Below are 72,089 nucleotides of genomic sequence, written 5' to 3' on the forward strand. Positions count from 1 at the left end.
TCACCGGGAGAGGGGCAGATGGCGGGGGCATTTATGGTCCCCCCCCCCCTGGGGACTCCGAGGCTGGGTGAATTGACGCCATTTTTGGTGAATTATGAATAGGAAGTGTAGTGTGTACTGTGCATGTAGTTTGGTGAAGATAGTTAGAGAAATTTGTACTGGAGAGCATGCTGGCCTACTCTCTGTGTAACTGAGACACTGAGAAACTGGCGCCGGATGAATCCGTACCCCGCCTTCACGTTGTACCACTTCACAGTCCCCGTGATGGTAACGGCTCGTGGTGTCTGCTCCCTGCCTGTGGTGGCCCCCCTCAACGGGTCGAAGGCCGAGGCGGGTGAAGAAGGCGTGGGAAGAACAGGTGTTGCTGCCATCGCTGCTCTGGAGGAAGTGATCTCCGACAGTGCCAGTGTCAGTGCCAGTGTCATTAAAAAGGATCCGGATCCGGATCCTGATCTGTCCCCAAATTTAATCAATTCTTTCTTGCTCTATGGTCCACTTTCCACAGAATTTCATTGATATTAATTGAAAACTTTTGGAGACACTGAGAAACAAGCGCTGGGGAGAAGCGTAGGAAAATTATAAGAAGAAGAGCTGACAGAATATGATATAGGAGTGAAGGAAGTGCTGGACGGACGGAGAGATAGGCAGGAAATGAGCAGGGCATAGAGAGAGAAGTGGAGCAAAGAAAAAAAGGAGTGTGAGAGAAGGAAGTTACGTAAGGTACGTAGGAAGGACAACAGGCACCGTGAAGGAGAGGAGGCAGAAAGTTCCGGGGAATGGGAGAGGAACGAAGGAAAGGCGCAGAAGTATTGGAAAAACGAACAAAGGAGAGAATGGTGTAAGATGGAGAGATAATGATAATCGCAGAGCCACTGTAACGCCCCACTGTACCAACCAAGGCCAGGGCCAGTCGCAGGCAGGCGCTGTTGAGGGTAGGTGGGGGAGATACCAGGATAAGGGAGAGGAAAGTAGGAGGGGAGAGGAAAGTAGGAGGGGAGAGAAAGGAGAGGAAGATGTAAGTTGGAAGGGAAAAACTGGAAAAAAAGAATGGAAAGTGTGGAGTAGATAAGGTATTCTGAAAGAAGGAAATAAAGGAAAAGCTGTAAGGGTGATCTGGAAGAATGACTGAGTTGATGAAGGAAGGGAGAGAAAGCGAGACAGAAAGAAAATGAAATGCTGAAGGAAAGGAGGGACTAGAAGAAAACTGTAAGGGAGAATTGTAAAAAAAGTATAGGAGGTGCTGGAGGAAGGCTTAAGACTTAATGGAAGTGCTGAAGAGAAAGATAGATAGGAATAAATTGTGTAAAATACAGTAGTATTTAAACATGTATAGATAATAGAGCACACACACACACACACACACACACACACACACACACACACACACACCTATATATCTTTGCATTCATCTATCCATCCATCCATCCATCTATCTATCTACCTATCTACAGTGTCTGTCTATCTGTCTATGTCTATCTATCCATCTATCCATCTATCTATCATCTAATACACTATAGCAGTAGCCGTTTGTGTGTGTGTGTGTGTGTGTGTGTGTGTGTGTGTGTGTGTGTGTGTGTGTGTGTGTATTTTGGGCAGCAGAAAGTACACATTCAAATCGCACCAAAGTTGGCACAAAAATCGCAAAAAATTAGCTGATGTGAAAAACTTGGTCCCATCACGATTGAAAAACGTTTTCTATATTTAATGAGCGATCACATTTTGACCAAAAAACGCTGCTCCCGTAACCCGGCATAGGATTTCCGTAGAATTTTTTCGCTCAGAGGTAGAACTAAAATAAACGTAGGTTTCATTCCCGAATCTGCAAATAACACGATCAATTGGTTAGCTGCAAAAAATCCAAGTAACAACGGTACACTAGAACAGCACATAAACGCGAGAGCCCTCCGCAGGAGCAAGTGCGATGGGCCCGAAGGGCCCACGAGCACTTGTTCTTTCTATTTATCTGTCTATATTGATATCATCTGCATAATACAGAGTTGGAATTAAGTGCTGTAGAATTTTAGATGACAAGAACAACTTGAAAGCGCTCACAGAGTGGAGATCTCCGACATCGTTCGTTCGTTCGTTCTAAGATATCCTGCACCTGTAGTGCAGGCCGGGCCATACATTAGCCCGGTCGGGGAAATGGGCTGATAAGGTGTTTTCCAAAGGAAATTGCTTCGTCAGGTTGTTAAATAAATTCATGTTCCTGCTTAGCCGGATGTTCTTGAGGACGGTGTTCACTATGTCATCGGCGTTCTGGGTGAGGTATTCGTCGATCTTGGCGGATTCATCGACGTCAGTAGCAGGCTTCTCCGTCTCTGGCGTCGATCTTGCAGTGGTTGTCTGGGAGGTGTCGGTCTCTGCAGCCTTTTGCTTCCTCTGTGCTCTCGTGGGTGTTGATGGAGAGGCACAGGGCTGCGTGGTGGTTTGGTGGTTTAGCTGGTCGGCTGCACACTGTGGCTGGGGTGTAGGAGGCTCCCCGTGGCTGTCTGTGGTGGTGGTGAAGATCTCCATGGGCTGAGCAGGGGTGGTGGTGATGGAGGCAGTTGTTTTGTTCAAAGGAGCATCGAGCTGCAGCCTTTTCCGCGGTGTTGGGCGGGGTTGGGAAGGCTGCAGGTTTGGGGCACGACGCTCCTGACGAGGGGCTAGCTGTGCACCACGGGCGAAGCTCTGGGGGATGACAAGGCGTGGAAGGCCATTCTCCTAAAAAATCTGAGGGAGGAGAACTAGCATCGCATCCTTGTCACCGCCACAGAAAGCTCTCGCCGTCGCGATGCACATACTGACGATAGTGTCAATCTCCCCAGTACATCGACGATCCCTGGGCCGGCGCCCCCGGGTCGTGGGGCGCCGCCGTGCATGGGCAGAGCCCTGCACAGGCCGTGCACCCCCCGGCCCGGTGACGTCCTTAGCCTCAGGACCCTTCAGTGTCTGGTGGAGAGAGAACACGACCGTCTCGCCCTCGCCTAACGAGCGCTGGAGACGTGGTGAAGCGGGAGCAACTATCCCCAGGCGGTGCACGAATACATCGGCGCCGGTGTCCTGGCGCCGGATGAATCCGTACCCCGCCTTCACGTTGTACCACTTCACAGTCCCCGTGATGGTAACGGCTCGTGGTGACTGCTCCCTGCCTGTGGTGGCCCCCCTCAGCGGGTCGAAGGCCGAGGCGGGTGAAGAAGGCGTGGGAAGAACAGGTGTTGCTGCCATCGCTGCTCTGGAGGAAGTGATCTCCGACAGTGCCAGTGTCAGTGCCAGTGTCATTAAAAAGAATCCGGATCCGGATCCTGATCTGTCCCCAAATTTGATCAATTCTTTCTTGTTCTATGGTCCACTTTCCACAGAATTTCATTGATATTAATTGAAAACTTTTGGAGATAATGTTCGGGATACTCCGGATAAATATGATCGTTTCTTCATTGGCCCACGGCCCACCCTTCCACAAAATTTCATCAATATCCGTTCATGACTTTTTGAGTAATCCTGCTAACAGACAAACAAACAAACGTGGGGTAAAACATAACCTCTTTGGCGGTGGTAATAAGTATAATGAGAATTGAGGAGAAAAATGAGAATCCAAAATGAAAACTGAAAGAATGAAGGTGAAGAAGACTAGAAAAGAGGTGACAGCGAATGAGCAAACCCTGTGCGAGTGTGAGAGGCTGTGACAGGCCGGAGAAAGATGGAAGAAGGAGAAGGATAGAAGACGACGTTTTAGTCGAAGTGGGTAAGGAAATGGGACGAGGAGGAGAGGGAGAGGCAAGATGTGCATTATACCCAGAATATTTTTTTCTCGAATTGTCCACCTTCAAAAGAGAGAGGTAAGGCCTTCTCGGAGGTGAATGAACCTTTTCTATATCGCTGACTTTTTCTCCTCTTGTCTCCTCTCAGCCTCTAATTAGTCGCCGAGGCATTGCCTTACTTTTCTTTCACTCCTTTCCATTTTAGTGGGTAGTGCCCTATAACTGCTGCATGTACCGGGTATACATTATAGCACCAGACCATCCACACAATCATGCCTCTCTTCTGCTAGCTCTGTGAAGCAAGAATGAAAAGATAGTCATAGCTGATCATATACAGTTGATCCTTTCCGAATTAGCCTTCTATTATCCCTCATTATCCTTGACATTGTAATGTACTTCGATCCCTGACATGCGCTGTGTTCAAACATCTTTATTTGAACGAATGTAGAATCCGGCTGTATTGAAATGTTTTCCTGTAAACTTCACTTTGTCAAGTTAATGCATTTGCTCCATTCGTCACAACAGTACAAAAACAGGACGAGATTACTTAAGCGATGAGAAATGAGTAATGGTGGAAGTGTAGGAAATGATGTGTGGTACATTTAGTGAGAAATGGTATGAGTTGTACAGAATCTAAATAAATGTAATCAGAAATAATTTAACACAGTAAGATGTATAAAAACCTTTGATTAAGAGTCTTCCCAGTTAGCAGCGAGGCGGCGGACTGAAGAAATCCCCCCCCCCCCACACACACACACACCAAAAAAAATAAAAAATAAAAAATAAATGCTGGTCTAAGAATGGGTCCACGGAGAGATGAAAAGCCTCCTAATGGGCATAATAAGGCTGCCTCATGGACTCTCTCTCTCTCTCTCTCTCTCTCTCTCTCTCTCTCTCTCTCTCTCACATTTCACCAGTTCTTGTGCATTTTTGAAGCTGGATTCTCTTTCTAAAACAGTCTTGAGGCAGGATCCAAACAAAGAGGGGGAGCGGGGAAGTGTCCTTAGTGCAATACCTTAGTGAGCTTAAGAGACTTGGCGGTACCCTGTGTGCTGCTCTCCCTCTGTCTGTCTCTCTCTCTCTCTCTCTCTCTCTCTCTCCACATTATCTATCTCTCTATATCCATCTGTCGATCTGTTTATCAGTCTATCTATCCATCCATCCATCCATCATCCAATCCTACAATCCCCCATGAGGAAAGTAGGAGCCCGGGGCTAGGCAGTTGGTCCCGACATTTAAGATGAGAGTGAATCTGTTTATATATTTATCCATTGCTGTCGGTCTGTTTATGTGCCTGTCTGTATGTCTGTCTATCTATCTACCTATCTATCTATCTGTCCATTTATCTATCTGACTGTCTGTGTGTGTGTCTTTCTGTATCTGTCTCTGTCTATCTACCTATCTACCTGTCTGTCTGCCTCTCCATCTATTTTTCTATCTGTCTGCTTACTTATCTATCTATTTATTTATCTACGACTCTGTCTATCTGTCTATATATCAACCTATGTCTCTTTGACTCTCTTTCTGTCTGCCAGTTTGTCTATGATTATCCGTCTGCCTTTCCTTCTCTTCAACTATCTATCTATCTGTTTGTCTGTCTGTCTGTCTTTCTGTCTGGCTGTGTGTCCGTGTGTCTCTCAGTCCAGCATCCTTTCTATATATCTGTCTATCTGTCAATCCATTTATCAGTCTACCTAGCCATCTGTCTGTGTCAGTCTATCTGTGTGTGTGCACTGACCCATTTACATCAGTCAGTTTGTCTGTGCGTGTATGTATCTATCTGTCTGTCTATCCATCTATGTATGTATCTGTCTATCTCACACCATTCTCACCTTATCCCTACATTAACCCACCTCTTCCTTATCCCCCCCTCCCCTGCATGGTGTGGTTCTGCTGACGAAGGGTGAGCCAGACGAGGACGGCGGGGACTCCTGGGGACCCTGGCAGTCCTTCCTGCCTTCAGACATCACCCCAAGAGACGACGCCTTGTTCAGGGTAAGGAAAATATATTCTTTTCCCTCTAACTTGGCCTAAAATTGCCGTCTCTCCAACTTGAATGCTGAGTTGTTGGAACAGGGTAACACTTTAACATGATCCTAGTCACGAAAAGGTGCGAGGCTCTTCACTTTGCCTTAGCTTACAGTTGCCACCTCTCCATCTTGAATGCTGAGTTAGTGGAATAGATTAACACTGGAATATGATGCTGGTCACGAAGAAGTGGTATGGGAAAGATGTAGAGCCTCTTTTTAACTTGTCCTAGAATTTCCACCTCTCCATCTTGATTGCTGATTTGTATGAATGGGTTAACACAAGAACATAATGTTAGTCGTGAAGAACTGCTGGGCCCAAACATTGTCTCTTTCTTCCACTCAATGTTGAAAATGAAGTAAACTGCAAAAGGATGAAAACTGGAGTGAAGTTACTATTAAAGCACTGTTGGTCCCGCACTGTTGTTTGTTAAGGAGGCTCCCTGTTATCTCCTCCTTATCCGTTTATTTCTGCTTTTGTACCACAATATAGTTCCGTATGTTATATAGGACGCTTAGTGGAAATACGAAAAAAAGATATAAAAAAACAAAACAGAAAAGTAAGCTGTAACAGGCCAACTATATATTCAAGAAATAGGTGACAAAAATTCTCCCAGTCTGACGAAAAAAAATAGTCTGAGGATAGAAATTCTTACTGATTTATAGAATCCACTGTAACTCATTCCATATGATGAGATATTGTGGTGGCTTTCCTCTGATGTTCCTAGACAATATTATTCAGTTTTGGTAACCCTCCTGGTAGTAAAGCAGGTAAATAAGGATATCCAACCCCTCTAATTCGAAAAGACCAATCTAACCTAAGTATAAACGTGTGGATGGAGCAAAAAAGTGAAAAGGACGTCCTCTGCCTGAAGGGAAAAAACAGTGATTTACGTTGTTACACCATACTATTCTCTTGTCCATTATTTATGCTTCTTTGGGCTGTGTTCTCGTAGGCTTATGATAATTCATAACACCCATTCTTCACTGATAATGTCTGATTAATACACTTAAATGATCTGTAAGGTAATGCAGCAGACTATGGCCATACTGAAAGGATATTAATAGGATACAAGATAATATTATCTTAAGTATGATGACCAATTTTGTATAATAGTATTGCTGTGTGCAGACGGTTACATTACGCTTATGAGATTTTTCGAGCTGGAGGTGTTTGATGAAAACAATATTACCCCGTTCAGTAAGAGAGATCAATCCCAAGTTGAATGAAATCGTCTGGTGGTTGCAAGAATAAATTGTAATAAAGCGTAAACATACTGAGGGGTTAAAGTGAACTATACCCTTTATACTCTAGCTTGGCCTAATACTGCCGTCTCTCCATCTTGAAGGCAGTGTTGGAATACTAGATTAACTCAAGAATATGATGCTGGTCATAAAGAAGTGCTATGGAAAGGATGTAACGCCTTGGTACTGTCTCTTTCTGGTACGGTACTGAACAACGTGAAATAAGCTGCAAAAGGACAAAAATCTGAGCCACATTAGAGTGAAAGAACAGTAGGAAATTGCTGTGGAAGAGGAATTACGATGCCCCTTGTGGTAGCCAGAACATGACCCTTACAGACAGTTCCCTTTCACATGACGGAACTGGAGCACATCTGTTTTTTGAATACTGAGTCGTGGTGGCATGAATTTGGTGAGCCATTGTTATGAGGCAGGAAAATACATTATATTTGGTACACCATAGTTATGAGGCAGGAATGAATCTCCTTGGTTACTACAGTCAGTTTGTTATTTTTCTGATGTCACTAGTTCACTTCAGTTTTAATAGTAAGTCAAGTAAAATAGAAATTATGTCATCAAATCAACGACTAAACTCTGCAGCCCGGGGACATATTTTTTCTTTACTTTTTCCACGAACAGTCTGTTTCATGCTGCTTAGAAAATACCTTTACTGATGAAGGGTTTTATGAAGGCTATATCTAACCCGTCTCGTGACCTGAATAAAATTGTCTGGTAGAGACAAGAGGAAAGTGAAAAAAAATAAAAAGTCAGTGGCGGGGTTAAAATATGAAAACTGTTTTAAGCACTCCACATGATACCCACCTACTCATTATCTTACTCCGTCACTCGGATGCTTGTTTACAATGCTGATGGACTCACTTTCTGCGCTTTAGTTCGTCCACATTAACTTAGCAGATTTTTGCCCTTTTATGCTTACTTCCCCTGGCATAGTGTCTCAGTATGACACCAGTGCTGCTCTAAATCCTTTCCACTAATTTTTTTTTTTCTTCATGTACAGCATTATATTTTAGTGATAATCTCTTGTTACAGCTTAGCATTCAAGATGGAAAAACGGAAATTTTAGGCTGAGAGAGGAAGTAGTGGTGAATCTGCAAAAAATGTATAGCCCTCCAAAATAGCATTGCACACTCGCTCAGAACAATGGTAAGGAATTGTATTGCGGTGATGCTATTTGGTGGGTGAGCAGAGGAAGACCATTTCCGCTTCAGTGTTAGTATTGGTAGCATTTGCGTGTGACCCACAGGGATGGCCAGGGCTTCTTTGTTTTACACACCGCGTGGTCCATTTACGTACCGTGTGTAGGAGGGAATGACCTGGTGATGAATTCTCTCTCTCTCTCTCTCTCTCACACACACACACATACACACACACACTTCCCTCACTTTCTATATATAGATTAATACGACATATAATATATATATATATATATATATATATATATATATATATATATATATATATATATATATATATATATATATATATATACAGTATATATATATATATATATATATATATATATATATATATATATATATATATATATATATAATACTCCTCCTCTGGCATGTGTACAAAAAAAAAACATTAGTCATGTAAATACTCTAGCAAATTAGATTTTGACTTTGCCTAAGCATATAACCTTTGTTCTTTGTTGAGTAGTAGTATAGAAATAATAGCTCACCCTTACAATATATCATAACTGTTCATTGCAATATGCTCTTACTTACAGTTTGACCTTCAGTCGAATGTGCACGCGTAGCAGGATGAATCTAAACTAAAGAGAAAATGTATGAATATTAGTTCTAAAGAAATCTATCTCTATCCAGATGCCTAAATCCCTTGAAGGGGTGGTCACAAACAAATAGCCTCTATGTCACCCTGTCCTCTGCTGTTTGGCTGACCTCCCTCCAACTCACATCCCCCTCTCGCCCATATTCTTCACTCCATCCCTCCCTCTCATCCGTGGTCTCCTCCTCCCCCTCTCCCCTTCCACCTCACTTACTGACATTTCTGGCCACTTTCCCATTCTCCACCCTCTCCACACGGCCAGAACAGCTCACAGTAATTCTCTTAACATTTTCGATCACATCCACATCAGCACCACAACACTCCCTAACTTCATCACTGTCTGTCTCACCATGTAACCTCGATGAACATATACGGTAGCTCATCTCCTCTACTCTCACTCTTGGCTTATGTCCGTCCAACAGGATCCAAGCTTTGCTTCCGTACATTATAGTGAGGATCACAATACAATCTTGCAGTTATTTTTTTATTTTATTTGCAGGCTCAATTTCCCATTCCTTATCACATCTTTCAGTGAACCAGCAACCTTTATTCTCTGCTGCACCCTTTCAGGCACGGCATCCTCTATCTTCCGTCCTTATCACATTACGCTAGTACATGAATGCACTAATGACCTCCATTTCCTCAGTGTCCAGTCTCACTGTGCACCCTATGGCTTTATTTCATTCAAAGACCATAACATTACTCTTAATTGCATTCACTTTTAGATTCCGTTTCTTACACACACTCTTAGACTCATTCACCAAGCCTTGCAACTGCCATTTACCTACACTTAACAGTGTATTATCGTCAGCAAACAATAGTACAGGGGGTTTTCAAATCCTACTTTTTTTCATTAGGGGCTCTCCAAAATCCACTGCCCTGCTTTGTATGTCTTTATTACTTCATTCATAAATATATTGAGCAACCACAGTGAGATGACTTATTCATGTTTCGAGCCAACATTCAGGTCGAAGAACTCGTCTAGTCAACCATCCACACACACTGCAGTCCTAGCGCCTTCATACATACTCCTCACAGCATTCAGCAACTTCCAATCTTCGCCGTATGTTTTATATTCCTTTCCTATTCATTGTCAGTCTACTCTGCCATATGCTTTCTTCAGATCCATGAAGGGAGTATACAACATCTTCCTCACTCAATACTTCCACTAAAAATTTTAGAACGAAAATCTGATGTACACAAACCCTTCCCTTCCTAAAAATTTCTTGTTCTTCCCTAACTAATTCCTCGGTTAGTCCTAATAATAAGATCCTACCATAGATATATTCTGGTACAGTCGCCCCAAGAAGTGATGGCAGAGTTTCAGATTGCTTCGGTCACTCTGCACTGCCGTACGTTCAATGAAAACAGTGAATATAAAGTAAACATTCAGTGCCTTCATCAGGTCATATCAAATTAATTATATATTATACTGTGCTAAGAATGACGTAAAATGAATAACAGGAGGCAGTGATATTAGAAGTTAACACTTAGTTACCTTTCCCGATTTGAATGAATGTGAAATGTATTACTCCGCGCGCGGTGGGCAGTAGGCCTATAACTCCGTGTTCCTGATTTAAATGTTTCCCAGGATTTCAAATACAGATGCTCTAGTTTTGAAGACCAGTTAAGGAAAATTATAGTGACTGCAATACACTGCCTTATTTTCAAATGCTATGGTGATGATCCAGCAACAATAAGGATGACATAACAATGAAATTATTCATCGTAATGATGTCCTACCTGCGGTAGCAGCAAGACCATACTGCCTTTTATTCCGTCTTCCTCTCCCGAATAATAATTATATTTAGCAACTTTATTCCCAGTTGATGGAAAATTATTATTAGCTGTAAGGAGGTATGACAGATTCTGCCTTTTTCTCTTACACTAAACAATAAACAGGACCATAACATGAGTTCATAAACTCTTGCAATGCAAAACCACGCACTCTTTACTCCATCTTTTAATCAATATCTGTCTTTTTAAATAAACTATAATGTCCTGCTGAAAAGAAAATGCTGATTTGGAAGTTTTGAACTCAATTATTTGTTTATGAACCGCTGCATTTTACTACTCTTGCTAATCGATTATGCACTGAGGAAATCAGACTATGACAAGTTAGTATTCTGCAAGGAGCTCCGACTCCGCAAACATCAATGTTCTTTTTACATACTTCTTTCACCGACAGCCCTCTGGCTTATATTAAATAATCCAGAGATTTTTCTTACTGGAAAACTGGCCAAAGGCAGTGTAATAACTGCATGTCTTTGAGTAATTGTTATCTCTTTTCGTACGTGTTGATCGAAACATTTAAAATAGCTTACTGGCTTACGCCGCCTTCCCGCTTTCTGTCGTCGTCCATGGAGACGTTGGGAATGGAAATAAACGATTTTAAATTATTCCCTGGCATTGTAACGAAAATTATTTTATAGGTAATAATTACTAATTTTTATTGTTTATTGAAGCTCCCTTTTGTTCAGTCTTACGCTACTAAAAAATTATTGCGTGTTACCATACTAGACTTGAACTCCGCAAATTATTCCTGACTGTCCCTGAGCGATAGTTGTGAAATTTCAATTAGTTCCGTGTAGGATCTCCTATTATCGTAACCAACGAACTGCTTCCTACGATTTTGAAACATACAGGTACTTTGGCATTGCTTCGTTGTTTTTTGTAACAGTTTTACGTATTAGGTTTCACCTCGAAGAGATATAAGGAAGAGTATGTGCACTGTCGCTGACCGAAAATTTCTGGATACTCCGCCGTCACTTCTTAGGCCGACTGACTGTACGTTTAGAAGGCAAAAACCCGTATGATTGCCTCACACTTCTCTCTCTCTCTCTCTCTCCTTTGGTTTGTATAGGTGAGCAGTTGTACCTGACTTCCAGTCCTCCGGGATTCCCCCCCACAGGTCATTCTGCACAACTACTATATCCATTATCATTATTCCTTCCTCGTATTTCCATATACAGATTTTTCAGTCTGTATATGAATGGGGTAATAAAAGAGATACAAGGTAGGGCAGTGGATGTTGTAGCGGCCCTAGTGAGAGAGGCCAGTGTTTGGAAACCCCCTTTACTGTTGTTTGCAGATGATACTGTGTTGTTAAGTGAAGACCAAGGGGAGCTGCAAGGCTGGATGGATGAGTTTGGGAGAGTGTGTAAGAAACGGAATCTACAGGCGAATGTTGGGAAGAGTAAAGTTATGGTCTTCTAGAGAAGTGAAGTCAGTGAATGTACAGTGAGGTTGGATGACGAGGAAATGGAAAATGTGAGTGCGTTTATGTAGCTGGGTAGTGTGACGAGTAAGGCTGAAAGTTTAGAGGATGAAGTGCTTGAAAGGGTACAACAAGGAAGAAAGGATGCTGTTCCTTGAAAGCAGTGATAAGAAAACAGGGAAATGAGCATGGAAGTGAAAAGTTACTACATGACAGGATAATGATACCAACTCTAACGTATGGAAGTGACGCTTGGATCTTGTTAGAGGGACAGAAGTCAAGAGTGAGAGCAGTGGAAATGAGTTACTTAAGAGGAGCCTGTGGAGTCACATGGAGAGACAGACTGACAAACGAAGAAGTGAAGGGGCGTTGTGGTGTGGATGTGGATGTGATGGGAAGCGTTAGGAGAAACACATTGAGATGGTTTGGCCATGTGGAGAGGATGGAGAATGACTGACGAGGAGAGTGTATGTGAGTGAGGTGAAGGGGGGGAGAGGGAGGGGGAGGCCAAGGATGAGGTGGAGGGAAGGAGTGGAGAGGTATATGAGAGAAGGGGGGGTGTGAGCTGGGAGCAGGGCAGTGAAATGGCGGGGGACAGGGCGACATGAAGAAGATTTGTTTGTGGCCACCATTTACGGGATTAATGCGTCTGGCAATAGATATAGATGGCATTTCAACATCGCTACACACTCTATTAATTCCTGGGACTTTTCCTATTTTGATCTCCTTCACTGCTTCAAATATTTCCATCCTACTGGTATCTTCCTCCCTACTAGTCACAGTTTTTCTCCCAGCCATTCCCCAACCCCTTATACATGTGCAACTTTCAGTCTCTGTATTCAGCACCTCCATAAAGAGTTCTGTCCATCTACTTACTTTTTCTCCCCTCTTCACCAACATTCTGCAGTTTTTATTTTTCACTCCTGTGTTGCTTCTCTTATCATCTTTTTACTTTCTTGGCCTCTTTCCAAAACAGCTTCTTACATACCCTCCACTTTACATCAGATTTCTTCGGAACTCTCCATTCACTCTTTTCTTGCTATCTCGTACTAGTTTCATGTCTCACCTCAACCCAGCTTATCGCTTTTCTCTGTCTCTCAACATCGTCTATCCTCTACATCCCATCCAGTCACTATATGCTTTGTTTTCTGCCGCAGCACGTTTCACCTCTTCATTCCACCACGCTGCTCAGTACACCTCCTTACGTCTTCTCTTCACCTCCAACACTACCTCGCATGCTGCACAGATTTTTAAAGATATCTTACACATTCCTCCCGCCTCCTTCGTCTGCTTCAAACAACATGTCCCCATTTGTTTCTCCACTTCTCTCTCGTATTTTTTTTTTTTTTCAGTCCTTTCCCCTACAACCTTTCAACACAATTCTGCAGGAACTGCTTCTTCCTGTCTTTTTCTACCTCTGTTCACCCAGCGTTTCTGCATCTCTATCCTCGACACTGCTATGTATTAATCAGGTGGTCCACTTTCCCACCTTCTACATTCTCCTGTCCAACACAGATCTCATGTGCTCATCCACACAAACTTTATCAACAAGTGCTGCATTAAAACTTTGACTCCTTTGTTACTTCTAGCTGAATAAAGTCGTTCGGTGTTAGTTTTGGCATAGTGCACCAGAGTTGTCCCGACCATGAGTAAGTTAGTATTAACAGTAGTACCAGTATTAACGCTTTTATGCTATTGTGCCTTACTTTCAACGGGATAATATTATCTGGCGTTAGGTGGAAGGGAAGCTGCGACGATGAGAGGATTAATTACTTGAGATTAATCAGCTTTAATCAGCAGTGTAATTAGATCATATTATAATAACGAGAGGGGGATGTTTTTTATTATTAAAGAGTTGCAGTGAATTATGTTGATTAATGCAGTTACAGTGGGATGTTGGTACATGGAGTTCTGGAATATCAGTTATTTTGGACAATGGTAATAAAATTAACGTGGCCCATTAGCCCCTGGTAACCTAGCAACGCATATCCTCCAACCAAGGCATTTTTTATCCTTATCTGTCTATCTATCTATCGTCATCGCCGTTGTCGTTGTCCCGTCGTCATCATCATTGTTATTTTCACTCATTTACTTTTTTCTTTTTTTTTTTGGGGGGGGACGGGGTTCAAGTTAGGCTTGGGTGGGATAGAAATACGCAGTTGAGAGTTCCCGGGTTTGACTGCTTCATGCACCAGACATGATTTCTTTGGAAAAGGTCTTCCCTCTCCCTGTTTATCAGCACCTAGAACTGAAATAGGGACCATGATTGCAAATTCAACGGTTTTGTATCGCATTTTGTGGGGGAATTAAGATGGAGCAAAACTTGATTGTCTTTTATATTACTGAGACGTACGTATGCAATTCTTCCTCTAACTTGAGGGAAAAATTGCCACTCTCGATCTTGAATCCTTAGTTATAACAATATCTAAACACTGGAACACGATCCAGGTTACAAAGAAATGCTTTGAAAAGGATGCAGAGCTATACTAGTGTCTTTTTCTGCCAGTAAGCTACGTGAAATAAGCCGCAAAAGGACGGAAATCTGGACAAAGTTAAAGTAAAACGAGTATCATTAGTAGGCATTAATCTACACCTGTTTTACCTTTATACGTGAATACGCTTGGGTGAGTGGTTCAGTATTAGTGCTGGAATGGGACATAGCGGGTTGATATACCCTTGATGGTTCATTTTTGTGTGGATGGAGTCGTAAGAGAGCTCACACCAAGCATTGCAGTGACGTGAGTGAAGCTACTTATGAATGGTGACAGTTGGATTGCTTCATATTGGTTGTATTTAGTAGATGTTGTGTTAACTGAAAGTAGTGGGTGGTACCTTCATAGACTGGTTCAAAGTATTGCAAATATTACTGATAGAAAAGGTCTGACAACATACTTATGTGTAGTAGCGGACGCAAGTACTGATTCACTTCCTCACGATAAATAACGAGTCAGCAAGTAGTGATTTCCAAAACCCATTGACAAGATCTTCAGAGCCCATCAGTTCCTATCAGAATATTATTTCATATATATATATATATATATATATATATATATATATATATATATATATATATATATATATATATATGTATATATTTAACCCACTGGATCCCAGGGGTGCTGGGCGAGGCATGGCGCTGGGTGGGTACTAAGCGTACCGCCCTCCGCCTATCGTCTCATAGTCGCGAAGCTCATAGATCCCTACCCGGGGGTTCCCTACTTTATAAAGACTTGAAAAATCCCAGTTCTGTCCAATATCCCGGACACCGGGCTCCAATGGGATATATATATCTATATCTATCCATCTATCTATCTATCTATCTATCTATCTATCTATATATATATATATATATATATATATATATATATATATATATATATATATATATATATATATTTGTTTGTTGGACAAAATAGCTGAGTGATATTATTGTCTACATTTGTGGATAAGAGTAAATGAATGTCCATTGAGAAAAAATAAAGCGAATTTAGGCTGTGTCCACACCAAATGCTTGCTGGTGCGGGCTGGTGTGTGCCGGAGTATCGCATCACTATAACTTGAGCAGATGACCTCACTGGACGCAGGCGGATGCTGGCGAGACCTTCGATAGGTTACAGTGATGCTGAACTCCTACCGCTCCAGCAAGCATTTGATGTGGACGTGGCCTTAAAGTATGATGCGTATGTGGATGGGGAAAGATTGTAAACGGTGAAGGGGTTTAAGTATCTATGTGCACTGAGAAAAGATAATGCTGATATGTAAAGGACGTGGAGAGTAAAATGGTTTAGAAGAGTAAAATTGTTTGTTCTGATTAACCTCTTCAGCCAGATTGTCATATTCATATTTTTAATGCAACCAGCTGACGAGTTTATTTAGTTTTTGGGAGACTCACAGGGAAAGGAGAAATGAAGGTTATATCTAACTTCTCTAGGTCGAAGAGTTTCTCTTAAGTTGATTTCAACAGGCTGTGAGATAGGAAGTAAAATGCAGCAGGACATCAAAACAAGCCACCTGAAGGAGCCCACGGAGGTGTGTACATGGCGCGAATGAGCTCCGAGCAGAAACGGCTTAAGTCCACCCGGGCCATGCGCCCCTATGACACAGAACTCGCCCGCCGCCACCATATCAGGAATACAAGACGACCTGCCGGGCGAGCTGCCCACAGATCAGACCGGGGTGGAACTCTTTCTCCAGTTCATAACAGCACCCCTGAGACGGCCGATAGCTGCTTACCCTCCTACAGGAGACGGCCTGAAGCCGCTCTGGAGGAAAGTAGGAGACGGCCTGAAGCCGCTCTGGAGGAAAGTAGGAGACGGCCTGAAGCTGCTCTGGAGGAAAGTAGGAGACGGCCTGAAGCCGCTCTGGAGGAAACTAAGAGACGGCCTGAAGCCGCTCCCGCCTTCGTCAGTAGACAGCCTGAAGCCGCTCGGAAGGTGACCCTCGGAGAGATGGCCTGCAGTTGCTCGCCCTCCTACTGGAGATGGCCTGAAGCTGCCCTGGAGGAAAAAGGAAGACGGCCTGAAGCCGCTCAGAAGGTGCCCCTCGGAGAGACAGCCTGCAGCCTCTCACCCTCCTACAGGAGATGGCCTGAAACCGCTTCAGAGGTCAATCAGGAGTGGGCCAGTAGCCGCTCCTGCCTTCGTCAGGAGACAGCTGGAAGCTGCCCTGCCCTGAAGGTGCCCCTGGAGAGACGGCCAGTAGCCGCTCACCCTCCTACAGGAGACGGCCTGAAGCCGCTCCGGAGGTCAGTCAGGAGACGGCCGGAAGCCGCTTTGAAGATGCCCCCAGAGAGTCAGCCTGTAGCCGCTCTACCCTCCTGCAGGAGGTAGCCGGTAGCTGCTCCGAAGGTGTCCCGAGAGAGCCATGGCCAGTAGCCGGGCCCTACCACCAGAGATGGCCAGAAGCTGCTCCTTCATCAGGCACTGAGCCCAGTCCATCTACCCATGGCTTGGAGGGAGCCCCCAGCCCGGAGGAGTATTGGAGAGGCCCTGTGACCACCACTGGGCTCTTCTCCCTACAGCCAGTGGAGACGCCCCTGACAGACCCTGATGCCAGCCGATGCCGCAGCTCACTCCTGACGGCATCCCCAACCTGCAGGGACCGCAGCCTCCTGACCGCCCCTCAGACTCCTGGGCGGGACCTCCCTGCACCCAGACGCCGGAGATCCTCATCCTCCATCAGGCACCTGACTCAGAAGTTCAGGTGACTGTTCAGCCCCAGTCCAGAGGGCCGGACTCCCACCCCGAGCCCAGAAGCCTCGGGCCCCTACGCCCCCAGCAGCCCCGGACGAGAGAGGACACCCCTACGCACTGTCCCCCGCCCCCGGGACCTAGCCGCCCCTGGCGGAGCCCAGCCCCGTCAGTAGGGAGGCTGAGACTCCGCCGCCGCCCCTGCGCCTGACTGTGACATGTCCGACCTGACAGTGAGTGAAAGTGAACACACGCAGCATACAGACAGTGTAGGAGTGACAGTAAAGTGGGCCGGTGGTTAGAGCATAAAAGAAAGTGGTGGAAAAGATAGTGCAATAGTAAGACAGTGAATGATGGGCCTACCATAGTGTACAGTGCCGCTGTAAGACAGTGAAGATCATACATAGGCCCCTGCGTTGAAGTTCCAGTACCGCCAGCTCCACCCGGGTACATAGTAAAGTAATGTAAAAGTGATCTATGGGCCAAGGTACAGTGAACACTCTATGGATTAGTGACGGCACGTCTCGATAAGGTCACTATTAGGCCCAGTGTAAAATAATAACGCTACCCTGGGAAATCAAGACAACCCCCCACCACCGGCCTAGGAAATCTAAACTCCCCCATCAACATACGAGGTGTGTCAGAAAAGTTCTAGGACTGATGTCACAAAAGATATATTTCAAATCCAAACTACAAACTACGAGTTGTCCCCTTCGAAGTAATCCCCCTGGAGTCTAACGCACTTTCCCATCTTTCTCTGCCATGCCTCCATGCACTCCTGGAAGGATTCTTCTGGGATCCTCCGCAGCTCTGTCGTCACGGCCATCTTGATGTCTTCCACGTCTTCAAAACGGGTCCCCCTGATGACCCCCTTGAGCTTGTGGAAGAGGAAAAAATCACATGGAGCCAGGTCGGGTGAGTAGGGAGGTTGCTCCAGCACGACGATGTTCCTCTCGGCCAGGAACAGTTGGATGCTCAGGGCACTGTGAGCAGGCGCGTTGTCATGGTGAAGCAGCCATGGGTTGTCCTGCCACAACTCTCACCTCTTTTTGCGCACTGAACGAAGCAAACGCCACAGGATCTCTTTGTAGGCATGCTGGTTAATCGTCTGGCCCTGTGGCAAGAACTCGATGTGGACGATGCCCCTCACATCGAAGAATACGATCAACATGACTTTGACTTTGGACTTCAACTGTCTTGCTTTCTTTGGCCTTGGCGACATCGGACTCTTCCACTGAAGGCTCTGGCGTTTGGTCTCCGGGTCGTACTCGAAGATCCATGACTCATCACCAGTGATGACTCTCCCTAGCAAGTCTGGTTCGGTTTCAAGACGCTCGAGGATGTCCTGACACACCTGCATGCGCCGATCCTTCTGGTCATCATTCAGCAGCTTCGGCACCATCTTTGCGCAGACTTTCTGCATACCCAAATCTTCAGTGATAATCTTCCAGACGCTGTCCTGGTTCATGCCCAGCTCATTTGTGATCAGTCGAACAGTCAACCGCACAATCTGCCTGACACGCTCAACGTTGGCCTCAGTCCTGCTCGTTGAAGGCCTTCCACTCCTGAGGTCGTCTTCCACGTCCTCACGTCCCTCTTTGAACCTCTTGTACCACTCAAAAACACGTGAGCGTGACATCGTCTCATCTCCGTACACTTGCTGCAGCATTCCCAGTGCTTCAGACGGAGTTTTCCCCAACCGGACCAGAAACTTCAGGTTGGTTCGTTGCTCTGTGCTCATCACTTGACAACCTGAAACAGAGGACATGTATACAAAAGCATGTGAAAAAAAGATGAGTGGCTGCAGAGAGCTGAGATAAGTCATATACTCCCTGGATATTACGTCACACAGTGACACAACCCGCTAATCCCTCTCCCACTCATAGCTCACACAGCACACTCAGTCCTGGAACTTTTCTGACACACTCGTAAGTCTCTAGCTCAAGTGTTGTTCCCCTAACCAATCTGCTCCTGTACAGTATCCTGCGTGATACTATTATTTCATATTTGCAGCCCAAGGATTATAATTGTCCAGCTTGTTTGTATCTGTGACATCTGTTCGTTCCTGTGTAAGATTTAGTAATACACATGTAAGGTGTTGCCTTGAGTTTTTGTGTCCTACCTCTCTCTTATTTGTCTAAGCTCTGGTCTAGAAAGAGAACCCGGCTACTCATTAGGTGCTCTAGGGGCGGGAGGCCGACCCTAAAACACCTAGCATTACAGGAAGGATAAAATGAAAAAAACATTCCCATACTGGAGAAGTTAAAGTCTTGCTACAGACTATGCATGATTACAGAGGCTGTATGAGGGATGCATAAAGATGTCAGTGTCTGCATTAACCAATGACGGTGATGCCTTATTATGCCTCTGTTATACAGGGTAGTCTATATGCCTCTTCCACTCTACAGTATGTAGTAATTTCTCGTATATTGTGGGAACGACTCAGCGTTGTCAGTGTCTGTCGGGCATCATTTAGTCACTTCCTACTCCCACTGAAACACGCACAATCACACCATCAATCTGAACCGTTCCTGCAAAACATACGATGATGCCATAGCACTATTTATAGACCACCCTGTACAATAAATCACGGGTGGGAGCAACTGAAATGGGACTTAAACAAATGCATACGGCCTGCGCAGGTTTAACATTATAAAGAATATAGATTCGCGAAAGATGTGCAGTAAAAGATATAAACTGCAGGACAGAAAAGACTACGCTTATAAGGCATGCCTGCAAAGACAGTGTATGTGAATAGCATGATGACAGGTGTATATATGAGTGAGTCTGTGGACCAGAGTCGGTGTGGATGGCCAGGAAGAAAATTAATGGCAACGTAAATGAATTAGTAGATGAACAAGGAATGGATGATGAAAAAGGAAAACAGTAGTTTGTAACAAAAAATTGCTGAAGATAAAAGTACAAGTGTTGCACCTATTTTAGTCATCCACGGGGGTGGGTAAATCCATAGTGTGTCCCTAACTGTGTCACTCACTGAGTCACTGTACTTTCTATAAGTATGAAATCTGGATGATTTCGACCATATAGTTTTATGAGCATTACACGTTCATTTCCAACATTTGTGCCACACACGCAGAGCTGTGTCAATGGTGTGTCTAAGGTGCATGTGACATGCATTTGGCATTTGTCCCGGGCTTGTCTGAGGAGTGTGTCCACAAACAAAGGACATCGTTAGTAATGTGATGTGATGGGTGCGGCTGTCAAAGCTGTCCTTTGTCTTGTTCACCCGGCATTGAACAGAATGTTCTTAATCCCACATATACAGGGTGTCCCGGGAGTTAAGCCGAAAACATTGGGAAATGATAGATGAGGGAATTCTAAGCAAAAAATGTTAAATGAACATGTGTCCAAATCTCAACCGTTACGGAGCTACAATTACTGATGACCTTGTGGGCGAATTATAAAGGAGACCATTTTCGCCCGTAAGGTCATCAGTAATTGTAGCTACGTAACGGCTGAGATTTGGACACGTGATCATTTAGCGTTTTTTGCTTAGAATTCCCTCATCTGTCATTTCGCAGAGTTTTGGGCTTAGCTCCCGGGACACCCTGTATTATTCGGTATTATGGAACTTTACATCCATGATGACTGAAGAAGTGTTAGATATATGTCTGTCATGTGCACGAGGTTTATTAACGGATGTGTGGTTCATTTCATTGCATACCCTCTTGTTCCTTCTCCAGTTCCTGGCTTTCTTGCTCCTTTGTCTGGATTTCTCCTACCCCGTGTATCATGGTAAGGAAGTGGGATGATCATGATCATGATGTCAAGTGAGGTCTGTTAGATTTGGCTAAGTTAAGTTAGAAGAGGTTTATTATGTAAGGTTGTTTCTTAGGTTAGGCAATGTTTGTAATGCTAGGTTAGTTTGTTTGGATAAGTTAGGATCGGTTTGTCGGGTTGGGCTAGGTTTATTATGGTGGTACTATTTGGACAGGTACAGTTAGATTATGTTAGTTTCGACTATTCGTGTCAAGTTCGGCTTGTTAGGTTAACTTCATAAGCCTTGGTTACGTTTCGTCACTAAGGTTTACCTAGGTACCGGTACTTTTAAAGGTGTCCACAAATATATAGTCATCTGTATCTGTGTGTGTGTGTGTGTGTGTGTGTGTGTGTGTGTGTGTGTGTGTGTGTGTGTGTGTGTGTGTGTGTGTGTGTGTGTGTATACGTTATACCTATCTGTCTGTCTGTCTATTGCCAGACGCCTTAATCCCTGAAGGGGTAGCCGCAAACAGTTCGTCTCCATGTCACCCGGTCCCCCGCCATTTCACTGCCCTGCTCCCCACATACAGCTCATCTCAGTAGGGTGGAGTCAAAGGCTTTTCGTCTCATTAACTCTCCTCCCCTTACTGACTCCCTTCAACCTCTGTCTCTTTGCCGGACTGTTGCATCTTTATCTCTTTTCTATCGCCACTTCAATGGTCACTGCTCCTCCGAACTGTCTGCATGCATTCCTCCACCTCTACGACGGGCGCGTAGCATCTAGCAGCAAACTCTCATCCCTTTTCTGTCCAACTGTCTATGCAAGAGTTAACCGTTACTCTCAGTCCTTCATTTATGCAACAGGTCAGCTCTGGGACTGTCTCCCTTTGTCTGTATTTCCTGCATCCTATGATCTCCAGTCTTTCAAACGCAGTGTCCAAGCATCTCGAAATGATCGGATCTTGAATTTGGTTCTCTCTCGTATTTTATTTTTCTCTTGGAAGGAACAGTTATTGCGGGCTCGTGGCATTTGGTTCCTTCTTCCTCGCATAAAAAAAAAAGTCCACACCCCCCTCTCTCATATACAGTATATACCTCCCCACGTCATCCCTCCATCCCATCCTTGGCCTCCCCCTCCCTCTTCCCCCTCCACCTCGCGTCACTCACTTACACTCTCCTAGTTAGTCTCTCACTCGCCACCCTCTCCATATGACCAAACCACCTCAGTGTATATCTCCTAACGCCGTCTATCACATTCACATCCACAACACAACGCTCCTTCACCGCCTAATTTGTCAGTCAGTCTCTCCACGTAACTCCACATGCTCCTCTCAGATAACCCATTTCCACTGCTCTCACTCTTGAATTGTGCCCTTCCAACAAGGTCCAAGCTTCACTTACATACGTTAGAGTTGGTAGCACAATACTGTCATGCAACGACTATTTTACTTCCATGCTCATTTCCCTGTTTTTTATCACTGCTTTCAAGGAACAAGCAACCTTTCTTCCTTGTTGTACCCTTTCAAGCACTTCGCCCTCCAAACTTCCATCCTTACTCATCACACTACCTTAGCACTTTAAATGCATACACATTTTCCATTTCCTCCCCATCCAACATCATTGTACATCCAGTGGCTTCATTTCTCTTGGAGACCATAACTTTACTCTTCTTTACATTCACCTTTAGAGTCCATTTCTTATGCACACTTCCAGACTCATTCACCAAGCCTTGCAGTTCCCCTTCGTCTTCATTTGACAACACAGAGTCATCTACAAACAACAGTACAGGGAGTTTCCAAACGTTGCCCTCTCCCATTATAACCTCTTCAGCATCCACTGCCCTGCCTTGTATCTCTTTTAAAACCCAGTCCATATACAGACTGAACAACCACGGAAACATGACACTTCCCTGTTTCATTCCAACCTTCAGATAGAAAAATTCACTCAATTCACTATCCACACGCCCTGCAGCCTTAGCCCCCTCATACATACTCTTCACGGCATTCTGCAACTTCCTGTTTGCTCCTTATATTCTTCATATTTTCCACATTCCTGTATCCACCCTGTCTTATGCTTTCTCCAAATCCATGAAGGCTGCATACAACTTCCTTCCCTTCTCTAAAAACTATTCCACTAAAGACCTAAGAATGAATACCTGATCTAGGCAACCTTATACCTTCTTGCAGTAATTGATCGTTACAAAAGTTTGAAGAAATTTAATATTTACACATTTTCAGTACACTTGAAAATAGAAAAATTGTAAATAAAACACCACCTGATACTGTGTCATAAGTGTTCCACAATATTGCTAGCTAATAGACATGTTTACTTGATATTTATGAGCCGTGATATCCATACATTCTCATCACTCTGAAAACACTTTTTTTTTTTTTTCACAAATTATTCTTTGAAAATGCACTAGCCATTTTCCACACTAAAGGCAATTGAATTTATGCTTCAAGACTTTTAAGATCAAGCTTGTCAACACGGTAACCGGTGGTTCACAGGTTAGCACGTCTACCTCATAAATACCAGAACCCGAGTTCGAATCTTTGGTCGGTCAGACTCTTCGACAAAGCTTGTTTTCCTTGCAACTGAATTTACCCGATTTCGTTTCTTGTTCCTGTCAGACTCTGAAGGACAAACTGTTTCAGCCTTATCCTCGTCACCCAGCAGTACAGCTGGGGATAATATCGACTTATACGGTAAAGGGGAACTTATCGAAAATTTCTTATCAACTTCAATGATCCTCCTGCTGTCGATAGGCATGGCTTCAAAGATTTCTCTCAGTGTATGCATACATAGGAAAATGAACCTCAGCCTCTGCATCTGTGTCTTTATGCAGGTGTTCTCCCATGATGCTGATGTGGGCATGAACGGCGAGCTGACTTACAGCATCAAGACTGGCGATGGAAGGAAAAACCGCTTCAAAATCCACCCCAAGACTGGACAGATTTATACCACTGAGCCGCTGACATCTGGCAAGACCTTCGATCTCATGGTGGGTACATGTTTACTTTTCCTCAAGTAATTTTTAAGGTCAGCCTCTCAACAGACAAGAAGCTGGCGAAGTTAGTGTGTGTGTTATTGGTGTATGACTTAGGTAATCATCTGAATGGGAACTGACATAGATATTATGGAATTAGCCTCTTATATATACACACACACACACACACACACACACACACACACACACACATACACACACAACGATCTTTACTGGCTGAAGTTTCGGAAAATATCGCATCCCATCTCCAGAGTCACATGTAAAAAGCGGGAAATATTCACAGTCAAATTTTTAATTAGTTGAGCACATACGTGGGTGATGTTATTTGGCGTATCACCTATACTGTTGGTAACAATGTGTGACAGGTTCTGCGAACACCATGACAGACCCCTGGCTGCCTTTGACGCTGGCTTAATGACCTTAATTTGCTCCTCATTTACCATCAAAGTCGAATGTCACAAACTGTCCATCATACACCGTTCATTAAATATAACTTTATAGTCCGGTAAATGGGCACATTCGGGGCAAATTTCCTAATTATGGCTGGCAAAGATCAATCCCCACAACCTTGCCTCACAAAAATCATTGATCAGACACACAGAATGTCAGCGTGTGATTCTGTTTCGTGATATTAGTTCCAGTCAGGGCCAGAACATACTGTGAGATGGAAAGTTGCATGTGTTTAGGATTCCTTGATATGCCGTAAAAACTGGCGGCGCCCAGCTGTGAGTTAACCATTTTTGTCCCACGATTTTGAATGTAATACCTGTAGTTGTTATATGTGATCAGCCTGCATTCCACATGAATATGTGCAGCAACGATACGGAAGTTAGACATCTTTTATCATCATCACGTGCATCACGTATTATCATACAACAATGGGATTTGTCCACCCATTAATGCCGTTAGTTTTAATAACACGACCGTCAACGAATCGTAGTGTGATAGAGGTATCTGCCTACGAAGTGTGGCAACATCTACGCAGGACTATGTCACAATGCTGATTTGCAGCTGCCAGAACGATTAAGTGAGCATTTTACAGTCTTTTGCCCATCAAGCACTGTGTCCAGGCATCTCGAAATGATCGGATCTCTTGTATTATGTTTTTCTCTTGGAGGGAACTATTATTGCGGGCTCGAAGCCTTTGATTCCTTCTTCCTAGCATAAAAAAAAGAGCAAAATTATTGCTTAGAACCATGCTGAACTACATACCTGTATGATGCCTGTTTTATAAATATTTGTTGAAGCACTAATCTTTCATTTAAATCTAGACTTTTCAAATTCAGTTGAAGAAAAAAATATATAAATTGTGGAAAGACTGAAATTATTAATATGAACGTGGAGAACCAAAGCGATTGTGGGATTGGGAATAATGTGGTGAAGAATGTAGAAAACTTTAAATATCTGGGAACGATTGTATCATCTAATGGATCATTAAGCAAAGAAATTGAGGAGAGGATTAGATAGGCTTGGCGAGCGGTTGGAATGTTGAAATCTGTTTGGAATAATAATATGCTTTCGGTACATACTAAAGTGAAAATTTACAAGTCCATGGTTAGACCAATTTTAATTTATGGGCATGAGTCATGGTACAGTACAATTGCAACAGATCAGAAAGTATTAGGATTTGAGAATAGAATACTGAGAAGGATTCTTGGGGTAAAGTGGCAAGACAGAGTTCAAATGCAAGAGTAAGGGATATTACGAGAGTAGAACCAGTTAATGAATATGTGAGACTGTCTCGCTGGAAGTGGCTGGGGCACATATACAGATAAGAAGGTAGTTTAATACAGGAAGTGCCAGAGTGGACTGCTAGAGGAAGAAGAGGTAGAGGTAGGCAGAGGGAAACCTGGTTGAGGAAAACGAAAAGAGAAGCAGGAGAGGAATGTTGGTGGGACCTAAAGGAGATGGCAAGAGACAAATATTGGTGGAGAGAGTTCATCGAGGCCCTATGCATCCCGTGGGGTGCCACAGGAAATGATGCCATTATTATGTTATTTCCCCGAACATAAAAAAAAATATAACGTAATAACCAAAATTATTCCGCTGATGAAGTACATTTTCTTTCCCGTCAGGTGAGAGCGAGGGACCGGGGTCGTCCGCAGATGACCGGTACGACCCGTGTGTTGGTGCGGGCAGTGCAGGTTCCCCAGGCCTCCCCCAGCCCCCCCACCATCACACCACCACCACCAGCACACCTCACCGACACAGACCAACCAGGCCATGTGGTCACCTTCGTCTCTGCCCATGACCCTGATAACGACACACTCTGGTACTACATCACAGGTTAGTTCAGTGTTTTTCGAAGTGGATCACCCTGGGAAAGCTCTTCCCTAAAATGAGGCACCAGTTTATTAGGCCGATCACTCTTTCTGTGAATACTATTGCTATATCCAAAAAAGTCGCAACAGGCGCGGCGCAACTTGCCCTCTGCCGTTCGAGTTTTGTGAAATAAGTCATTTCCTCGCTGTTTGAGGTTCCATGCAGCAAAGTATTTCAGAACCGCCACCTCTTAGGGATAAGACGGCATCAGGACTACTAAACAACTTAAAGTAAAATGAATATCCTCCCCACATTTCGCACACTGACAACAGTCGACTTGCAAGCGGGCTTAATTAATCAATTGAATCAGTACCTTATCATCTGTTCGTTTAACGTTTAATATGTCGCATGGCCATGCTGGGCCGGGTCACCCTTGGGTCACCCCGTCAGTTCGATCACACCTGATCCTAACCTGTATTCGCTCAGGCTTGGGTGACGAGTCACTCTAACTAAAAAGCATTAGCCAGAGCTGATCATCAGGATTTTCATTGTCGTCATCAACATATATTTACAGCTCACTACACCTCACATATTTCTTCACTGTGACCAATTGTTTTTTTTTACCTTTTCCATTTAATGTGTGGATCATGTGGCCTGTGCTCTGTAGCCTTGAATTTTAAAGGATTGAATAAATAGCTATATGTAGGCTATGGGTGGGTCCCGTGGTGATAATTCTCTAACATTAATGCCTCCCGTTCCTAATCCTAGATGCTGTGAGTAGCATCCATGTGTTAGTGAAAAGTATGATGATGATGATGAAAAATTAAGAAAGACACATATTCTAACTAAACGCATGTCCAAAAAGATATTTGCTTCTCTGAGTTAAAACTTGAGAGAGAGAGAGAGAGAGAGAGAGAGAGAGAGAGAGAGAGAGAGAGAGAGAGAGAGAGAGAGAAACCATGCTGACCCACTCTAAACTTTGGGCAAAATCCTCTGGGTAGACACCTGTGAGCCGGTGAGTCTCAGTGTCTTAGCTACTGCCTCACTCGCTCCCTGGCCTCTCTGTCTACCTCACCCAGGCCAGTTTCCTCGTTGGTTATGGAGGCTCCCTACAACATTATATTTTCCCATTTCCTATACTCCCTTCACTTTAATTTGGCCTCAGTTCGACATCCCTCCATCTTGAATGCCGAGATATAAAGAGAAATGGATTAACCCTGGATCCTGGAACTAATCATGAAAAATTTGTGCGGAAAGGATGTAGGATAGTTTTTTGTTTTTTTCCCTACCATTAAGCTAGGTGAGATAATCTGCAACAAGACGAAAATCACCATGTTGAGGTGAAAAAACTATGGTTTGTTTCCTTGGTAAGTATATTACCTTTAGCGTCCAATAATATTTTCGGATCTATCCTCAAAAAATTATAGTGTTCCATTTTTTTTTTTTTCTTTTGGCTGCGTTTGCTTCTTTCTTAAAAGTACTATTTGTTTCTTTGCGTGTGTTCTGGTTGGAGTTCTTGCCTCTAACTTCATTGTTTTCCTTTATTTTCATTCGCACGTTTTTTCAAAACTAGTGAGGTGTTAAGGAGTTATATATGTTTCCATACAGAAGGTGGTATGCTTCATTTTCTTTTTATTTCCATTCACACATTTTCCCCAACATCACTGAAGTATTAAGGGGTTAATAATGTGTTTCCATACAGAGGGTGACGATGAGGGAAGGTTCAGCGTTGGTGTGGACTCCGGCGTTGTAACCCTGGCTCGCCGACTAAGCCCCCTGGACCAGACACAGTATTCCCTCACCATTACAGCCACCGACGGCATCCACACTGCAGCCACTAAGGTCAGTACTAACACAGCACACCTTCCCTCAACACCGCACCGCACCACACCACACCACACCACACCACACCACACCACACCACACCACACCGCAACACACAACACCACACCACACAACACAACACCTAATCTCAGTACGCAACATTACACTTCACTACAGTACACTCCATTACACGACACCACTCCACATTACGCCACACCATTCCACTGTCCTATACTACACTCATCTCCAAACACACACTCAGCACCACACCACACCTTTCATACTGGAACACCACACCACACCACGCGTTACCTCTAAGCACACTACACCGCCCTTTAATATTATATCTTACCTTCCTCTTTCCCCACCACACCACACCACATCGCACCCTCCCTCTCTTCGCCACGGTCAGTACCTCCATATTTTCTCCACTGTCTGAAGTGTTGTCTTGTGTTTATGTTCTAGGGATACTAAATAATTTCTGCATAAAACCCCATCTTTATTTGAAGACAACATAGTGGACTAAACGAGATTTATTAATATTCTGATGGTCAGGAGAACTCTAGTATTCTGCTTCAACTAAGTCCCTGGTAGTGTAGAGGCGAATGAAGACTACATCAAAAGCATAGTTCGAACACTAAGCTGCATAAATTCGTCTGGGGATAGTAATAATATAAGAACAACAACGTGTCATACCAAACTGTACATATGCACACAAAAAACACCAACACTTTCATCTGAGCCCAAACAATTCTTGATCACTTCCCATCACTAATCTCTCTCATTTTACCTTCATCTCCACCATACCACTAATACACGCTGTCTCTCGCACATTCACTTCCATCCATTACTACACACACACACACACACACACACACACACACACACACACACACACACTTTTGGGAAGCCAGTGGTACCTGGGTCAGCGTGTTCAGCTTGCAGTCGAAAAAGTCGAGTTAGATTTTCAGTGTAGTATGGTTCTTTGATAATATTCCTCTCTCTCTCTCTCTCTCTCTGCACTGTGCTGTGCTGTGGATATGTGTGTGTGTGTGTGTGTGTGTGTGTGTGTGTGTGTGTGTGTGTGTGTGTGTGTGTGTGTGTGTGTGTGTGTGTGCATCAAAGAATTATATATGTATAGAGATTTATATTTTGGAAACATGAATCCATGGCTTTAGTTCCTTTACATAAAATTTATATTTGCCTTCATAATAATGTGAAACTGATGCCTGTTTTCTGTGCAGTTTATCCCGGATGACGCCTGGCCATGTTTATGTTTTCAGTCAAACATTCCGTCCAAACAGTGACGTCAGGATATGCAATTAGCTATATTTGTGAAAAATGGTGTAGGTTCCGTGCCTTTGCCATAAACATCTACATGAAAAATTAGACATTATAGAGTTGTCATTATGCAGAGCTGTTTTCAAGATCTCTGGCATGAAGATTTCCGTTCTGTAAACAATTTTTACAATACTCGCTAAATTTGATTCTCCCAGGGTTATCATTCTTTTATTTTTTTTTATTGTTTTACTCTAACGTTACTTAACTTATTCAAACCTATCATAACCCAGTCTAACCCAACTGACTAACTAACTAAACGAACTTGATACTCAGAAAACAAACCTAACCTAACCCGACTTTCCTGGACACGAAAATGGGCAAAAAGGGTACACAGAATGGAAATCTGCTTCAAGGTTTGTTTGGTGGCAGAGCAGTGGTGAGACAAGCCTCTTAAAAAAAAAAAAGTCTATATTTATATCTGCATACCTCGGGACAAGTTTGTAAAATCTAGCAGTACATCCCGTATTGAAATCATGAATGTTGTATGTCACTCAGACAGTTTAAACAGTCTCGTAAACTGAATGTAATGGTGTGGGGGATAGCAAGAGTAAAATGTTAAAGGCGTTATTGCAGAGAAGTGGTTAAGCCGTTCATTATGATATTTTTTCTTGATTTTCTTGTCTCTACCAGTCGATGATACTCAGTTTTGGAGAGGTGCCTCAGAATGACGGAACTAATGAATGCTGTATCTGATCTCTCAGGTTCGAAATGACTTTCCTAACCTGAATAAATCATTTGGTAGCAGCAAAAATCTAATGAATGACTACTTCATTGCAGCGAAGTGGTTAAGAAACTTTGTATGTGTGGTTTGCTGCAAGCTAAAGAACACCCCTAACCTCTGTCATCTCAGTTGATGGTTAGGTGTCAGAAAACTCAATTGATGACCTAGTTTTAAAATACTCAACTGATGTTCAGATGTTCGACTGTCGAGCTGGTCCGACTTATAACCAAAAAGTCTCCTTCCTATCCTAACTAAAGCTCATTGAATATTTTGCAACCACGACCTGCAATTCAAGTGATAGACTGGCCCTGTTTCATCAGATAAAAACAAACCAACTGCAGTCCCCCACCCTGAGACTGTCTTGAGTTATATCATTACATTCCTCATTGTAAAGGTGTGGGGGTGGGTGACGGGGGAGCGGGAGGAAGGTTTAGAAAAGCTGAGTACCGCTTCTATAGTTCCAGGAGGCGATAATGGCGCCATAAATTGTTCCTCGCCACACCACCTAGCCTTGCAGACCTGACGTGTAAATCATTCCCCTTTCACTTATGAAAACATTGGCTGACCATAAATTGAGGGGGGAGGGAAGCCACAATTTACGGCCTGTGTTCCATAACATTTGCTTTCACATTAACCCTTTTGTTGTTCATGATAATTCCTTCAGTACGGGAAAGTTCTGTTAACTGTGTTCTTGTCGCTACCAGACAATTATATTCAACTTTGTAGAGGCGTTTGCCAATCAAAGAATTAAACTCCAGTGACCCTTTCTGCAATAAGAAGTCACACATGAACTGAATAAAAATCATTTAGTGACAGGAAAACAAATAACGGTACGCCATCGGCTTGAAAGGCTCAACGCATTACAAGATTAATTTCTTGGTACGTTGCGTATGGTCATTGGTCAAACGGCAAATAGTCCCGAAGCTCATACGTCAGAACCTTAGGATCCGCCCCCATAATTAACCTTTCAAAATGCTAAATACCTTCCTCTGTTGGAGACGCTTTGAATTAAAGAATTAAGGAAGATGGGTTATAAGTGACGAGAGCTGGGCCTGTGTTCTTATTAATCTTACATTGGCCTTAAAGAGCTGGGGGTCTGTCTTAATTAGTCTTCTATTGGCAGTTATGACCTGGGGATTTGTCATTATTAATTTTCCATTAGCGTTAAAGAGCTGGGGTCTTATTAATCTTCTTTTGGCCTTAAAGAGCAGGGGTCTGTCTTTATTGGTCTGCTATTTGCATTAAAGCGTTAAGGTCAGTCTTTGTTAATTTCTTTTGGCGTTGAAGAGATGAGGCCTGTCTGTTATTTTCTTTTGGAAATAACGACCTGTGGTCTGTCTTTATTAATTTCTTTTGGAATTAAAGGGTTGGGGTCTGTCATTACTAATGTTTTATTGACATTAAGTTTCATATGAAGGTGTATTTTTTAATTTGCAGTATTCATGTAATTTCTAAACGCATGTATATACCTAATTGTATTTACCTAATTGCATTATACAGGATTCATCTTGGGAGACTTTTTGAGCTGGACAGCAAAAATACAACCTGAATAAATTCCTTTTCAGCTATGGTACCCTATAAGGCTGAATAAAAGCTTATAGAGGTACTAAGAATATCTTGTTAAGCATGTTGCTTGAATGAAGATGTAAATTTTCCATGCATTAGCGTTTTAGTAATTTCGTCAACATGGCATTCCGTCCGAATTGACCGAGTGGCTGAATGAAATATAGCGCTTTGCTGCCATAGTGGAGGCCAATAGCGGGTAATCTGTCTTTGAGATGTGTATCACTTTCTGGGAACTAAAGATTTTACTTCACTCTCTGTAGCGTATTGGAGTCCATTTCGTAAAGATATAAAAAGGGTGGAACAAAATAGAGCAGTTGCCATAGTTTACCCTTGCAACTCGAGGACGTCAATTATATTTGTAGTTGCTACATCTAGACCATTTCTAAACTCAAATGTATGAAACATTAACATAGTACAGTCCGTATCGTCAACATTTGAGACGAGTATCCCGAAATTCAGCGATCATCTAACAGCACTTTGGACTGGTTAATGGTTAGACATTTTCAGTTTCTGTTTTTCCCAGCAAAACTTATCTTATTACGATAGGGTTTTCTTTAACTTAATTCGTCCTGTATTGTTTCATTGATTTATTCTTGCTACATCCAGACGATTTTATTCATATTGCAGGAAACTTCCTTTAGGGAAGAGGTAAATGAAAGGCCTGTATCCACTTGAGAGTGGATTGTCAGTTGTTACTGTCGATAGTTTTCTCATCGGTGTATCAACATGAGAGTAAACTAATGCTAGTTGCAGCTTAAAGGGTCTTCCAGACAGTACCTGTCTGAGAGGGCTGTCATTGGACTAGACACACTACAGTGACTCTCAGTTAGTCGACTGCAGTGGGTAGGGGACATGAAAACATGCCTTCAAGTAAAACTTTTAGGTCTCTTTACTTTAATATTACACTGGTTTACAAAAAAATTTGAGGCAAGCATGAAATTAGGTGTTCTAACCTAATTTTGGGGTGCTGATTTCAGATTCGAAATCCGTTTTCACTCATCACCTCTAGTTTTTGAGATATACATGTATACATGTATGTACTTGTATACATATAGGCCTAGACCCAAAATATTCGTTAAAAATCCATTTACTGTCGTATTTTCTTGGAACTTGGTTTAAAATGCGCGCCACAACAATTTCAAACATGTCAAGCACTACACGCAGAAGGACTGGGGGTCTAGGAGCACTTTCGTGCCTGGGAAGCACAGTGCCCAAGAAAATCCTCTGGTGGACATGAACAAGATGCTTCTTCCCCCTCTTCATATCAAACTTGGCCTTATGAAGAATTTCAAGAATGCCATGGACAAGGATGACGCTGCATTCCAACATCTGTGCACTCTGTTCCCAGCTCTTAGTTCTGCTAGGCTCAAGGAGGGTATCTTCATCGGACCTCAGATCCGGGAGGTGCTGAAGGATGAGGTATTCGAGGGGAAGCTCACCTTGAAGGAATTGAGAGCATGGGAAGCATTTAAGTCAGTCTGCCATGGCTTCCTTGGTAATACACGGGCACTAGATTACCAAGAGCGTGTCGAGAAGTTGTTGCAGGCTTATCAGGATATGGGGTGCAGAATGTCTGTCAAGATTTACTTTGTCCATTTCCACCTCAACTTCTCCCAGAACCTCGGAGCAGTAGGTGACGAACATGGGGAAAGGTTCCACCAAGATATTACTAAGATGGAGAGCAACTACCAAGGCAAGTGGAACCCCAGCATGATGGGGGACTTCTGCTGGATGCTCCTGCGCGACATCCCGGAGGCAAAGTACACCAGATCGTCCAAAAAAACTCACTTCTGACTGTCTGTAGTACTATGGTGTGTATATATGCTTATATCCAAGTAATGGTAATATTTAGTTCTGTCAGTGTTCTGTCTGTTTTGTTTCGTTCTGTAATATTCCATTTTAATATATGAAATAAACTCATTATATTATAAATATATGCATTATAATAAAAAAAGGTATATGTGAAAGCAAAAAAACTAGAGGTGATAGAGCAAAACTGTTTAGAAATTTGAATTAAGCATATCAAAATTAGTCAAAAACACCTGTTCACGTGCCTGCCTTAGATTTTTTTTTTTTTTTTTTTTGTAAACCAGTGTATGAAAAAGAAGTCATAGCCTGTATTTATGTGTGGGAGTTGTTTTTTTAAAAATGGTTGTCACTTTGTCGCTTAACCCTGGTCCGCCTGGCCTTGCTGACCCATCGACCAGTGGAGAGCAAGAATGAACTGGTATATTGAGTATAATGAACAAAATCTCTGGCATTACATACAATATATTATTCTGGCCAGCTCATGCTGCCCATATTGTTAGTCGCATTTTCTTGCTTCGTTTCTTTCCTTTGGTCTTTCTTTCTTGTTTGACTGTGGCAGGCACATCTACCCTTCAGAATTAACCAGTTCCGACCAAACTTGGACACAATGCCCAGCTCATGACCTAGTTGTGTCTGCAAGGTTTTGGTTGCCAAGCAACTACTCGTTGCCCATTTTTTTTTGTACTTTTCACCTTTCGAACTGTAGAAGCATTACAAATGGGCATAGAAAGCTTTGACTTCTTCAGGCGTAATCTTAATGTCATTCCGTACTGGAAGTGTGTCATCCATTTTCCTTTCTTCCCTCCAGTTATCTAGTGGCAACCCTGCGAAGATTGGCCTCAGCATCCCCAACAACCTGTACTCATTTTCAAAAATGCCCCAGTAGTTCCCCAGCGGCTCAGTGGAATTGAATGAAACTTTGTGTGCTTATAGACATTGATGATAGCCTATTTAATCTGATCTGAGAAGAGACGAGCCTAAAGCATTTGGAAGCTGGCAGCTGATTGGTTGCCTGAATGCATTCTTTATTATTGATGCATTTAAAATTATTTCTATTATGTGCGTTTCAATAACCATTTGATGATAAGATTGCCGAAATAAAATATTATATATAGATAATTGCATACATCACTTTAAAATGAGGCCTTACTAAGTTTATCAGATGGCCTAGATACGTGTGAAATTTTGAATTCTCGGGGCAAAACAAAACACGTAAATGTAAAGTTTTATGAGCATCTTGATTTTTTCTCAAGTTCAGGCAAATAAAGGTAAATTATGTCATTACAACGATAGTTTGTAAAATATATCCTAGTAAAACATCAAAATTCCAGTAAAATGTAACAAAGTCCCTGAATTTCGATGAATGATAGACGGTTGGGGGGGGGGGTAGGCCGCCCATGGGATGTCCCACTTGACTAAACAAACAAATATTCAAAATTACTTGAGAGTGTTTTGCTGTCGCATCAGTTTTCAGTATACATTCCACTTCTGCATCATCAGTAAGTTTTTATTTTATTTTATTTTTTATTTTTTTAGTTTCGAATACCAAGTTAAAGCAGGGCTGTGATAAGGTATGGGCTGTGTGATATTTCAAAGTGATGGTGACATATAGCTTCTTCACCCGTGTTTACCAATCATTTTTCATTGGAATTATTACTAGATTATATTTTACATAATGGTGGATGTGGGGGGTGTGCGGGTTGGCCTGGGGGGGGGGTGGAGTCCCGGAGGATTGGAAGTCAGGTGTGGTTGTTCCCTTGTGCGGGGGAAAGGGGGAAGGGGGGGGGGGTCGTGGGGACGTTTGTCTTCTTAGTATGGTGGGAGGGGTGTGTGGTGGGATGCTTGTGGACAGAGTTGGGGAGGGAACGGGGAGGTTAGTTGGAGAAGAACAGGGAGGCTTTAGGAAGGGAAGAGGTTGTGTAGATCAGATATTCATTCTTAGATCTTTAGTGGAAAAGTTTCTAGAGAAGGGAAAGAAGTTGTATGCGGCTTTCATGGATTTGGAGAAAGCATATGACAGGGTGGATAGACAAGGATTGTGGAAAGTGTTAAGAATATATGGAGTAGATGGGAAGTTGTTGAATGCTGTGAAGAGTATGTACGATGGTGCGAAGGCTGCAGTGCGTGTGGATGGTGAACTAAGTGAATTTTTCTCTTTGAAAGTTGGTTTGAAACAGGGATGTGTCATGTCTCCATGGTTGTTCAGTCTGTACATGGATGGGGTAATAAAAGAGGTACAAGGTAGGGTAGTGGATGTTGGAGTGGCCCTGGTGAGAGAGGATAGTGTTTGGAAACTCCCTGTACTGTTGTTTGCAGATGATACTGTGTTGTTGAGTGAAGACGAAGGGGAGCTGCAAGGCTTGGTGGATGAGTTTGAGAGAGTGTGTAAGAAACGGAATCTAAAGGTGAATGTAGGGAAGAGTAAAGTGATGGTCTTTGAGAGAGGTGAAGTTAGTGAATGTACAGCGAGGTTGGATGGTGAGGAATTGGAAAATGTGAGTACGTTTAAGTACTTGGGTAGTGTGATAAGTAAGGATGGAGGTTTGGAGGGTGAAGTACTTGAAAGGGTACAGCAGGGAAGAAAGGTTGCTGGTTCTTTGAAAGCAGTGATAAGAAACAGGGAAGTGAGCATGGAAGTGAAAAAGTTACTACATGACAGTATTGTAATACCAACTCCAACGTACGGATGTGAAGCTTGGACATTGCTGGAAGGACACAAGTCAAGAGTGAGAGCAATGGAAATGAGTTATTTAAGAGCAGCCTGTGGAGTCACGTGGAGAGACAGGCTGACAAATGAGGGTATAAAGGAGCGTTGTGGTGTTGATGTGGATGTGATAGGAAGCGTTATGAGGAACACACTGAGGTGGTTTGGCCATGTGGAGAGGATGGAGGGTGAAAGACTGACGAAGAGAGCGTATGTGAGTGAGGTGGAGGAGGGAAGAGGGAGGGGGAGGCCGAGGATGAGATGGAGAGATGGGGTGGAGAGGTATATGAGAGAGGGGGGTGTGAGCTGGGAGCAGGGCAGTGAAATGGCGGGGGACAGGGCGACTTGGAGGCGATTTGTTTGTGGCTACCCCAAACGGGATTGAGGTGTCTGGCAATAGATAGATAGTTGCAGTAATGACGTAATTTACCTCGGTTTGCTTGAACATGGGGGGGGGGAATCAAGTTATTCGTAAAACTTTACATCAACATGTTATGTTTTTTCCCAAGAATTCAAATTATCACACGTATCTAGGCAATCTGATAAACTTAGTATGGCGTCGATTGTAAATTAATGTAGTCAGATAACCATATACGGTATAATATATTATTTGGACAGTCTTGACATCAAAGGGTTATTGAAACCCATATAATGAAAATGATTTAAAATGCACCATTAGTATTGAATGCGTTTGGACAACCAATCAGCTGCCAGCTTTCTTCTCAGATCAAATTAAATAGGCTATAGTATCACAGCTATCAATTGTGCACCTATGTACTGTATTGGCCAGGTCAGGGGTTAAGGGTCATCAAATGCGAAAACAATGAAAGTAGCTAAAATCACGACTATGCTCGCGCGAAATGCTAAGGTTCCAAAGATTGTTAAGCCAGGGCCACGATTTTTGGGTGGAGTGTTGCGCTGGAGTATTTCCGTACAAAAATTTCAGTTAGTGTCGAAACTCACTTCCAGTCGCTGGCAACACCACCCAGAAGTTGTGCCTCTGATGGGCCATTCCACGAATTTCAAGTTCCCTAGCTTCACAGTGGGTAGTTGGAACCAAATGAAGCTTTGCATGCTTATAGATGTTAATGAGTACTGCAAGTGTGCTTCATACATGCATGACCTACATCAGCCAGGTCAGGTGTCAATGGTCATCAAGTGCAGAAAATATGAAAAGCACAAAACTTACGACCTTGCTCTCGTAAAATGCTAAGGATCCGAAGGATACTGACCAAGAGCCATGATTCTTGGGTGGGAAGTTGAGTGACTTTTCATACCGAAACACACTTCCGGTCGCTGACAAAGCTTGGTCCTCTCAAAGCTGGCCATCGTCGCCTACTGGTTTGTTAGCTGTTTCAGTCATTAACACTTGCTTGTGATATCAGTAAAAAGATACAACACATGTGTCATAAAACTGTCGAGGTTCGAGGATTTATAATTATCAGATCAAATGTCTTACTTTAGTCAGATATCACTTTGGATTTCAATTCTGTATTCCGGCAGGCTTTCCTTTTGTTATCCTACGAAATAGGAACCTCATCATTCATATGTATCAATTAAAATGTCTTCTCCTGAGTCCAAAGTGCCTGGATATTATAACTGAAAGTAGGCGTGATAGTTACGAGCTACCATATGTCCACACGAGTGCAAACTAGCAGAGTGCAGCTGTCCGATAGTAATCATAATCTGTCTGACAGTCTCTTCTCATAACCATGCCCACTTGATTGTGTCGCTGTCGACAGTACTTTACACAATATTTTACTCTCAAATGAACATGGGTCTTTACATCCACTTCTAATTATAGATGCTTAAGGTATCTAAAGGCGACTTGTGCTTATTTTCTATATGTATGAGAAAGCTAAACAAAATCTAATTTACGTCCATATGAACCAAATTACAACGTCTTTGTAAGAGTAATTTTCGAATATCAATATCGAGTCACTTCAGTACGATGAATAACATGACAGTTTGCAGCGACCGTATAAGTTTCTCAATCATTTGACTAAGAAAATAGATCGATATTATCTGCAGTTAAACTACCTCTCCCCTTCACCAGCCACAACCTCGTCCTGTCCACTCCTCTCCACTTTCCCAATCATTGCCCAGTTCCACAAGAGATTTTTCTGGAAAATAATCCCTGATGTCAACCTACAATTCACTGATACCACTTTACATGTTCACAAGTGCTTGTGGGCCCTTCGGGCCCCTCGCACTTGCTCCTGCGGAGGGCTCTCTCATTTATGTGCTGTTCTAGTGTAACGTTGTCACTTGGATTTTTTGCAGCTAACCAATTGATTATGTTATGTGCAGCTTCGGGAATGGAACCCAAGTTGTCCGAATGCAAGTCCGAAGTACACACACAGACTGCTAAAGTTTATTATAGTTCTACCTGTGGGCAAAAAATTCTACGGAGATCCTATGCCGGGCTCCGGGAGCAGCGTTTTTTGGTTAAAATGTGATTGCTTATTAAATATAGTAAAAGTTTTTCAATTGTGATGGGACCAAGTTTTTTTTACATCAGCGATATTTTTGCGATTTTTGTGCCAATTTTGGTGCGATTTGAATGTGTAGTTTAGGCTGCCCAAATTATGCACACACACACACACACACACACACACACACACACACACACACACACACACACACACACACACACACACACTGCTAGTGCTATAGTATATTAGATATAGTACAACGCCCGTCGATGCAGGATTCACACATTCCACCATGCACCACCACCCACATTATCCCAGTCAGTACGACCCACTCCTTCTCCTGCCCTTTCTATATTATTACCCATACCCCCTCCAGACTTCCAAGAATTTTTAAATCATGTTTGTTGGGCTACAGTACACAACTTCACCGGGTAAAAGCTACTTCATTCGTCCTGCCTCACCACAAGCCATCATCTAAAGTCACTTCTCTCAATTACCTTTTTTTCACATCATTTTTCCTCCAAATAAAGTTATATACAGTACATATTCTTACTAACGGCAGGGGATTTTCTTTAATTCAAGAGAAACTCTTTGGGCTCAGAGGATTAAAAGCATTGTCCATTAACAAAACTGTGTTGACCTTAGCACTTACAGGCTCCCTTGACTCAGTCTTGGCTGAATGAATCATCTGGCGTCAGCAGGGATAGAATACTAGAGCTTTATTGACCATGAGAAGGGTTATCGTGCAAATATTAGCACTCTCAGGCTGAATGACTCTCAGCTGACTAAACTAATCAGGCGTTAACCAGAGTAAAACACAAAAGGCCCGACCATGAGAGAGGCTTAGTTGGACCAGAACTGACGGAATTGGTCTGAATTATTGGAACTAGACCTTCGCATGGCTTTGATTATTTGAATGGTTCTACGTCGTCCTGAATGGAACTCAAGTTGCTTGAAGGACTCTAACTTATTCTAACTTGACAAGAAATACTCGAAATTGAATAAAACGGGCCTCAGTGTTTCTGATGAACTGAGTGAAATTAAAGCTGTTTAATGGTCCTGACTCAACCTGTATTTTCTTATTTTAACTTAATATACCCCAGCTTGACCCGAGTGACCTGACTGAAGTCACGTTTGCGTGACTGAGTACGAATTTATGGAAGAATGTGAGGAGCATGAAGGATGGATATATATTGTCCATTACTATATCTGTTTAGCCTGAACTGGCTTGATTAAACCTGTGGCCTGTCTTGACCTGACCAGAACGACCTAACGTGGCGTGAATGATACTACATGAACCTGAACATACCTAACTGGACCAAACTGTGCTCAAAAACACATCACACCAACTGGATTTGAAAATATGAAGTGAGTGTGTGCATCCAGGCAGCCTGAATGAACTTAGCTGGAATTGTGATGATATGAACCTAATTTCACCGAATCTTATTAACCTGAACTGACCAGGATTAACGTGACTTGAGAACAACATCAACAGCAGTATCATCAACAACACTAGCAGCAAAACCAACAGCACTGACAGCAACAACAATGTCACAATACCAATACTCACGAGAACATTTTTACAAAGTTTACGGAAACCGAGGATCACAAAAACAACAAATTACCTAGTGCAATGGTCTCAACAACATTCTGTGTATGACTATCTGGCTTGCCTAACTCTAGTGCAGGGGTGGGGAACCTTTCTCCTTTTAAGGGCCATTAGGATATTTTTAACATCATTCGTTGGCCATAAAAAATTATCAACTTAAAATCGACTGTAGCCCAGTACATAATATATACTGTATATATATATATATATATATATATATATATATATATATATATATATATATATATATATATATATATATACACTATATTCGTTCATGAATTTATGAAATTGTATTAATGAATTGCCTCGCGGGCCTGATCAGATGGTCTTGCGGGCCTTATACGGCCAGGAGGCCGGACGTTCCCCACCCCTGCTCTAGTGCAACTATAACTAGAAAGCACTCAGAGAGTGCACACCTTCGCCAATGTCATTGCCACTAAAAAGGATCCGCTTCCGGATCCGTGGAAATATTGTGTAGAATACATAGGATCCGGATCCACGCCCAAATTCAGTTAGTTGTTCCTTGACCCATGGCCCACTCTTCCACAAACTTTTATTGAAATTGAAAACTTCTGGAGATAATATACAGTACATAGGATCCGGATCTGTCCAAAATTTAATCAAATCTTTTTTGGCCCATGGCCCACCCTTCCACCAAATTTCATTGATATTCATTGATAACTCTTGGAGATATTGTCTGAACACACAAACAGACAGACAGACAAACGCATGTGAATACATAATCTCCAACTTCGTTGGCGGAGGTAATAAGAAAAGGAAAAAAATATACTTTGCTGATGATTTTGCCAGTGAAGTTGAGCCATAATTCCGGAAGCTAATGTTGTGTGAATGTGCATGTGGCTCATTTCAGTGGGCACGTTGTTGAGAGTTCTCCCACTTTCGTAATATCTCCTTCCTTCTTTCTACATTCTGTTGCACCTTATCCTTAAGTAGGAAAATAATTCTGGATGATGATGGTCAGTGATTTTAACAGTCCAGGTGTTGGCTATACTAGTTTCGAAGGTGTTGTGTTGTAGCTGTTAGAGTTCAGTGCCTTAGTGTGTGAAGCCATTGTCAGTGAAGATGGCAGTCCAAAAGGCTACTAGAGTTCTCCGTACTATGCGAAGGTTATGTTGACAGTATTAACATTCCTATGCTGCTTGTATACATTCTTAGCGGTATTCTATCTTATGGCTTTAGCAGATGTATAATGCACTAGAAGTTACGACCATGACAGGGCTAAAAATGCTGGATTCTCCCGTGTCTTCCGCACAGGTGGTGGTGACGGTGGCTGGGGTGGAGCAGCGGCCAGTGTTCAGCGCTCCTGTGTACGAGGCTAATGTCAGAGAGGATGCGGCTCAGGGTTCCAGCGTGCTTACCCTCCAGTGCCGCCTGCCGAACCACCCACCCTCCACACTCTACTACACCCTTCACCACACCCACGCCCTAGCATCAGCCTCGCTATTCACCCTTGATTCCTCCTCTGGCACACTGAAAATTGCCCAGCCTCTTGACAGGTACAGCTCCGTTGTGTTTGGTTTTCATGTAACTTAGCCTTTATAACATTCCGTTTTCCTGTCTGATTATAAATTTTATTCTCTCCAGTGAGGAGAGTATGGTTCACCCCTGTTTGTTTGTTTGCTTGTTAGTTTGTTTGTCTGTTAGCAGGATTACTCAAAAACTAAAAGAGAGATTTGGACCACATTTGGTGGGTAGATAGCCCATGTCCCAGGGAACAATCGACAAACTTTTGGGACCGTTACGGACTGTATTATGGATCCGGAAAGCAATTTTTGTGAAACCCTTATCAGTGGTGAGAAAACCTAACCCATTATGAAGAGTAGTTTGGAACTTACGTTTCCCTTTTCGGAGAGATGCGCTTCACTGAGTGCCCCTCCAGTTTTTTACTTAAGTTGTAGTTATATAAAGCATTAGGCAGGAATATGGAATGCCTGAAGGCCTGGATTAGTGAAGATGTAACAGTTGAGTTGAAGAAGGTTGTGACTGAACACAGTAAGTAAATAACTGTATTGTAGTTTAGTACATGTTTTGAGGATATAGATGTCTGCAGTTAACTAATTTTGTAATCGTGTGTATGTTTGTTTGTGTGTGTGTGTGTGTGTGTGTGTGTGTGTGTGTGTGTGTGTGTGTGTGTGTGTGTGAGAGAGAGAGAGAGAGAGAGAGAGAGAGAGAGAGAGTCACAAGATAAGATACCTTTTATACTTTTTACATTTACATCTCTTGCTATTATTACATCAGGGAGGTGAGTGGCGTGCACGAATTGACTGTCAGCTGCCGGACCCTGGGACGGCGAGAGGTGGCTGACTTCTCCCGGGCGAGGGTGACTGTGATTGACACCAACGACCACGACCCCACCTTCCTTGAGTCCATGTTCTCCGTCAAGGTTAGTCTCGAGTACCCTTGGCCTTTCCTTCAGGTCGGTGTTTTTTCGTGCTCATTTTCTCCGGGTCATTTTTTTCCCCAGGCCATTTTCTTTTTCTTAAACAACTTCAATCCTTATCCTTAAGACCATGATATCATTCAGGGATAATTCTTAGAGCATCTTCTGGACTGAAAGGTCTCATCCACGATGCTGGATAAATCGCAAGAAAAAGAAAAGCTAATTTTCTGCAGTTGAAACACATAATAAATTGAGATGTGCTTCCGTAAAGATATGCTAGAAAGCATCTCTTATTGAGGTTGCCATTTGCACAAATGTCAAGTTCTTTACGATATGGCTGATAGTTTCACTGATCAGTACCCAGACTTTTAAATAAAATAATTTCGATAACTGCCCATATATTCCTTGAATGTTACTTTATGTGTAATTAATACGGATACCGGTAAATAGGCCCTGGATTACAAACGTAAATATGTAAGTGAAAAAAATTATACGGTTAAGGTGAAAGGGAAAGAGGGGGAGGAGGAGACGGAGCAGTGAGGTGAAGAGGTATGCTACTGAGGGTGTTGTGAGCTGGAATAGGATAACATAATAGCAAAGATCTGGGTGACAAGGAGAGAATTGAATTATAGGCTCCGTCTCCGGGATTAAGGCGTCGTACTAAAATGCAGATAAAAGACAGTAGTAAAAAATAAAGTGGATATCTTAATATTTCACCAAACTACTAGTGTCTGTTGCACATCCACAATAACTGCCGCCCACCTAGCGAGCAACACACTAAGTGGATCGATGCTGATAAGCTCTTGTATGTGACGACCCCACCGCACACTGCCTGTGGAGCAAGCCGATCTGAATCTTGGTAGGAGGGGAAGTTGTGTGCCGAACTTCCTATCTTCCCTAATTCATGGCCAGATAGGAATAAGAGAACATTGTTATTGATCTTTCCATTAAATCTGAGCGTGGGACATGGGGCTGCCGAAATAATGATGATGAGGTAATATCCTTGGCGAGAGGAAAGGAGAGGGGGAGGAAAGGTAGAAAGATATACAGTAGAGAAGAGATATGGGATAAATGAAGTGAGGACAAGAAGGAGAGATTGAGGACAGAGGGAGAGAGTGAATAAAGGAAGGAGAGAGGATGAAGACAGGGGAAATGAGAATATGAAGGAGAGAGGTTAGGGATAGACGAAGTGAGGATAGGCAGGAGAAGGGTTGATAAAAACATGAGCACTTATAATTGTAAACTAAAGAAAAAGATTAGTGGGTAGTAAGATGAACCAGGGGCAGAGATGAGAGATGCATCAGAGAAGAGAGTGGAGGAATAAGGGCAAAAGGAAACGATGGAAAATAAGAGGAAGATGGGAAGTATAAATGGAGATTAGATGAAGATGCAGACTTAGATTTATGCCTGTACACCGCACGAGGATCATAAAGGAGGACATTCAGCTTTTCCTGTCTAACTCTTCCCCTAGAATATGACTCGCAATAGCCAGTTCATGAGGTTAGGAGGGTAAGAGGGGAAGGAGGGCAGGGGAGGGAGAGGGAGCCGGGTAGTGGGTGCCTGAGAGAGAGAAAGGCAGGGATATTTATTGGGGAGTGACGCGAACAATACATGGGATGGGGAAGCAAGAGCGGAAGAAGGGAGAGAGAGGGGGGGAAGGGGGAGAGAAGAGATAGGGGAGGAAGAGGGATGAGAAGGCGGAAGTACATGGAGGAGGTAGAAGGTTGGGAAGAGAGAAGGCAGGGAGATGGGGGAGAGAAGAGAGAGGGAAAGCAGAAGGGGGAGAGAAGAGAGAAGGGAGGAAGAGGAGTGAGGAGAGAAGGAAGGTAGAAGAATGTGAGGGGAGAGAGGGATGTGGGAGGAGGTAAGAGAGAGGTAGGTAGGAGAGATGAAGGAGGAGAGTGGGAAAAGGAGAAGGAAAAGGAAAGAGAAGAAAAACGAGGAGGGAAGAAAGACTAAAGAGGAAGAGGGAAGAGAGAAGGGTAAAGGTGGACAAGAGGCGAGGAGAGGAGGAGGAAATATATGAGGGTGATAAAAGGCGAAGAAATATAAGGAAGGAAGTGGAAGAAGAGGAGGGGAGGGAGTGAGGAAGTCAGAGTGAGAGAAGAAGAGAGAGGTTGGTGAAAGGGAAGACGTAAAGAGAGTAATGGTAAACAAGGATAGAAAAGAGAACGACGGTGAGAGGAAAGCAGGACAAGTATGAGGGAAAGTAAAGTAAAGACATGAGGTAGCGAAAGAGGGCGTGGAGATGGAGAGAAAGCTTAGAGGTGGAGAGAAAGTTTGGAGGTGGAGAGAAAGCTGGGAGGAGAGAAATTTTAGAGGGTGAGAGAAAGCTAAGATGAGAGAAAAGTTGAAGATTAAGAGAATTCTTAGACACTGAGAGAAAGCTGGAATGCTGAAGCAAGAAGATGGAGTGAGAGCTTAAAATTTCAAGCCTGAAATGTAAGAGAAAGCCTGCAGATGTTGGAAGTTTGGAGTTTGGGAAAGATGGGAGAGAAAGCTTAGAGATGGTTAGAACGTGGAGGGCATGCGAGCACTTGGAGGTGGAAAGAAAGCTTAAAGACTGAGAGAAACTGGGAGGATGAGAGAAAACTTGGAGGAGAAGCATACTGGTTCTTAGAAACTTGGAGGGCGAGAAAAAACTTGGAGGTGGAGTGAAAGCTTGGAAGTGAAAAGTTGGGGAACGAAAGAAATTTTGAATGCTGAAAGAAATCTAGGAGGTTGAGAGAAGCATGGACGTTGAAAGAGAGCTTGGAAACTAAGTGAAAGCTTGGAGATTTAGAGAATGGTTGGAGGCTATGAGAAAACTTGGGTGGTAACAGAATGCTTGGAGGTAAAAAAAAAAAAGAAATTGAAGGTTAAGAAAAAGCTTGGAAGTTAAGGGAAAGATTAAAAGTTAAGAGAAAAACTGAAGGTTAAGAGAAAGGTTGGAAGTTAAGATAAAGCTTGAAAGAGGAAAGAAAGCTTGGAGTTTGAAAAATATCTTGGAGGATGAGAGAAACCTTATGGACTGAAAAAGAGCTTGTACAGGCGAGATATAACTTGGTGATTGAAATCCTGGAGATAGAGATAGCTTGGAGGCTGAGAGAAAGCTTGGAGGTTGAGATAACTTTGAGGTTGAGAGCTTTAGAACAGAGAGAATGCTTGAAGGTTGAGCGGAAGTTTGTAGGATGAGAGGAAGGTAGGAAGTTGAGAATCTGGCTGGGAGAAAGTCTGAAATGAGTGAGAAAGCTTGGAGAATGAGAGAAAGAGGTTGAGGGAAAGCTTGGAGGCTGAGTAAGTTTGGTGGGTGAGAGGAAGTTTGGAGGATGAGAAAGCTTGGAGTGAGAGGAAACTTCGTGACAGAGAGCGAACCTGGAGTTAAAGCGAAAGCTTGGAAGTTCAGAAAAAGCTTAGAGGTGGAGAAACTGCTTGGCGGTTGTTAACGAGAGAGAGAGAGAGATGGTAGGAGTTGGAGGGAAAGAGAACAGGGAGGCAATGGAGTAATTTTAGGAGGGAGGGAAAGCCTAGAGAATGGGAGAGGAGGGAGGAGAGAGGAATGAGATGGGTGGGAGGATCACCTGGGTAAGGCAGTAACACAGCTCTTGGCTGGAGTGGGTGCACACACACACACACACACACACACACACACACACACACACACACACACACACACACACACACACACACACACACAAGCATCGTCCTCGTTTCATTGCTATACCTAACACTGAAATTGAGCACACATTTGTACAGAAATTGTCTTTGCTTCCACACTTATATATCTGTTGATTACTGCTGCTTTTAGAAGCCCGACACTTTGTCTTTGATGTAGTCGTTTATTAAATTCATAGTGTTTTCCACCCATACATCCTAAGACATTCCTAAATATTAAACTATACTCATATTCTCCATATTTTATCCCTTATTTTCACACCACACATAGTGTTCGTGGCAATATTATCAACCAGTACGGATATTTTGTCCGTTTGCCAAATGGACAGCAAGAACTAAATATTTTCGCAATGTATCTGCCGCTAAGGCTAACTCAAGAAAAACGAGGTGAAGAAGAATGAAATTAATACCTATCAACTGCACGAGGTTTTTACCGTAGACATTTAACTTCTGTTAAATCCCAGTCTTCCCCTAAAATTCAACCTGCAGTACCCGTTGTTACACACACGCCGCCATATGCACTGCTGGGTGAACACGAAAAAAGTGGAAATATACGTCGTCCAAGATTTTCACCGGCCCGATGATAACCGTGATATTGTGACGCTGATGGAGGTGGAGTCATTCAGGTTACAGAGGGACACACAACATCGTGGCCGTCAAAACATCTAGCCCGGCTTTTCGCTTCGCAGCATTTTTTTTTTTTTCCAGTGCAAGGAGAAAGGAACCAATGGCTAGAAACCCGAAATTATTGTTCCTTCCCCCAAAAATAAATACATAAATACAACAGAGCAAATTTAAGATCCACTCATTTCGAGATGCCTAGAAACATTACCTTTAAAAGACAGGTGGTCAAAGCCAGAAGGAAATACAGAACAAGGAAGACAGTTCCAGAGCTGACCTGTTGCATATATGAAGGACTGGGAGTTACGGTTAATTCATGCAGTGGAGAGCTGGACAGAAAGGGATGATAGTTTGTTGCCAGACGGGTGCTCTTCACCCGCCGTAATGGAGTGGGGTTGCAAGCAGACACTTCAGAGGATCAGTGACCATTAAAGTGACGACAGAAAAAATGATGCCACAGTGCGGCGAAGAGGGAGGGAGGTTGAAGGGAGTCAGTAAGAGGATGAGAATTTGATGAGACGAAAGGCCTTTGACTCCACCCCTGAGAAGGGTTGTACGTTGGGAACCCCCCCCCCCTCCCCGCGCACACACACACACACACACACACACACACACACACACACACAAATGAAAGTTGTACGGTATAAAGTTATCACACGCATATAATATCATGTTCGAGGTAAACTCGGAATGCAGTATCTGTATTCGTTTTTAATTTTTAGGTCTGGCTATGATACAAAAATTTTGCATTAATTGTTAACTTCTGCCGCAGCTGGTGCACCAGCCAGGGAATTGATCAGTGTTGTTCACTCGGCATGACCACTGACAACTGAAAAAAAATATATATTGTCATTATTCAGCCTGCACGCAGCCATGGATTGCCGAGCCACAATCTAATATGCTTGAAATTCAGTACAACACAAACTTAATGTTCGTGGGCCTAAACTCGCCCTAATATATTAAGTTAATTTGGCTGATGGTGGCAGCAACGATCCATTCAGCTGATGTAGTGCTAGCTTCAGGTGACTGTTATGAGTGATATGCCAAATGGGTTCCTGCAGTACAGCACAGACACACACACACACACACACACACACACACACACACACACACACACACACACACACATACACACACAGTACAGCTTTGAATGTTAACTACAGAACAGTCAATAGACGCCTGTTTTTCTAATGAGTTATGGCGCTCCAACCGCATGTGTCCCATTAGCGTTCAGTTCCGATGGATAGTTACTGCTAACGAAGGAATGTTTGGTCACTCTCTCGTTAGAAGCCTGGCCTACCGTAAAATATGCACTGTGCTTCTGATGAGGCGGTAGTGGATGACACGATACAGAATTAGGTAAAGGGTAGATGAATGGAAGGGCCTTCAGGTGCAAGTATACCTGTTCAGATATCAGTGTGTACCATGTCCATAGGCTGATATAGGCTAGATGTGTGTATAATATGAGGTAAAGAACAAGCTAAGTTTACACAGGACCAGTACCTTCACACACGGCCATCATGATCGAACTTGAGTACTTGAGTATATTCAGCTTAGGACAGACAATTCAAGCTGAGGGATTTAAATACAACCATCATTAACCCCTTCACTACCATGTGAATCTATAAAGCAATAAATGATCTCGTTCTAGTATATTTAGCTTCAGAATTACATCATTGTACAGAAAACATTAATGTGTTCTGTACACTGCACTTAAGTTACATTCGTCTAGTTAATGCTCACTGTGTTTATGGCGCTGAGCATTGTTTATGGGTGATTTACTTTATCCTTTCCCCTCCCCCTCTATTGTTTTGTCGCCCTCCCCTCCACTATAATGTCTTTTCTTTTTAAACCATAACAGACGATTTTATTCAGTGATTTATTCAATATTAGTAAACAAGGGGTTCGTTTGGGTTGTATATAAAACTTCTAGTTCAAAGTGTTCTCTAAGGCGAATCAAATTGTCTGGAGGTAATGATAGCGAATTGTAAAATACATCAGGGTAGTTAGGAGACTGAACCACGTTGACGATCTTGCATGAATAATAAATAAATAAATAAATAAATAATGAAAGTAAGTCAGTAAGTTTGTTAGTAATAAAGAAAGAAAAAAAAGAAATTCCTCGTGTCACTAAGGAGACCCCAATCCACTTTTCATTTTATAGCTGTCGTGACGCGTCTAACACCCAGGTCATCATGCAACAGGCTGCCTCTTCATAGCAAAAGTGTAAAGGAAGATGTCGACTAAGTTTTGCAAGTACAATCAAGGACAAGGTCGTCTAGTATTTCACCTCTTCTGCTTCTCACTTCTGCCTCCTAGCTTATATACTAAAGGTGTGAGAGGCTTGGTATGTTTCTCTACTCACTGATGATTCTCTTTGACAGGATGCGTCAGGAAGGAAGGTGACGGAAGTGCTGAACTGTGATTTAGCGCAATAGTGGGCGAATATATGTTTCTGATTGTGCATGCAGTAAAAAGTGGTTGGTTGTTAACACTGCTGATTGAACTTTATATCACAAGAGCCTTGTTCTTGATAAATAAAAGCGTTTTTCTTTAGTCAGAATAGAATGGCTACAAGGCTTAACGCGCGTCGCGGAGTTAAAGCAGTTGATCAAACAACACCTTATTACTCCCTTGCGAGAGCAGGTGTTATGTTTTGCTTGATGTGTGTGTGTGTGTGTGTGTGTGTGTGTGTGTGTGTGTGTGTGTGTGTGTGTGAACAGTATAACTCAGTTGTAATCCGATTATTACCTAACGCAGAGGAAGGCTTGAGGGACAACCAAGGGGATCACCGATTGTTTGCAGAACAATAAAGGTCAAAGTCATACAGTAGGGCTAACTTAGAGTATGACCTAGCAGAGTCAGCTTAATACATTTATAAATCGACTCAGACCCAACGTGGTGGAAAAGTTTAGAGGAAGGCAAGAACGAAACGAGTCAATTTTGAGAACACTCAAAAGTCCGGCTCACAGAACAACATGAAAGTTCGACCTAGAAGAACAAAAGAACTTAAACAGATCTGATTTGACTTGTCCGTAATTTGGTGGAAGAGTTCCGGATCAGCCAAGGGATTGACTATTTTATTTTTTTATTTTTTTGGCAGTAGACCATGGTTGTATTTCAAGATCAACATAAACATTTTTTATTTATTTCCTTCCAAATTTTTTGGAAGGTTTCACGGTAGTGCAAGGACAAAAGAATTCAATTTTGAGGATAATCAAAGAGTAAGGTCAAGGTCAAAGAGAAAGGTCACAGGCCAGGGTGATATACCAAGGTCAGTTCAAACAGTTTTGATTAGATCTGAACGAAACTTGGTGGAAGGGTTCATAAATTCGATTTTGAGAGCAATCGGTAGTGGAAGATCTCAAGGCAGTTAAATGTTCGGCCCTAAAACGAACTAATGGGTGTGGATGATGCTCCATCTTAGTGATTCTTTTTGTATTTGAAATTTTGGCCTTATATTCAGTCAGGGTGTATTACTATTCCAACACATGATACCACGACAGTACAGGACAAGCTCACCTGAGTTTGTTGATTATACATGTCATACACCCAGACCCATAACATCATCTCTGCCTGTCTGTCTGTCTATCTATCTGTCTGTCTGTGTGTCTGTCTCAGTCTCTGTCTGTCTGTCTGTCTGTCTGTCTGTCTGTCTCTCTCTCTCTCTCTCTCTCTCTCTCTCTCTTTCTCTTCCCTCTTCTCCTTTCTTCTCTTCCCTTCTCCCCCACACCCTCGCAGGCTAGGAGTGATGGTCAGTGGGGCTGATGGTAATGGACGGGTGGTTATGCCTTTTGCGTAATTTGAGCGCCAGTCCGCCCCGCTGAGACAGTTAACTGGGTGTAGAGTACGTTATAGAGTTACGGGGCTGGGAAAGTGGTGGTAAGTGCTGTATTTAGCACGGAGTCTAACCAGATTTTACGATGAAACCTCTGTATCTAGTCTCATGAATCACTTTGAACGTATTTTTTACGCTATTATGCACTTCTAATCCATTCCAAATTAAGACTACATTTGGCCACGACTAACTCCAAACTCATGTTTAGTTTTGAAGTGCTTAGTAGCTGTTTTAGTGAAGCAAGCAGTTTTATACACAAATTTTATCCCTTTAAGTTCGTAAACAAGGAGCCATAGTGTTCATGTAAGCCCAGTAATTGGATGGGAAGTGTGCTATATAGGGATATCCTGGTAGGCATGTGGTGGCAGGTGTGAGAGGCGGATATTACTACCTGCACAGACCGCCTCCACTGCCTGTAATGTCGATATCCTGCTAGTCTTGATCTTAGGGGCAAAAAAGACTTCGTAGAATCTAATCCTTCGGGATTCTTGTTCTTTTTGAATAAATTGATGTTTAAGAAAGAGGTCTGACATCAGTGTCGAAGGGCAGCAAGGGTGTGTGATGTTGCCATGCCTGATTCCCGGACCGTCCAGGGAGTGGCTTACTGTCAGTTTTAGTTCTAAGTCAGTTAACTTAACCAGGAATGTGTCACTCATTTCAACTTTCCCCGGCCAGTTCCGTGCAGCATCACCAATGCAGTCTACACTGTCGCACGCTAATACCAGATATGCCATGTGAACATCGTGTTTAGAGCCTCGGTCTAAATCGCTATGCTGTAGAAAAAAATCCCTTTTGTTGTGCTTCGAGATAAAAATTTCAGGGAAGGAGACTCAGTATAAATGAGGCAGTAATCTATAATTCCTTTAGAACTACACATATATCTCAGGGAAAGAGAATCATATAAACGAGGTAATAATCTGTCTTTTAGAACTAAACATAAAATCATGCCTATAGGAAAGATGAAAGTCAAAATGGAAGGTAGAAGAGCGAGTCTTTACCTCTTGACGCAGTGACGCTCTACTGACGCCAAGTTACATTGTGAATAATGTAACTAAGCATTAGAACAAAACTTGTATTGCATCACACACACACACACACACACACACACACACACACACACACACACACACACACACACACACACACACACACACTTTCTCTCTGTCTGTCTGTCTGTCTGTCTCTCTCTCTCTCTCTCTCTCTCTCTCCCATATGTGGTTTTGGAAGTAAGAGTAGTTGCATTAACTGCACCTTGCCCTCCGCCTCTCCTTCGCTACCCCCTCCCTCCTCATTCCACGTAATTAATGGCATATCGCTACATAAATATTTGCATGTTGCCAGTCGTACCTTTTGAAGGGTTAAGCATATATATATATATATATATATATATATATATGTGTGTGTGTGTGTGTGTGTCTGTGTCTGTGTGTGTGTGTACATGTAAGGTTAAAATATTATGCTGTGGAGGTAGAATGAAGATCGCAGTTAATGCAGAAAGGAGAAATATATCAAATCTGATTAAAGCAGGTAATGCTGTATCACTTGCAGTTTTGAAAAGGACTTGACCAGACTGATGCGGATGATGTCGTTGATAGTGTGGGTGACTGTCAGGGTGGCGTGTTGGTAAACAGTGAGAAAGAAAGTGGTGAATCCGCTTACTGTATGTACTGTACGTCAGTGCTGTAATAATAACAATATCAGTAATAATAATAATAATGAAAACAACAACAACAACAATAATAATAATAATAATAATAACAAATTGAAATCTGAAACTGCTGAAATTCAAAGAACTCCACATCCCAGGTGAAAATATTTTTGTTATCATTGTAGACCTAATATTACGGGACTTTTGTATGATTAAAAATATTTTACGGATGTTGACCTGTGTCCTTGAGGTCATGGTCAAGATCATTCATACTGTGCATATCATGTTCATTCATGACCCACTACAGTTTGGTCAAAATCGGTCAAATACATTCCGATTTAGCGTTTTCAGGCATGGGGAGGCCATTTTGATTTTCCTTACTATTTCAAAAAGTATTTGTTGGATCTCTGTACCCAGGTGTACTAGCTTATTGACGACTGCATACTGGAACATTTTTGCAAAGCAATCGATTAGGTAGTTTTTGCTGAGCAGGAGAGCAAAAAAAAAAAAATAATAATAATATAGAGGACGGTAGCGGTGCTAGTGCTAGGAAAAAAAATCTATACCAAAAGAAGTCTGCAACCAAGATACATCATTACTGAAAAATTCACAGTTCTGTCTCGAACGGCCTTGGAATGCCACCCCTCTAGATCTCCCCCCCCCCTTCCCCCCAAAAAAATAATATCTACAATATGAATATTAACTCCACATAATGAGGAGTTTTTAATAATAATAATGATAATAGTAATAATAATAATGATAATAACAGTAATGATAATAATAATAATAATAATAATAATAATAATAATAATAATAATAATAATAATAATGATGATAATAATAATAATAATAAAATACTGTAGTAATAATAATGATAATAAAAGAAAGATAATCGTGCAAAGGAAGTGGACAGTGGAAAGTATGTGGCCCATGAAGAAAAAGAAAGTGGTTTGGTCATAATACGAAGTAGAGGTGTGAGTATGGAGGCTGGATGGAGATTGCATGATGTTTGTGTTCACATTAACATACTCTAAGTGTGTGAAACTATGGTAAGGCATGAAAGTGAAAAGAGTATGAGTGGTAGAAGTGGGACCGCTTTGAAATATGTGTACTAGATACAGGGAATAGGATAAGAAGTTGTTTGAGTTGCAAAGGACGTGGAGTAAAGAAGTTTGTTAATATCTGGGTCGGGTAGTGAGTGCTCAGTATATGCATTTGATGAGAACAGATGATGGAAAGGAAATGAGACGGATATGAGTGACTTTGAAGTGGTAGGCTAAGAAGACAGTGGACGAGTATGGAAAATTAATGTGTGAGGAAGGAAGGTATGGAAATGAAGAAGCCTAGAGAACTGACGAATGATGGAGTTGGCTGAATGCAGTATGTACGGAGAAACACATGGCATTGCTCTCTTTTGTTTGGTTCACGATCAATGAGAACGTCCCTGACAGCTGTATGTGAAGAGCAAATAAAGGAAGAAAAACTAGAAAAAGTAGTGCAAATGGTTTGGCCTGTGAAGAAGAGCCAGAATTCCGGGGGCCTGTATGATTTTATGACCGATTTCACTGCGAGTCCTATTGATAGCTCTTCCAGAGTTACAGTTGTTCTTTCCTTGTTTCTTCATCATACCTTACGCCGTTCCTTAGGCGGGAAAGGTCTGGTTAATGATGCTGATGATAAAATATTCCCCTCTATGTTGTTAAACCGTATGTATAACAGCTTCGTTGGCATCGGTAGCATACCAGAGGATAATAAAGTTTAATAGAGAGTATATAGCCTATTAGCCAAGGACTCGCATTTAAAGGGACCTCTCTAACACCTCTTTATTCACAGCCCTTGGCATAAGGCTTTGGGAATGTATTTTATGATATTTACAATAGCTGTGTTAATATTAAAGAAAATAAACAGCAAATAACAAATCACAGGATGAAATACACGGTTCTCAGAGGTGGGATGTCGGATCTGGCATTTATTATTCACATAATCCCTCTCAGAAATGGGTAACTGGTTAATCTTGTCTTTCATGTCTGGATGAAAAAGCCTGACCCCGGGCCTTACGTTCCTAATGGGGCAATAAAGTGCAATGCCGTAAAGAGTAATGAAGAGAATTGTGTTATGGCCTGGTGTTACGGATGAAGCAGTAATTCATACGTTAGTATTATGTTAGTGTATGTGCTGCTGCTGGTAATAATATTTGATTGGAAGCATAGTCAGTATAGATTCATGGCGCATAAAGATGTACTGGTGTTGTCAAATCACAATATATCAATGCAGTCAACGGAGGCTTATTGTGGTAGTGTACATCTTTCACAGTACAGCGAATAGTTCATATGGTAGAATTTATTACATCATCAAGAGCGTCTTGATATATCAGTGCCTTGAGTTGTTCAATTGAAGGAATTATATAGACAATTAGGAAAATACCGGTAAGGGTCCTTCGTGTGGTGGCAGTGCTATAACCGGGCGGCTACAATGACAGGTTATACAAACGTCCCTCAGCTCCCTCCCTATCCCTTTAAAAATTACTGGAATTGCCTACCATGTGGTTTATTATTCGGTATTTATGCGTCAGTCAAAATGATTTGAGACGATTTGATGTTTGTTTTGTCCTTTTGGTTGTTCTCATAATCATCATTAATATTTTATAAACAAATATTAAAAATGTTTTCGATAATTCTTATCATTACTGTAAACATATGTTTTCGAAAATGCTCATTACTCTAAACATATGAATGGGTCAGTGTTATGACTGCAGCCAGAGCAGAATAAAAAGCACTATATCATGCATTTTGGATAATTTCTGGAATAACACAGTGAATTTGACCCTCTGGTATGTAGCAGTTATTTCTATGAGCTGAATACACTCGTTTAGCATCAACAGAATTAATTAAGTAAGCTCATTATTTTTTGCAAAATTATTTATAGATAACAAACTTTGTTGTGGTTGTTTTCTGTTAACTGTAGAAAATAATCTGACTCTGAGACACCCATTGCTCAGCTGCCAAGTCGGTCTGTCCCACTCAGTCTGACTTGTGTGCGATACTTCACATTTAGAAGCTGCTTATCCACTAAGAAAACATATAGTGTAGAGACAGTTGTTTAACCTCCATGAGTTTGTTTTTGTGTGCTCCAGGCGGGTTCCGTAGTTCCTGACATCTATTTCAGTACCTAATGAATATACTGGGTGAATGACTCATTTCATATTTGTGTTTATTTCCTTGACGGCTAAGTAAGTCTTATAGCTTTCATTCTTCACTGTTTGAAACATTATCATTTATCAATAAATCCTTTACTTCTCTGAGCACCGTCTCATTAGTGACTTGCAGAGTTTTCCAAGCATCCCGCTGGAAAACAAGAATAAATGCATTATGACAATGTTAAATTGTTGTAACTTTGTTCCTTCCTTATAATCTCATCTCTCTAGCAGCCTTGAAATACCTTGTAGCAAGACTGAATTAAAGTATCTTTATTCAGTTGATCAAATGCTCTTATAATTTTTACAATAACAATAGTATTATTTGGTAGAATTTCATTACTGCATTATTGGTTCAGTGTTTAAATTACTTATTTGGTAAAGTCGTGATCCACATACTCTGTTTATGACACTATGTGACTAGCTGTTGATTTATAAGCGAAATACAGGTATTGGCTGTTCTTTTTGTCATACTCGTATGCAAGTATATTTACTTTTATATATATCTTTCTTCTGTAACTAATCAAATTATTTTAAGGTTAAGCTAGTATAAAAATGTATATAACAAATTGTTTATTGTCTACTTAAAAACATAGAATAAGATATCTTCTACATCACTGATTTTGTCGGAAAATATGAAACTTTTGTATAATTATTTGACATAGCGTACTCTGTGTATTTTTATATTTATTGTCGTCCTTTGTAACATACTCTCTCCTGTTCCCTCTCAATGTATGTACGTTTAAGATATCAATAAATAGATACTACAAGGCACCAAATCCTCGTTCTGATGCATTATGTGATTATTATGGTATGATATTAGCTACACTAACTGAATTGTTTTATTTTTGTGTAATTTAGTTGAATGCATATATACCCATGAGAATATATTCTCAGAGCACCATTTGGAGGTAAGGGCATTTATTTTCTCGTGAGTAACGTTTTTCTCTGTTCCGGGTTCGAAAAGATACAACAAAGATTAACAAAAATGATTCCTAGATTGAGATATGAATCGTGCTATGTATGATACGTCTACAAAAAACAACCAATTTGGCATAGCTAAGTGTAGACCTGCACTACAAGGGGTTGTAATTCACAAACGAGTATGGCGAAAAGAACAGCCAATACCTGTATTTCGCTTATAAATCAACAGCTAGTCACATAATGTCATAAACAGAGTATGTGGATCACGACTTTACCAAATAAGTAATTTAAACACTGAACCAATAATGCAGTAATGAAATTCTACCAAATAATACTATTGTTAAAAATTATAAGAGCATTTGATCAATTGAATGAAGATACTTTAATTCAATCTTGCTACAAGGTATTTCAAGGCTGCTAGAGAGATGAGATTATAAGGAAGGAACAAAGTTACAACAATTTAACATTGTCATGATGCATTTTTCTTGTTTTCCAGCGGGATGCTTGGAAAACTCTGTAAGTCACTAATGAGACGGTGCTCAGAGAAGTAAAGGATTTATTGATAAATGATAATGTTTCAAACAGTGAAGAATGTAAGCTATAACACTTACTTAGCCGTCAAGGAAATAAACACAAATATGAAATGAGTCATTCACCCAGTATATTCATTAGGTATTGAAACTGATGTCAGGAACTACGGAACCCGCCTGGAGCACACGAAAACAAACTCATGGAGGTTAAACAACTGTCTCTACACTATATGTTTTCTTAGTGGATAAGCAGCTTCTAAATGTGAAGTATCGCACACAAGTCAGACTGAGTGGGACAGACCGACTTGGCAGCTGAGCAATGGGTGTCTCAGAGTCAGATTATTTTCTACAGTTAACAGAAAACAACCACAACAAAATTTGTTATCACGAACGCCATAAAAATACAGATCATCCAACAATAGTTTATGATCTACTGTATCAAAAGCTGCAGACAGATCCAACAGAACTAGGAGAGAGGACATCCCATAACAAGTGTTTGGCACCAAGTCACTCAGAATCCTTGTAATTGCAGTTTCAGTTAAATGGTATTTTCTGCATGCTGATTGAACAACAGGAACAAGTCTGTTGTGTTCCAGTAGAGGTATGAGTTGATCGAGTATGGACTGCTCAGTAATCTTGGATAAAAAAGACAGGTTAGAGATGGGACGATAATTTGTCATGCTCTCGACATCAAGGCCTGGTTTCTTAATTAGGGGCCTAAGCAAAGTACGTTTCACAGACTGCACAAAATTACTTTCTAAGAAACATCTATTTATTATGTTGCAGATAATTTCTGCAGCGTGCTCGTACACATCAGGCAGTTGTGACATGTTACACGGATCGAGTGAGCAGAATGTTTTATTAAGCTCTCGGATGTAACATTTTGCTTTGTTTACATCCAGCGGATGAAATATTGAAAGCAAATGATCCCTGGTGCACCGTGGCTGGAAGTCAACTGAGTACGCTTCACTAGGAGAACTGTTGTCTAAATCACTTCTTATGCGAGATATCTTGTAAAAAATGGAGCAAAATAAGAAGCCAATTGGGCATCAGATACAGAAGTTGGTTTAACAATTACATTCCTCCGACCAGCCAAATTGTTCACAACTGCAGACGTTTTTTTTTTTTTATCACAACCATATGAACCTGCTCTATTTTGATAATACCTAACCTTTTGGGCTTTTACAGTATGAACGACTGCTCTTCTCGCAAAAACATAACGCAAACGAGTTACTTTGGTCCGCTGCAAGTGCCACTCATGTTCTGCTCTTCCAAATGGATGGACCATACCACGGAGAATTATCATGTACTGTACAGTGATTGTTTTTACTACCTCGGTACAGTAATGATCAAAAATTTACCTAAGCTTGTTGTCATAAATATCAACCAATTCATCAGAAGAAAAATTTGAAGAATCATTGGGTCTGGTTAGTACTTGGATGGGTGACAGCCTAGGAACACCAGATGCTGTTAGCATAACGTTCTCCCTACGTGTCAAGTGGGGTTGGTGGAGGATTAGTGCCTCTCCCTGTAAAACAATTAACTCTAAGCCCTTGGCCACCCCGTTTGGGATACATGGCGTCTGGCAATGAATGAATGAATGAAAAATAATTTTGCAAAAAATAATGAGCTTATTTAATTAATCCTGTTGATGCTAAACGAGTGTATTCAGCTCATAGAAATAACTGCTACATACCAGAGGGTCAAATTCACTGTGTTATTCCAGAAATTATCCAAAATGCATGATATAGTGCTTTTTATTCTGCTCTGGCTGCAGTCATAACACTGACCCATTCATATGTTTAGAGTAATGAGCATTTTCGAAAACATACGTTTACAGTAATGATAAGAATTATCGAAAACATTTTTAATATTTGTTTATAAAATATTAATGATGATTATGAGAACAACCAAAAGGACAAAACAAACATCAAATCGTCTCAATTCATTTTGACTGACGCATAAATACCGAATAATAAACCACATGGTAGGCAATTCCAGTAATTTTTAAACACCACATCTAAGTAACTATTTCTGATGTGATTCTTGTGACTGTAAGCCTTATGATTAATAAAATGCAATGGCAAGTTCAAATATCATTATAAGTTTGTTCATACAGCTATACCTAATACTTGCTATTTTCTTTTAGTTATAAATATAAAGCTGTATGATATTAATAATTCTACTAACCCCATACAGTGCATATTACACACACACACACACACATACACACACACACACACACACACACACACACACACACACACACACACACACACACACACACAAACACACACGTACACAAACACACACACACACACACACACACACACACACACACACACACACACACACACACACACACACAGAATGTTTATGACAAAGTTAGGCAAAATTTGCGCAGAAATCGAGGAGATAGAGAACGAGAAAATAATTTATGATAAGGAAGTGGTCACTCCTCTCTCTCTCTCTCTCTCTCTGGGTAAGGTGTACTGGTTTTGTGGTTTAGGGATTAAATGTCCATTCGGAGGGCCGAATTCCTATAACAGGGAAGTATTTCTTGCTACCTTCGGAAGATTTTGCACAGCTTGTGAAAGTTCTCTCCTACAGGACGGCAGCAAGGTTAAAATAAATAAATCAGTATTGGAGTAATCTTAGTGAAGAAGGGGGCCGTTGCTAAGGCAGCCAGTCGAACTGTTACAGCAGTGTCACAGGGAAGACCGATTCCCAGGGAGAGAGGTGAAGGTGACGTAGAATTCACAAGACTGAACACCCTAAGAAATGGAAGGTAGGAAGAACAAATATATATCCCTCTCTCTGAATATCGAGGAAGATAACAAAAAAAAAAAAAACTTCGATGTGTAAAATAAAATTGTAAGGGCGAATTCACCGGGATGTCTGTGGTCCATTCGATATTGTGAAGAAAGACGGCGTAGAAAATGCTGAGGTCATGAAGAAAGACGGCCTAGAAAATGCTGAAGTGAAAAGTAAACACATGTCTGCGCCGAATATCCGTAAATACAACTGAACTAAAACTGAAGCTGTGTCTGCGACTGTTGAGCTGGGCTTCAGCTGGTCTTGTCAAACAAGGCAAAAGAAACTGAAGTCAATTTCTGACTAATATGTGATTGGACGATGACTACCTTGTACACGATAGAAGAACTAGGTGTATACAGTAAAAATTGTAATGATTAGAGATGGGTAAAACTTGTCGAGAACTCAAAAATATAATGGCAGCTGCTAGAGTTATATACCGGTTATGTTTGAAAAAGCAATACTTTTTACGCATTCATGAGGGGTCAGTTCTTTCTAATGAATAAAGTTACTGAAAAAGTGGTGAAACATCTGTCATTACCTCAACTTAAGGTAACGTTTGGAGGTAAGATAAGATAATAATATAATACATAATAGGCAGGGATATTTGAAAATTTACCTATTCTTAGTTAAAGGCAGAGAAACGAAATCTCAGCCTTCTTGTAGATTAGTAACGGGGGAGTGCTTCATGGCTGTGTTCAGATTTCCTTGAACGGGTGTGTGTGGGTGTATATATATATATATATATATATATATATATATATATATATATATATATATATAATATATATATGTGTGTGGGTGTATATATGTATATATCTATATATATATATATATATATATATATATATATATATATATATATATATATATATATATATATATATATATATATATATATATATATATATATATATATATATATATATATATATATATATATATATATATGGGCTTCTGTGGTACAGTGGTAGAGTGTGCGTTTCGCACGCTTGTGAGCACGGGTTCGCCACCCGCCAGAGTTGTAAAAACTTTGGGAAGTGTTCACCAAGCCACTTGCTACTTTGGGTGACACAAGGGGTGCTGTGGTTTAACCAGTGTCGCATACTAGTATGCGTATATATATATATATATATATATATTGCCAGACGCTTTATTCCCATACGGGGTGGCCACTAACACATCGCCTCCATGTCGCTCTGTCCTCCGCCATTTCACTGCCCCGCTCCCAGTTCACCCCCCCACTCTCTCTCATATACCTCTCCACTCCATCCCTCCATCTCATCCTCCGCCTCCCCCTCCCTCTCCCTCTCTCCACCTCACTCACATACACTCTCCTCATCAGTCTCTCACTCTCCATCCTCTCCACATGGCCAAACCACCTTAATGTGTTTCTCCTAACGCTTCCTATTACATCCTCATCCACACCACAACGCTCCTTCACTTCATCATTTGTCAGTCTGTCTCTTCTTGTGACTCCACATGCTCCTCTCAAATTACTCATTTCCACTGCTCTCGCTCTTGACTTGTATCCCTCCAACAAGGTCCAAGCTTCACTTACATACGTGAGAGTTGGTGTCACAAAACTGTAACAGTGTCTTTTTCATGTCCTTGCTCACTTCCCTGTTTCTTATCACTGCTTTCAAAGAACCAGCTATCTTTCTTCCATGTTGTACCCTTTCAAGCACTTCACCCTCCAAACTTCCATCCTAACTCATCACACTACCCACGTACTTAAACGCACTCACATTTTCCATTTCCTCCTCATCCATCCTCACTGTACGTTCAGTGACTTCATTTCTCTCGAAGACCATAATTTTACTCTTCCCTACATTCACCTTCAGATTTCGTTTCATACACACTCTCCCAAACTCATTCACCAGCCTTGGAGCTCCCTTCGTCCTCACTTAACAGTACAGTATCATCTGCAAACAACAGTACGGGGAGTTTAGACACTGTCCTCTCTCATTAGGGCCTCTCCAGCATCCACTACCCTACCTTGTATCTCTTTCATAACCCCATTCATATTCAGACTGAACAACCTTAAAGACATGACGCATCGCTGTTTCAATCCAACCTTCAAATTGAAAAATTCACACAGTTCACTGTCCACACACACTTCAGCCTTAACACCCTCAAAAATACTCTTCACGGCATTCAACAACTTCCCAACTATTCCATATATTCTTAATACTTTCCACAATCCTTGTCTATCCACCCTGTTATATGCTTTCTCCAAATCCATGAAGGCCGCATACAACTTCTTTTCCTTCTCTAGAAACTCTTCCACTAAAGACATAAGGACGAATATATGATCTACTCAACCTCTTCCCTTCCTAAAACCTCCCTGTTCTTCTCCAACTCATTCCTCTGTTATTTCCCTAACTCTGTCAATAAGTATCCTACCAAATGCTTATCCTATTACACTGCGAAGACAAATGCTCCAATGATTACCATACGCTTATTTTCCCCCCTTTTCCTTTGTACAAGGGAATATTTATACCTGACTTCCAGTCCTCTGGGACTTCCTCCCAAGCCAATCCGCGCATCTTCCATATCCATTCTACTACTATCTCTCCCCCATGTTTCAGCAATTCACCACACACTCCATCAATTCCTGGGTCTTTCCCATTATGACTTTCTCCATTGCTTCCACATTTTCCATCATACTGATTTCTTTCTGTCTTCATACATCAGTCCTTCTCCCAGTCATTCACCAGCCACATATACTAGCACTACTTTCATTCTCTATGTTCAACAATTCCTTAAAGTGTTCTCTCCGTCTGCTCACATTTTCTCCCTTCTCCACTAGCAATCTACAATTTTTATCTTTCACTCCCCGACTAATTTCTTTATCACTCTAACTCTCTTTACCTCTTTCCAGAACATTTTCTTACATTCCTTTCACTGTACACACAAATTTCTTCCAAATTCCTCCTCCACTCTCTTCTTATCCTTTCTTATTAATCTTTTCATCTCTTTTTTCTCTACATATAACTCTTTCTTCCATCTCTCAACTTCCTCCACGCCCCTGTTTCTCATCTACTCACTATATGCTTTCTCCTTTTGTGCCACAGCCTGTCTTACCTCTTCATTCCACCATTGTGTTCCCTACAACCTCTTTCGTCTTCTCACCCCACACACCACCTCGCATGCTGCACAGATTTCTTCTGTGAATATCTTGCACACACCTTCCACGTACCCCATCTGTTCCAAATCATATTTACCTAATCGCTCCTCCACATCTTTCTTATATGCTGCCTTTTCTCCATCCTCTTGCAACCTTTCTACCCTCCTTGTATGACCTACTTCCTCCTGTCTTTCCCTTCTTCCGTTCCTGCAGTTAATTTGAACCTTGGTTTTCACCATTACCAAGTGGTGGTAAGAAAGTCCATTCCCCCAACCTCTATATGCTCATGCATCCATTACACACCTTCTCATTCTATCATCAACACGCACACATAATCAGCCATTGTCTTCATTTCATTCAGTTCACCTCCCACCCTTCTCATCTCTCGCCACGTATGTCTGTGGATAATTTTATGTCTAAAGAAGTTATTGGCTATCACCAATCCTCTCCCTGCACAAATATCCACTAGAGCACTTCCATTCTCATCACTTCTGCGGGCACACCCCACTCCCCAACTACTCCATCTACCTTCACATTCCCTACTTTTCCATTCGTATCTCCAGTCAAAAACACTCTCTCATTCCTTTCAAACTTTTCCATGCATGCTTCCACATTTGTACAGAACTCTACGCACGCACACACACACACACACACACACACACACACACACACACACACACACACACAGTAGCCCACATTTGAAGTCCAACTTTCAATCGTACCCACAATATCATATTTCCATATTGCCATCAATGTTAATATGATAAGATACTTCATAACCACAATTTCGGATTAAATGATACGAAACACAACTTATCACAAGCTCATATTACGTGGAATGATACTAGATGTTACTATGTTTGTGGCCTGGTAATATGTAAAATTGTCAGACCATACTGTTATATCTCCAATTGATTTTCGACATAAGTATGTGACATTGTAAACTGTATAATTTTACTCAGTATAATACAAAGAAAGGTATATAGATCAAATTTACAAGAAAGAACACGAACATTACAGATAAAATGATTGCCGAGAATTGCGGGTTTAGACAGCTTAGGCGTTGTACAGAATTGATATTTACACTCGAGGATGTTGGAAGAGAAATAACATATTTCCAAGCATAATCTGTCTGTTGCATTCATGGATTTGGAGAACGTTACTTACAAGATCGATTTGAGATCTTATGGCAATTTCGATGCTGGAGGAAGTTTGCTGAGTGTAGAAGAAACATTTTATGAAGACAGTTGGGCATGTGCGAAGGTAGGGATGGAATTTAGTGTAACATTCAGGAATGTTGTGAAAGGGTTGTGTTAATTAGGACTGATTGAACAATGTCAGTGTGTACAGTTCATGAATAGGGCAGTCAAACAGCTGAAAGTAAAGAAGAAAAAAAAAAGATAACCCAAAGAAAAAAAAAAGCTCATGAAAATAATTAACATGCCTACACTCTGATGCTGCAGTGTTGCAGGCATCAGAATAAGATTGATGGAAATCAATGTGAGTTTCATAGGTTATGCACGAGAATGAACTGGAAGCTCAATAGAATTAAAGAAAAATAATGACACTGCAAAGGAAAGTATACTATATTACAGTGTTCCTGGGGAGTAAATAAGACAGCTTTTTAATCCACGGTGTAGAAAGAAGATTGACTGAATCGTAGAGTAGGAATAAGTGGTATGTTGCCAGAGAAGGGAGACAGTTTAAGATATTTGGGACTTGTTTAATGTAATCATGGTAAAAAGCAGTGAGACGTCAGAGAGAGAGAGAGAGAGAGAGAGAGAGAGAGAGATCACTTCAGGGTAGAAGTGGAGGTAGCAAACTTTATAGTATTTTAAAGGCAAGGTGTTTAGTCTTCAGGTGAAAGGATCTTTGCGGGAGTATGTGCTGCTTCCAATAATCACATATGGGAGTTTATCCTGGGCTGTGCATAATGCTTAAGTTTCAAAGCTAAAGATGTTGAGATTAAAGTCCCTTGGGATAGATGGGTTAAACTGGACATATGGTTAAGTTACGCAGTGTTAAGAAATCTTTCAAATGTAAAAAAAAAAAAAAAAACTATTAGAGGAAATGTAGCATTGCTGAATGAATAAAAAAAAATACGGAGATGGTAAGGGCATGTTTAGAGAATGGATGTTGATTGAATGCCTAAGATAGCTGGTGCGTGAGACAGAAAAGGAAAGTGAACACTGTGATGGTGAGAGAGAGAGAGAGAGAGAGAGAGAGAGAGAGAGACAGACAGACAGACAGACAGACAGACAGAGAGAACGGGGGGGAAGAAATGGAGAAAGAAGAATAACCGAGACTGAGTCTTGAAAGGCCCCAGTCACACTGCAGGTACGACTTATCGCCAACCACCCGCGACCTGCAAGTCGTAGGTGGTTTTGGTGAGGTTTACGACCGGTCTTCATATGTCTCGGTCTAGCCGCAGGCCACCATGGCGACCAAAAATTCGTCGCAAGGTTTTTCGTGCTGCACGAAAAACTTCCCCTCGACTACCGATGACGTGGCACGGAAGCCGCCCAGTGGGCGGCTGGACTGAGTCTGGCCAGCTTACAGACTGCAACTGGTAGGCGACACCTGATTATTAAGAGGTGGTTGCCATCCGGATGAAGGCTGGTCACCACCCGCTCTGTGCGGTGGCCGTCTCCACTCTGTCAAGGCGACGACTGGACTGCGGCAGACGCCGCCCACAAGCCCCCTGTCTGAGGTGGTGGTTGAAGTCCGGCTGCTGTCCAGCTGGCGATTGGTCGAGCGACAGGTGGCTGGCTGCACCGAGACCAGCCGCCGGCCAATCCGCGGCTGGTGTTGGTCTAGTGGTCGTGGTCTAAACTGCAGCAGGATGCAGACCGGCCGCCATTTGTCGGGGCCTGCCGGCGAGCGGCTGGTGTCTTGACCTGTGTGTACCTGGCCATGGTCGCCGTTCTGCCGCCCACTGGACTGACGCTGGGCGGACACTGGATGACCACCCGTAGGCAATTGGTGGCATGACTGCTCGGAGACCTCCGTAGTCGGGGACTGGTTTCGCGATTTTCTGGTTTGCGACAAGTCGTACCTGCAGTGTGACTGGGGCTTAAGGGTAGAGAAACCTGGAGATGGTTGTGTCACTGCCATTCCCTAAGGAGAGAAAGGTCCAAAGATCTTGACGTGATGGTTCCCAGCAGGGAGCGTGGTGTTGGAAATAGTACTGAAGAGTACACCCTGACTTTCCCTACAATGAGATTCTTTTAATTTAGGAAACCTTAGTTTCTAGGTATTTATTCAGCTTAGGAGAGGCTTCGGAGAGGACTGCTAAGATAACCCTAAAAATTATGCATTGCTTGGATGTCACGAAACTTTTTTACAACCCTTGGAAATTAGGCCTATGATGAAGAAATTAATTATAATGAGAGTAATCAGAAAAAATAATACACGAGAGTAGGGCACTCGTCATTAAATCTTGGGTTGCAGTGTGCCAGGCGATATGTCGTGTGTTGCAGGGACGGTTCGATTAGAGTTATCAATGTCTACTGTGTATCTTTTATTCATTTCCTGCTGCCCGGATGCCTTTCATATTCCAAATCCATTCACACTAGCACAATGAGCAGTCCTCGCAACAATGAAGATACCACTGTTGAGTTCCATCTGGGTCATTATTTATGGGCCACCTGCATGAATGAGACATTCAAGTTAATGAGGATAATTATATGAACAAACGGGGAAACAAAGAACAACAGATTCATTAAGGTAATGGCCCCACTGACCTTCAACGATACAGCAGGATGGTCTGCTGGTGTCTCCCTTGTATGCTGTTGGGCTGAAGGGGTGAATAACAGAAACAAAAGTCACAGTAACGAACAATAGATTAATGAGGGAAAAAGCTACACTGACCTTCAACGATAGAGTAGGAGAGCCTGCCGCTGTCTCTTTTGTCGTGGTCCACTGCGAATACCTGGGCAACAGCTGTACCGGCAGGTGTCCCAACGCTTACCTGTACCACACAATGGGTTGGTTACAATATTCGAGTTTTCTGTCCGACGGCGTATTATTATTATTATTATTATTAGTAGTAGTAGTAGTAGTAGTGGTAGTATAACTATAATAATAATAATAATAATAATAATAATTATTATTATTATTATTATTATTATTATTATTATTATTATTATTATTATCATTGTAATTATTATTATTATTATTATTATTATTATTATTATTATTATTATTATTATCATTGTAATTATTATTATTATTATTATTATTATTTTTATTATTTATATTCTCTAGAAAGAGAAGATGAATGCGGTCTTCAAGGCTTTGGAGAAAGCATATGACAGGGTGGTTGACAAGGATTGTGGAAAGTATTAAGAATATATGGAGTAGATGGGAAGTTGTTGAATGCCGCGAAGAGTATGTATGAGGGTGACGAGGCTGCAGTGCGTGTGGATGGTGAACTGAGTGAATTTTTCTATTTGAAGCTTGGATTGAAACAAGGATGTGTCATGTCTCCATGGTTCTTCAATCTGTATTTGGATGGGGTTATAAAAGAGATACAAGGTAGGGCAGTGGATGTTGGAATGACCCTAGTGAGAGAGGGCAGTGTTTGGAAACTCCCCGTTCTGTTGTCTGCAGATGATACTGTGTTGTTAAGTGAAGACGAAGGGGAGCTGCAAGACTTGGTGGATGAGTTTGGGAGAGTGTGTAAGAAACGGAATCTAAAGGTGAATGTAGGGAAGAGTAAAGTTATGGTCATCGAGAGAAGTGAAGTTAGTGAATGTACAGTGAGATTGGATGGTGAGGAAATGAAGAATGTAAGTACCATTTAAGTACATGGGTAGTGTGATGTGTTAGGATGGAAGTTTAGAGGATGGAGTGCTTGAAAGGGTGCAGCAGGGGAGAAGGGTTGCTGGCTCCTTGAAAGCAGTGATAAGAAATAGGGAAGTGAGCATGGAAGTGAAAAAGCTACTACACGACGGTATTGTTATACCAACTCTAACGTATGGAAATGAAGCTTGGACATTGTTGGAGGGACAGAAGTCAAGAGTGAGAGCAGTGGAAATTAGTTATTTGGGAAGAGCATGTGGAGTCACATGAAGACACTGCCTGGCAAATGAGGAAGTGAAGGAGCGGTGTGGTGTGGATGTGGATGTGATAGGAAGCGCTAGGAGAAACACATTAAGGTTGTTTGGCCATGTGGAGAAGATGAAGAGTGAGAGACTGATGAGGAGAGTGTATGTGAGTGAGGTGAAGGGAGGGAGAGGGAGAGGGAGGCCGAGGATGAGATGGAGGGATGGAGTGGAGAGGTATGTGAGAGAGAGGTGTGTGAACTGGGAGCAGGGCAGTGAAATAACGGGGGACAGGGCGACATGGAGGCGATTTGTTTGTGACCACCCCTTACGGGATTAAGGCGTCTGGTAATATATAAAAAGATAGTTTATTATTCATGTAGTTTATCAATCCAAAGAAGTAGGATAGTACTACTATCGGCAACTCGCCCTATACTTTTCCACAAGACCCAGTCCGGATGTGTGTGTGTGTGTGTGTGTGTGTGTGTGTGTGTGTGTGTTCCTGCCTGCCTGCCTGCCTGCCTGTCTGCCTGCCTGCCTGCGTGTGTGTGTGTGTGTGTGTGTGTGTGTGTGTGTGTGTGTGTGTGTGTGTGTGTGTGTGTGTGTGTGTGTGTGTGTGTGTGTGCCTTAACTCTTCCTAGGCTTATTGTTGGATCTGAATGCAATTTGCCAGGTAAGTTCGTCTGGTTACACCAGTCTTCCACCATATACAATTTCCCAATCATGATTTTTAGCAGGTCAGACCCCTCACCAAATATTACGTTCTCATAAATAGTGATAGGAGGGTAGATATGGCTTTCATATCATAGTATGTATTACACAATGAACTTTAATCCGTAGTGCTGTATTTGAAAAGCGTGACCTTCCCCCTCCCCATAATTATGGGGGGGTCAGTCCCCTTCCCAAAAATAACAGCGACCATGAATAAGAGAAAGATTTCAATGAAATTTCCCAGGCGAGTTCGTCTGGTTACTCCGAAATTTTCCACTGTATACAATTTTCCAACCATGATTTCTAGGGAGGGTCATCCCCGCCCCACATCAACAAATTTAAAAATCTCAAAAACAGTGAAAGGAGGGCAGATATGGCTGATATCGTAGTACATGTTATACAATGGACTCTTATTCGCAATGCGATATTTGGGGAGCGTGACTTCTTTCAAATAGTTCTGGGGGGGGGAGGTATCTTAACCCCTTTAAATAAATGAATAAATACTGTAAATAAATAAAAACGATCAGAAATAGGGGGAACTGAGCCCATGGATTTCAACGATACTTCTCAGATCATTTCATTTGGTTCCTTGACACTGTGTTCCACTTTTATAAAATTTCTCAGCATTATTTTACTGGTTCTCAGTCCCCCTCCATAACTTATAAATGATACAAAATAGGGGAAGGAGCGCTGATATCGTTTTGATAACTTAGTATCGTTCGTTTGTTTGAAGATTTCCTCCACCTACAGTGGAGGCCGGGCCATACATTAACCCGGTTAACTTAGTATATAATACAGAATGGACTCCCTTGCGCTGACTACTGCTATTACTATCACTCCCTGTGCGTATCCTGGGATATCAGTCCTTTATAATCTTACCACTGTGATCATGCAGCATTTACGCAGTAATATTATTTTGTAATTCTTTCACGTTGGCTTGCATATCTTAGGAATGGGTATGCAGTTCCCATGTTTTCTCTGAACGCACAGGAAGAAACTGCATATCTACTTTATTATCGTCTTCAGATTTCTTTTTTCCAGTTAAAGAAAGATCTTTAAATGAAACAAGTTAATGTAGGTTGTATAAAATCTTTTCAGTTCTAATTCTTCGTACTAGGTGGTGGCGACCATCATCCACTCACTTGCTTCACCTTTATCGTTCTTTTTATTACTCTTTCCTTTTCAGGTGGCTTTACATTGAGTGCAGGGCTGGATGTACCTACTTGTGGGACCCCAAACCAAACTTATCAGTGGGCCCCAAATTTATAGAAATGTTTGCATGTTTCAATAATCAATATATATATATACTTATTGTACAGGGGCCCTTATGGTCGTAAATATATTATATAATGAAATACTCGGTGTACATTTGAAACAAGGTTATATGCTGGTGTCATAAAGACTTTGTAGTTAATTGTAGAGAAGTATATTTTAGACTTGTGGTCGAGCGGCTTTTATATCTTGTAGTAGTTTCCCCACCAGATGTCATGTAGTGACGGGAGAGGTAAAGAATAGTATGGGACTATTTTTATTTGTCTTGGAAATATTAAACAGGTATAATAGTATAAGTCCTGGGTAGCTACCTCCCTGTCTCGCTATCTCTCTCTCTCTCTCTGTTCTAAAGCTAATCTCCGTCTCGACCTCTCTATAGGGTCGCTTGTCTCCTTCTCAACTCTCTTTCCTAACATCTCGTGTAGTAGGGTGTGTGTGTCAGAACTTTCTCACGAGAGGACTGCTGACAGCTAACTGCATCATCTCCTTACTGGCCGCTGTCGTCAGCTTTCCTCCGTGTAAGCGTTTAGCGCTGCTCGCTTCTCGCAAACACAACACCTTCTCATCATTTGACTTCCTGCTTCTATCTGTCTCTCTATCTATCTATTTATCTATCTATCTAGTATGATTTGCAATTATAATATGGAGACCTACCACATTGCTCTGCCGCGCAAAAATGGCGTACCATCGACATTTAATAGTTATAATATATTAATACATACTACATACACATTATAATGAACTTATAAGCTAATTAAGTGAAATACATAATATTGTAAAGTAACATAATTGTATGAATATTGTATACATATATTATTCATAGTAAATAGTGATTATTCAGTAATATTACGTTTTAAATAAGTTGAATACATATTGGAATAAATGCATTAAAGTAAATTATTTAACTGTAATACAGTATGTACTTGGGTTATTATAGTGAAATGCATACATGCAAGAATAAAAATAGTTTAAAATTAAGATTATTGTAAGAGTTACTAATATTTCATTTAAAGATAATGGTACTGGTCTGCCATATATGGGTCATTCTTCTTTGTGTTATTATTATTATTATTATTTTTTTTTTTTTTTTTATATATAATTAATACTATATACAAAATATATACACTTCATTCAGGGTGGTTAACTGTGATGTTAACTCTCCCCCCACTAAACAATGACTCCAAATTAGCAATTCTTGCATGCATTCTGTGCATGGCCAACAGCAATACTGCAACCACAATGCAGATAATTATGAAGACAGAAGGTGCTTGGCTATACACATAATATGGGTTGAACATACTCAAACTCAAATCTTCCCAGGGCTAATCTCCGTCTCGACCTCTCTATAGGGTCGCTTGTCTCCTTCTCAACTCTCTTTCCTAACATCTCGTGTAGTAGGGTGTGTGTGTCAGAACTTTCTCACGAGAGGACTGCTGACAGCTAACTGCATCATCTCCTTACTGGCCGCTGTCGTCAGCTTTCCTCCGTGTAAGCGTTTAGCGCTGCTCGCTTCTCGCAAACACAACACCTTCTCATCATTTGACTTCCTGCTTCTATCTGTCTCTCTATCTATCTATTTATCTATCTATCTAGTATGATTTGCAATTATAATATGGAGACCTACCACACTGGCACACTGCGCGACAAATTAGTTTCAGTGGGCCCCCAGTTACCGATAAGCCCTAGGCCAATGGCCTACTTGGCCTATTGGTAAATCCAGCCGTGATTGAGTGACATGCCTAATGGTTTCCTTCAAGCCAGCAAAACATTTACAGTGCTGGGTGGTAACTGTCTAACCAACTTATACGTGTTCTCTAATTGTCAGTAAGTGGGTTGCCAGAGGGTTAGTGCCTTTCCCTGTAAAACAAAGACAAACGGCCACCCCTTACGGGACGGTGGCAAGAGCTAGAGAGATTCTAATTATCAAATAAAAGCCTCCAAAGGTAGCAACCTAAAAACAAATAATATTTTATCGGAGTTGAGTACCGAGAAAAAGCACTCATTTTCCTATGACTCCTTCTCAGCTGAATAAAATCAACTGGTGTTAGCTTGCTTACAATACTATAACTGTGCCGAC

The 72,089-nt window shown here is 41.9% G+C and overlaps 1 protein-coding gene across 1 annotated transcript; it reads left to right on the top strand.

Annotated features, from left to right (window-relative positions):
- The first annotated feature begins 21,014 nt into the window (after positions 1-21,014).
- Positions 21,015-49,345, top strand: LOC145415358 (fat-like cadherin-related tumor suppressor homolog). Its single transcript, XM_080284645.1, has 7 exons — positions 21,015-21,026; positions 23,796-23,951; positions 26,033-26,243; positions 27,922-28,061; positions 41,507-41,748; positions 42,491-42,635; positions 49,292-49,345. The coding sequence occupies exons 1-7, from the start codon at positions 21,015-21,017 to the stop codon at positions 49,343-49,345; spliced, it is 960 nt and encodes a 319-aa protein (XP_080140771.1).
- Positions 49,346-72,089: the final 22,744 nt, after the last annotated feature.

This window comes from Coenobita brevimanus, chromosome 102 (assembly GCF_032717465.1).
Source record: "Coenobita brevimanus isolate Jiangsu-jjx chromosome 102, ASM3271746v2, whole genome shotgun sequence".
NCBI lineage: Eukaryota > Metazoa > Arthropoda > Malacostraca > Decapoda > Coenobitidae > Coenobita > Coenobita brevimanus.

Excerpts from the sequence above, each read along its gene's own strand:
- LOC145415358 (XM_080284645.1), top strand. Across the intron at positions 26,244-27,921 it reads ACTCTGGTACTACATCACAG|AGGGTGACGATGAGGGAAGG; the intron begins GTTAGTTCAGTG and ends GTTTCCATACAG. Across the intron at positions 42,636-49,291 it reads AGTCCATGTTCTCCGTCAAG|GATGCGTCAGGAAGGAAGGT; the intron begins GTTAGTCTCGAG and ends TCTCTTTGACAG.